The 71,428-nt window shown below is 45.5% G+C and overlaps 1 protein-coding gene and 1 long non-coding RNA gene across 2 annotated transcripts; both read left to right on the forward strand.

Moving 5' to 3' along the window:
* The first annotated feature begins 104 nt into the window (after nt 1-104).
* On the forward strand, nt 105-6,939 carry LOC308668261. Its single transcript, XR_014026481.1, has 4 exons — nt 105-296; nt 2,763-2,857; nt 2,952-3,008; nt 6,312-6,939. It is a non-coding gene; the product is annotated as an uncharacterized lncRNA (long non-coding RNA).
* Nucleotides 6,940-15,356: 8,417 nt separating this feature from the next.
* LOC308667994 (retinal guanylyl cyclase 2-like) lies at nt 15,357-60,267 on the forward strand. Its single transcript, XM_081327657.1, has 18 exons — nt 15,357-15,741; nt 18,671-19,423; nt 21,251-21,552; nt 25,956-26,322; nt 27,027-27,111; nt 30,160-30,256; nt 31,434-31,565; nt 33,573-33,653; nt 36,468-36,644; nt 40,126-40,282; nt 43,401-43,564; nt 47,896-48,042; nt 49,569-49,732; nt 50,514-50,706; nt 51,497-51,671; nt 55,101-55,199; nt 56,558-56,652; nt 59,919-60,267. The coding sequence occupies exons 2-18, from the start codon at nt 18,688-18,690 to the stop codon at nt 60,006-60,008; spliced, it is 3,261 nt and encodes a 1,086-aa protein (XP_081183783.1). The 5' UTR covers nt 15,357-15,741; nt 18,671-18,687; the 3' UTR covers nt 60,009-60,267.
* The last annotated feature ends 11,161 nt before the right edge of the window (nt 60,268-71,428 follow it).

Below are 71,428 nucleotides of genomic sequence, written 5' to 3' on the forward strand. Positions count from 1 at the left end.
GCACCGGCCCCTAGAGTCGGAAACGAGTAGCACACATGTGCGGGGGAACCTTTACCTTTACCTTTAAATGTTCCTGACACGTGCCAAATTTCCTTCGGCTTTAAGCTCTTGCATGCTGAGTCATGCTGAGCAAACTCCCATAGCGGAAGAGAAATCAATTCTTCCTGTTTTATTACAGTTTATCACTTCTAGAGGGCAGGGGTCCTCAACCCCCAGTCCGGCAAGCGGGCAGCACAAACGAGCAAAGCTGCATCCTCGGGATGCAGGCAGTATTCAAGTACTCAATCAATACTCAGGTCAGTAAAAAGAGGTTGTTGGGGAGCAATGGGCTGACTCTGTAAACCGCTTAGAGAGGGCTGAAAACCACTATTAAGAGGTAATATAAGTCTAAGTGCTGCTGCTTTTGCTATTTTGTAAACGTTTCGTTTCTCATCCAAGAAGCTTTTTCGCTGCACCTCGGGGACAGACATGAGTTGGATGATTGAGCATCGCTGAAGGATTTGGAGAGAAAGCAGAAGAAAGCTGACAACATCTGTTTTAGGGAGCGGCAAGACGTTCTGTTCACATCTTTTAATGACGCTGAACAGTCCAGTTCTTCCAAAACTGATATGTTCTTTCTCTCTCCAGAACATGTGCAGTGAGCACCAATTATGTGCACTAATTAACAACTAAAAGCTATGCACCACCGGGCAACCATATGAATACAACGCGTAGAAAGGCCCAGTGCACATATTCTGGAGAGAGAAAGAACATAGAATAATAGAGTTGGAAGGGACCCTGGGGGTCTTTTAGTCCAAGAGGAGACCTTTTAACATTTCAGACAAATGGCTGTCCAGTCTCTTTTTGAAAGCCTCCAGTGATGGATGACAAACAGCTTCTGAAGGAAAACAGGTTGACCCCCCTCATCTTTGCAGGAGGCCCTCAAATATTGGAACAGTGCTATCACGTTACACCTAGTCCTTCTTTCCATTAGACTTGACATAAGGTAAAGGTAAAGGTTCCCCCGCACATGCGTGCTAGTCGTTTCCAACTCTAGGGGCCGGTGCTCGTCTCCGTTTCAAAGCCAAAGAGCCAGCGCTTGTCCGAGGACGTCTCTGTGGTCACGTGGCCGGCATGACTAGACGCCAAAGGCGCACGGGACGCTGTTACCTTCCCACCGTAGTGGTCCCTATTTTTCTACTTGCATTTTTACGTGCTTTCGAACTGCTAGGTTGGCAGAAGCTGGGACGAGTAACAGGCGCTCCCTCTGCTACGCGGCACTCGGGATTCGACCCGCCAAACTGCCGACCTTCTGATCGACAAGCTCAGCGTCCTAACCCACTGAGCCACCGCGTCCCTCACAGACTTGACATACCCAAACCAAAATCAAAACAACTTCCTGTGTGGTCCACCTGACGTGGCCTGGAGGGCTTTTCAAGAAGAGACTGGACAGCCACTTGTCCAAAATGGTATAGGGTTTCCTGCCTGAGCAGGGGGTTGGACTAGAAGACCTCCAAGGTCCCTTCCAACTTTGTTCTTCTGATCTTCTCTCCTGTAACCATTCTTCACATGTTTTAGCCTCCTAATCATCTTTGTTGCTCTCCTCTGCACTCTTTCTAGCCCAGGGGTGTCAAACTCAATTTCATTGAGGGCCACATCAGCATTGCAGTTACCCTTGAGGGGCCGGGTGGGTATGGCCAGGGTGGGCGTGGCCTACTGGGTGGGCGTGGCTAGAGTGCATGTGGCCTACTGGGTGGGCGTGGCCAGCTCTACATCGTTTGCATCAAGGGTGCCTATGGGGGCCTGGGCAGGAGTGGGAGAGATCTGAGGGTCTCTGGCAGAAGGAGGGTCTCTGGGCCAGGGCCAAGGCAGTGGGGGCCGTTCCCTCACTGTTTCCAGGATGGCTTCGCGGGCCAGATCTGGCCCCCGGGCCTTGTGTTTGACATGTCTGTTCTAGAGTCTTACTAAGGCTTTGTAAAGTGGTACTAAAACTTCATGCGGTCTTGATTCTACGCCTCCGTTGATGCAAGTTACGTTCCCCGAGGATGGGTTCTATCACAGTCTGAAAACTCAGAAGAATAAACCTTTGGTCCCAGTGACCGACTCAGACTGGATCCTGCAACATTATCCTGGGACGCATATAATTTGCCTTTATTCGTGAAAATAAGTCTTTGATTAGCAGCTCAAGTAACAGGAGACCTTTCAAAGTAGGTGGAAGTTACAGCTAATAAAAATGGCAAACTTGAAGGTTGACCTCCTAAGCTGGTAAGCATAACAACAACAACAACAACAACAACAACAACAACAACAATAACTTCCAGTGTTGGAACATTCACCGCTTCTGGAAGCAGGTGGTTCCACTGGTTACAGTAATTGTTCTAACTGTCAGGAAGTTTCTCCTTAGTTCCAGGTTGCTTCTCTCCTTGACTAGTTTCCATCTGTGGCTTCTTGTCCTGCCTTCAGGGGCTTTGGAGAATAGCTTGACTCCCTTTTCTTTGGGGCAGCCCCTGAGATACTGGAAGACTGCTATCATGTCCCCCCTCGTCCGTCTCTTCATTAAATGAGACATATCCAATTCCATCAACCGTTCCTTATATGTTTTAGCCTCCAGTCCCTTGATCATCTTGGTTGCTCTTCTCTGCACTCTTTCCAGAGTCTCGACATCTTTTTTACATCGTGGTGACCAAAACTGGATGCCGTGTTCCAAGTGTGGCCTTACCAAGGCCTTGTAAAGCGGTATTAACTCTTCACGTGATCTTGATTCTCTCCCTCTGTTAATGCAGCCTAGCACTGGGTTGTTGGCTTTGAGACAATTGTTCCCTTCTGGCACGTTAAGTCTTTCCAGCTGCAACTGGATAACCGCCAGCACCACAAAGACGTGAGTTACATAACAGGGGCAGGGATGGATGGAATAATGTTAGCCTTAAAACTAACATTTTCCTTCCCTGCTCTCCATCCCGTGGGGCCTGCAGTAAGAAGCTATCAGCTGGAGTTCTAGGAATTGGACCACTGACTCAGGAGGAGATTTGGTAAAGCAGAAGCTGCCTTAAACCAAAAGTGTGTGTGTGTGTGTGTGTGTGTGTAGACTGGCCTCGGCCACCCACCCTGGGCCTTTCTGGAAAAGTTTCCTGATGGCCTGGGGTGCAGATAGGCTAGCCGGCTGCAAGTCTAGACCTCCACATGGAGAGAACCAGTTGCATGCCTTCACTCCTGTATTTTGAATTAAACTCTGTGCGTTGATTTTCTTTCTTTCTTTCTTTCTTTCTTTCTTTCTTTCTTTCTTTCTTTCTTTCTTTCTTTCTTTCTTTCTTTCTTTCTTTCTTTCTTTCTTTCTTTCTTTCTTTCCTATCTCTTTATTTCTCTCTTTACCTTGCTTTCTCTCTCTTTCTTTTTCTTTCTTCTATACTTCCTTCTCTCTTCTCTATCTGTCTCTCTCTTCCCCTTGCTCTTTTTCTCTCTCTCTTTCTACCTTTCTTTCTCCCTCTCTCCTTCCTTCCTTCTTTCCTTCCATACTTCCTTCTTCTCTTCTTCTCTGTCTCTCTTTCCCTTGCTCTTACTCTCTTTCTTTCTCCCTCTCTCCTTCCTTCCTTCCTCCCTCCCTCTTTCTTTCTTTCTTTCTTTCTTTCTTTCTTTCTTTCTTTCTTTCTTTCTTTCTTTCTTTCTTTCTCTTCTCTTCTCTTCTCTTCTCTTCTCTTCTCTTCTCTTCTCTTCTCTTCTCTTCTCTTCTCTTCTCTCCTCTCCTCTCCTCTCCTCTCCTCTCCTCTCCTCTCCTCTCCTCTTTCTCTCCATGTTGTGGGAGGTGTCACAACAGTTACATACCCACATGGCTTCATAGGGTACAGTGTGCCCAAATCCTGTTCATCTTCAAGGAGATTTTATTTACCGCTTTCCTGCACTCTATTTTTCAGGTTATCAGAGACAACCTGCTGGCTTATCCCTGACCTGATGGACTAACTCACCCACACTGCCGCTTTCTCCCTGTCACATGTTTGTGAAAAGAAAGAAAAACTAGCTTTATGGAAACCTGACGGCAGCTGAGAGGCTAAACTGCCCCCTTAGATTTCCTCAGAATTCCGCTTAGTGGGGGATTCAGCCTGTAATCCTTGGGGGGTCCTTTAAGAGGATTCATTTAGTTTAGCACAGGGGTAGGCAGCCTCAGCTCTTTTATGACTCATGGACTTCAACTCCCAGAATTCCTGAGTCAGCATAGCTGACTCAGGAATTCTGGGTGTTGAAGTCCATGAGTCATAAAAGAGCGAGGTTGCCTACCCCTGGTTTAGCAGCACAGGACACTCGTGAGATGCTGGCTTGGATAAGCTACAGATTCTTGTGTTTGTTTGTTTGTTTTGCAACCCAAGAAAAAGGGAAGGCCTGGTTAGAGACAAAGGCGGGACTTGCCCTCTGTCCTTCTTTGCAAAGAGTTGCAAAATTGTCAAAAAAATGTCTGGCAAAGGCATCGGTTAAAGCACCAGGTTAGAAACCGGGAGATGGAGAATTCTCAGTGGGTTAGGACGCTGAGCTTGTCGATCAGAAGGTCGGCAGTTTGGCGGGTCGAATCCCGAGTGCCGCGTAGCAGAGTGAGCGCCTGTTACGCGTCCCAGCTTCTGCCAACCTAGCAGTTCGAAAGCACGTAAAAATGCAAGTAGAAAAATAGGGACCACTATGGTGGGAAGGTAACAGCGTTCCGTGCGCCTTTGGCGTCTAGTCATGCCGGCCACATGACCACGGAGACGTCCTCGGACAAGCGCTGGCTCTTCGGCTTTGAAACGGAGATGAGCACCGGCCCCTAGAGTCGGAAACGACTAGCACGCATGTGCGGGGGAACCTTTACCTTTACCTAAGCATGAAAGCGGGTTGAGTGAGTTTGGGCCAAATACCAGGGGATAGTGAGTTCTAGTCCCACCTTAGGCATGAGAACTGGCTGGGACCAGCCAGTCTCTCTCAGCCCAACCCACCTCACAGGGTTGTTGAGAGGAAAATAGGAGGCGGAAAGAGTATTATGTATGTTTGCTGACTTGATTATGTACAAAGTAATACAGGCAGGAAGAAAATCAATCAATCAATCAATCAAACAAACAAGTATATAAATAAATAATAAAATGTTGAATTTGGACCAGGAGATCAAATTCCAGTTTAGCCTCAGCCAGGTTCACACAGGAGGGAGGGTTACCTACATTGAATTGAGCTTTTACTTCACTGCAATAAATCACATGGATTGCTTTGTCTAAGACAGGGGTCTTCAAACTTGGCCCTTTCATGACTTGTGGACTTCAACTCCCAGAATTCCTCAGCCAGTATGGGGCAACTATGGCCCCCTTCATGACTTGTGGACTTCAACTCCCAGAATTCCTCAGCCAGGCACACTGGCTGAGGAATTCTGGGAGTCAAAGTCCACAAGTCACAAAAGGGCCAAGTTTGAAGACCCCTGATCTAAGGCAATCAAATCTGGCTTGCCATTACAGCTAATCCTTGTTAAGTGGCTTAACAACTGTTTTTCACCTTTACGACCATTGCAGTATCCCTGTGGTCATGTGATCAAAATTCAGGAAATATACTGTAGTGTATACAGGTAGTCCTCGAGTTACGACCATAAATAACTGAGTCCAAAATTTCTGTTGCTAAGTGAGACAGTTGTTCAGTGAGTTTTGCTCCCATTTTACGACCTTTCTTGCCACAGTTGTTAAGGGAATCACTGCAGTGGTTAAGTTAGTAACACAGGTTGTTAAGTGAATCTGACTTCCCCCATCGAGTTTGCTTGTCAGAAGGTCACAAAAGGGGAATCACGTGACTGCAACTGTCATAAGTATGAAGCGATTGCGAAGCATCCTAATTTGGATCACATGACCAAGGGAGGCTGCAACGATGCGTGAAAAATGTCCAAAACTCAAATTTGTTCAGTGCCATTGTAACTCTGAGCAGCCATTAAAGAAATGGTTGTAACTTGAGAACTACCTTTGTTTACAGGTCCGATTATTAATATTTTTATATTTAATATATTTAACAATGTAAAATGTAGGCAATAGTTTTATATATTTAATAATTTAAAAATTATTAATCAAATGCCTTCCAAAAGATACTGTGGCTGTGAAAAATATGCTGTTTTCTAGGCTGCGTGTCTTTTTACCCATATTTCCCACGTTCCACAGGAAGGTCAAACTCCCTGCTTTGATGCTGTAGAATAATTTTATTTATGGTGGGGAGAAGAATGACTCTTGATAAAACCCATGCCTTGTCTTTGAACAAGATAACTGGACGTGGCAGAAGGGAAATAAATAACCAAAATTTGGAGTGCTGGACTGTAATTTAGTGTGGGGCTTGAAGTCTTCTTTCAGCTGACTTGACTCTTGACCAGCGTTATCAGCTGCTGATTGGGAACAAAGCTTCGGAAGATTTCAGAGGTCGGCAAAGGGCACCATCCATCAACCTGAGGCTTGTAAAGGGCACCCAGGATGTCAACAGAAGAACTAGTGGCCATTTATGGCTGGAATTCCTTTTGAAGCCAGGGGAAGAAGTACGGAATGGACTTCCTGGAGGAAAAAAACAAATATTTGTGAATTTGCCTCCCTTTGAAAGAAGTTATGGCTTCTGCCTTCAAGTCTGCAACCTCTCCTTAACAGAATAACGGAGCTGGAAGGGACCTTGGAGGTCATCTAGTCAAACCTCCTCCTCGAGCAGGAGACCCAAGAGACTATTTTCAGACAAATGGTTGTCCGGTCTCTTTCTTCTTTAAAACTCCCAGTAATGAAGCACCCACAACTTCAAGCCATGCCACTGGTTAATTGTCCTCACTGTCAGAAAATTTCTCCTTAGTTCCAGGTTGCTTCTCGTGGACTTGATGAGTTTTCACCCATTGCTTCTTGTCCTGCCTTCAGAAGGTGCTTTGGAGAATAGCTTGACTGTCTCTTCTTTGGGGCAGCCCCTCAAATATTAGAAGGCTGCTATCATGTCACCCCTGGTCCTTCTTTTCATTAAACTAGACATAGCCAATTCCAGCCCCCGTTCTTTGTATGTTTTAGCCTCCGGTCCCCTGATCGTCTTTGATTATACTTCTCTGGCAATGGCAGAAGAATTAAGGGAAGTAGACATTTTCATGAAAAGATCTCCAATAGGCTCATGTTTTCCTTTCACCGCCTTTTTGCAGACCCTAGCAGGCAGTCTTTAAGGAAGTCTGGCTTCCACTATTGACTTTGTTGGAAAAGTCACAGATGGCAATCACTTGATCCTGGGATGCTGCAAGCAGCTGGAGGAGAAAAAGAGAAGAGAACCAGGCCTAGACCAAGGGTAGGCAACCGTGGCTCTTTTATGACTCGTGGACTTCAACCCCCAGAATTCCTGAGCCAGCCATGCTGGCTCAGGAATTCTGGGAGTTGAAGTCCAGAAGTCATGAAGGGGCCATAGTTCCCCCATGCTGGCTCAGGAATTCTGGGAGTTGAAGTCCACAAGTCATGAAGGGGCCATAGCTCCCCCCTGCTGGCTCAGGAATTCTGGGAGTTGAAGTCCACGAGTCACGAAGGGGCCATAGTTCCCCCATGCTGGCTCAGGAATTCTGGGAGTTGAAGTCCACAACTCACGAAGGGTCCATAATTCCCCCATGCTGGCTCAGGAATTCTGGGAGTTGAAGTCCACAAGTCATGAAGGGGCCATAGATTCCCCCACGCTGGCTCAGGAATTCTGGGAGTTGAAGTCCTCGAGTCATGAAGGGGCCATAGTTCCCACATGCTGACTCAGGAATTGTGGGAGTTGAAGTCCACCTGTCATGAAGGAGCCATAGTTCCTCCATGCTGGCTGAGGAATTGTGGGAGTTGAAGTCCACCAGTCATGAAGGAGCCATAGTTCCCCCATGCTGGCTGAGGAATTCTGGGAGTTGAAGTCCACAAGTCATAAAAGAGCCAAGGTAGCCTACCCCTGGCCTAGACCATTAGGTAAACCTGAGAGACAGCTTGCTTCCCCCCACCTCTGCTCTGGTTCACAACTCTAAAGTGCAAACAGTCCATGAAATAATTCCCACTAAAACCAGTAGTTTCCTGCTGTGGCTCTCTGTGGATAGGAATTCCATGATCCAATTTGTAAATTAGGCCAAAACATTATTCTAGGGATCCGGCACCCTCTGGTGGCCTCAATCAGAAATAAAATTCGGGGTGGGGGAGAGAACGTATTCAGAAAACCCAAGAAAATACCAAGGCAGAAGCTCGCCCACCCCAGGGATAAAACACCCATACTTAAACTGAGCGATGTGGTAAATGCAGTACAATGCAGTGAGCCTCCGTACACTGGGGGAACAAAACAACCACTTCACAAGCGCGTGGCACAACATGCGAGAGCAAACCCATCGTCCATCTGCATTTAAAGGACAAAGTCCACTCTTTTGAAGACTGCAAAGTCCACATTTTGGACAGAGTAGACGGCTGGCATGAAAGAGGAGTCAGTATGTCCAAATTGAACAGCCCTCTCTCAACAGGTATAGCACAGGTATAGTATAGGTGGTACCTTGCTCAATAGTAGTAACTGTGAGAGGGATCTCGGAGTCTTAGTAGACAATCACTTAAATATGAGCCAGCTGTGTGCTGCAGCTGCCAAAAAAGCCAACACAGTGCTAGGCTGCATTAACAGAGGGATAGAATCAAGATCACGTGAAGTACTAATACCACTTTACAATGCCTTGGTAAGGCCACACTTGGAACACGGCATCCAGTTTTGGTCACCACGATGTAAAAAAGATGTCGAGACTCTAGAAAGAGTGCAGAGAAGAGCAACAAAGATAATCGGGGGGCTGGAGGCTAAAACATATAGGGAACGGTTGCTGGAATTGGGTATGTGTTGTTTAACGAAGAGAAGGACTAGGGGGGACATGATAGTAGTGTTCCAATATCTCAGGGGCTGCCCCAAAGAAGAGGGAGTCAAGCTATTCTCCAAAGCACCTGAAAGCAGGACAAGAAGCAACGGATGGAAACTAGTCAAGGAGAGAAGCAACCTGGAACTAAGAAGAAATTTCCTGACAGTGGGAACAATTAACCAGTGGAACCACCTGCCTCAAGAGGTGGTGAATGCTCCAACACTGGAAGTTTTTAAGAAGAGAATGGACAGCCATTTGTCTGAAATGGTATAGGGTTTCCTGCTTTAGCAGGAGGTTGGACTAGATGACCTCCAAGGTCCCTTCCAATTTTTTATATTATTATTATTATTATTATTATTATTATTATTATTATTATTATTATTATTATTATTATTATTATAACAACAGAGGGGGAGGGATACGACACCACCTATCTCCAGTCCACAACAGTTCCAAGAAGGCTCCACACCCATTTGCACCACTCAGGTGACCCTGAAGACACAGATAAACCTCCAAGTGGCCTCAACGACCCTCTAAAAGGAGGCAAATGACTAGTTTTTCTGCAAGGAATATAAATCCTTCTATTCCCCTCCATCCAGTCAGAACGGAAGAAGCTTCTTGGAGGAGAAGTGAAATGTCTTCAAAGGAAAAACAAGAAAGTCCAGTTGCCTCCTGAAAAAAGCACCTTTGGGACAACCAGGACCTGGAGGAGTGAGGATCTCCAGAGACAGATTCACAATGCGAGGTAATCCTTGACATACAACTGATGAAATTGTTGACGGGAAAGTCTCCATCACAACCGTTCATTTAGTGACTGAAAAAAAATGACTTATGACTGTTTTTCACATTTACGACCCTGTCTGCATCCCACGGTCACGTGATTCCCCACCTGCAATTTTCCCAGCCAGCTGCGGACAAGCAAGTCAGTGGGGGAGGCCGGATTTGCTTAATGACTGCATGATTCACTTAACAACTGTGGCAAAAGGTGGTACAACGGAGCAAGACTCTCTTCGTAGCTGCCTTGTTTAGCAGTGGAATTTTAGCCTACAAATTTTAACCTACAAAGATTTTTTTTTAAAAAAAATAACCCTATGTCTATAAAGATAAAATACTTAATGAAGAATATGATTTTAAAAAAAAGAATTCTAAATTTATGAGTTGCGCCACGACAGCGTTTCTCAGGGCCAAAAACTAGCGCTGAAGAGTTGGTTGTAACTGCAAGGCCCAGTTGTAAGTCGCTTCTTTCACTGCTGTTGTAACCTGGAACGGTCACTAAACAGATGGCTGTAAGTCGAGGACTACGCGTAGTGTGACGAAGAAAACGACCTTGTGTTGGAGATAAACCGGTCTTGGCTTGCATTTTTCTTACTCAAGAAATTCTCGATGGAACTTATTAAGCTTTAATACAGGTAATCCTCAACTTACGACCGCAACGGAGCCCCAAATTTCTGCTGCTAAGCAAGAGAGTTCTTAAGTGAGTTTCGCTCCATTTTATGACTTTTCTTGCCACCGTTGTTAAGTGAATCACTGCAGCTGTTAAGTGAATCACTGCAGCTGTTAAGTTAGCCACACGGTGGTTAGGTGAACCTGGCTTACCCCGTTGACTTTGCTTGTCAGAAGGTCACAAAAAGGGATCGCGTGATTTTGATCTCGTGACTGTGAGGATGCTGCAATGGTTGTGACTGTGAAAAACGGGCATAAGGCCCTTTTTTCAGTGCCCTTGTTAACTTTGGTCACTAAATTTATTTATTTTATTTTTATTTTAATTCCATTTATATCCCGCCCTTCTCCGAAGACTCAGGGCGGCTTACAAGCTTAGCAGTAAATGAACTGTTATAATTCAAGGACCAGCTGTGCGAGGATCATCATCATCATCATCATAACAACAACAACAATAACAATACTACTACTAATAATAAAGTTGGAAGGGACCTTGGAGGTCATCTAGTCCAACCCCCCTGCTCAGGCAGGAAACCCTACACCATTTCAGAAAAAATGGCTGTCCAGTCTCTTCTGAAAACTTCCAGTGTTGGAGCATTCACAGCTTCTGGTGGCAGGTGGTTCCACTGGTTAATTGTTCTAACTGTCGGGAAGTTTCTCCTTAGTTCCAGGTTGCTTCTCTCCTTGATGAGTTTCCATCTGTTGCTTCCCCTCCTGCCTTCAGGAGCTTTGGAGAATAGGTCAGTCCTGCAGAAGAGGATGGCCAGCAGCAAGGGTAGGCAACCTTGGCCCCTTCATGACTAGTGGACTTCAACTCCCAGAATTCTTGAGCCAGCCATGCTGAGGGGAAAGGGAGAGGTTTCAAAGCTGAGCCATGCTGGCTGAGGAATTCTGGGAGTTGAAGTCCCCGAGTCATGAAGGGGCCATAGTTCCCCCATGCTGGCTCAGGAATTGTGGGAGTTGAAGTCCATGAGTCATAAAAGGGCCAAAGTTCCCCCATGCTGGCTCAGGAATTCTGGAAGTTGAAGTCCCCTGATTTAACTGTTCCCACTGTCAGGAAATTCCTCCAGAGTTCCAGGTTGCTTCTCTCCTTGATGAGTTTCCATCCGTTGCTTCTCGTCCTGCCTTCAGGCGCTTTGGAGAATAGCTTGACTCCCTCTTCTTTGGGGCAGTCCCTTATTTTGCAAAAATCTATTGGAAGGGAGCGATTTATCGTCCTCTTTTCCTGGCGGATTAATTTGTCCGCTTAATTGACCCGCTGGTTAGCCATTCTGCTAATGAGTCCCTGTATAGCGGCTGCCAAACACTTAAGAAAAAAGAAAACTTTTATGCATATTCCCCTTGGTTCTGATTTGCCCGTTTCTGCGCTCAGCAGTTTTTCCCGGAGTTTGATCGGGGTGGATGATCAAAGCAAGAACAAGCCCTGACTTGTCTTCTCGCCCACTGATAATGTCAGGTTAGTCTCTTTTTTCATCTGCAAAGGCACACTGTCCAACAGAGGGCAAACATTTTTTTAAAAAAAAAAACCCACAAAAAATTAAAAGTTCATCTCAACGGCACTTTGACACCTGGTTTCTCACCTTTCTTTCTAAACCCTGCCTAGAAATTATGGAGTTATTTTAATGTTTTTCCAGGCACAGAAAGTATACGGATCCAGGGCAGAGGTTTTAATGCAGAGATGATCAGATTTTAAATAAATCATTTGGAATGTCAGTGATCAGGGATGGTTACAAAGTACGGTTAAAAAAAAGTCAATGGTGCAGTCAGAATTTTGGCCTTTTTTTAAAATCTCAGCCCTGAGATTAAAGAGTGGTCAGGGGAAGAGTGAGAAGACCATGGCTTTTCCTATTATTATTATTGTTATTGTTATTGTTGTTATTGTTATTATTATTATTGTTATTATTATCAGCAGCAGCAGCAGCATTATCATCATCTCATGTTTTGATATATAAACCATCTAACGAATTGCCGATGGAGCTTCGGACTTTCCCCTGACCTTCGCTCTTTTCGCCGGGACTTAAAAACCTGGTTGTTCGAATTGTCTGGCCTGGACTGAGGGATTTTAAATTTTAAAGTATTTAATTAAATTATATTAAATTATATTAAATTAATTTTAAAATTTTAATTTTATTGTTATTAGGAATTGTGGGCCTGTACTAATTTAATTCCATTTTATTCTTTTTTGTACTGTTTTAATTGCCCTGTGAACCGCCCTGAGTTCTTCGGGAATAGGGCAGGATATAAATTCAACTAATAAATAAATAAATAAATAAATAAATAAATAAATAAATAAATAAATAAATAAATAAATATGGCAAACGTACCTAATACTCTTTCCTTCTCCTATTTTCTCTACATTCTCCTATTTTCCGTTGCTAAGCGAGATAACTGTTAAGTGAATTTTGCCCCATTGTACGACCTTTCTGGCCACAGTTGTTAAGTGAATCAGCGCAGTTTGTAAATTAGTAACACGGTTGTTAAGTGAATCTGCTTTCCCCATGGACTTTGCTTGCAGAAGGTCCCAAAAAGGGATCATGTGATCCCACTGCGGCTGTCATAAATACGAGCCTGTTGCAAAGAGTCCAAATTTTGATCACGTGACCCTGGGGGATGCTGCAATTGTTGTTAAGCATGAAAAATAGTTGTAAGTCACTTTTTCTTTGAATGGTCACTAAACAAACCGTTGTAAGTCAAGGACTACTTGTATATCCCTAGATTGAGTTTCAGCTCTTCCAGGGGTGCCTCTATCACCACTGTAACCTAGTCCAGGGGTAGGCAACCTTGGCTCTTTTATGACTTGTGGACTTCAACTCCCAGAATTCCTGAGCCGGCATGGGGAAAACTTTGGCCCTTTCATGACTTGTGGACTTCAACTCCCAGAATTCCTCATCCAGCATGGGGGAACTGTGGCCCCTTCGTGACTCGTGGACTTCAACTCCCAGAATTCCTCAGCCAGCATGGGGCAACTATGGCCCCTTCATGACTTCTGGACTTCAACTCCCAGAATTCCTGAGCCAGCATCGGGGAACTATGGCCCCCTTCGTGACTCGTGGACTTCAACTCCCAGAATTCTTCAGCCAGCATGGGGCAACTATGGCCCCTTCATGACTTGGGGACTTCAACTCCCAGAATTCCAGAGCCAGCCTGGCTCAGCTTGAAAACCTCTCCCTTTCCCCTCAGCATGGCTGGCTCAAGAATTCTGGGAGTTGAAGTCCACGAGTCATAAAAGAGCCAAGGTTGCCTACCCTGGGCTAGTCCTTCCACCTTGCTGCTGGCCATCCTCTTCTGTAGGACTGACCTATTCTCCAAAGCCCCTGAAGGCAGGACAAGAAGCAACGGATGGAAACTCATCAAGGAGAGAAGCAACCTGGAACTAAGGAGGAATTTCCTGACAGTGAGAACAATTAACCAGGGGAACCACCCGCCTCCAGGAGTTGTGAATGCTCCAACACTGGAAGTTTTTAAGAAGAGACTGGACAGCCATTTGTCTGAAATGGCCTAGGGTTTCCTCCCTGAGCAGGGGGTTGGACTAGATGACCTCCAAGGTCCCTTCCAACTCTGTTAGTCTGTTATTCGATGAGCTACTCATGTTTTTTTTCTAAATCAGACAAAGCCACCTGGGCACGACAGGGACTCAGCTGTGCCCCAGAGCTCTCTTTGAATCGATGGGAACTTTTGCTTGGAACTTTTGCTTTTGCTTGGAACATCTAGCATTCCTTTGATATTTACTAGACCCTGTAGTTCCTCCGATCCCAAGATCCCAGGGAGCTTCTGTGCAAGGAGAAGGAGCTGCCACAAAACACACACAACACCCCCACCCCCAAACCACCCGTTTGATGCTACGGGCAATTCCTCTGCAGGAGTGGCTGTCAGAGCATCATCCTCACTTTTCTCTTTTTTTTTATTAAAGAGTTTTACAAAAAAAGATTTTACAATACATATCTTCCCAAAACCCACCCACCCCAAACCACCCCCTTCCCCCCCACTTCCCAGAGCTAAATACAGGGTTATAGATATAATAATCATATTCTAACTAAAAAATATCCATAATATAAAATTAACCAAATTCATAATGTGCTTTAACTCCCCTTTAACATAAATACATACAAAGTACTAACACTGAAATTAAGAAACAGTATCCCTCTAAAATCTACTCATAAGCTAAATGGAACTTTTTAGTCCCATATTTATTCTGAATATAATCTATCCATCTCCTCCAAACTGAAATATATCTTTCCTGTGAATGATCCTTCAAATAAGGATCCCACTGTCGCCTGTTGTTGATTTTTTTAAGAGTTCAAAAGGATTGGTTTGTTTGCTGGATAATTGCTTACAATGAAGAACATCTGAAACTAGAGTCATTTTTTCTAGTAGTTAAGGAATCAGGCTGCAAAGGGGGAGTCCCTGAGTTCTAATCCCACCTTAGGCCTGAAAGCCAGTTGGGTGACTTTGGGCCAATCACCAGGAGACGGTGAGTTCTGGTCCCGCCTTAGGCATGAAAGCCGTCTTCGTGACTTTGGGCCAATCACTAGGAGACGGTGAGTTCTAGTCCCGCCTTAGGCATGAAAGCCGTCTTCGTGACTTTGGGCCAATCACCAGGAGACGGTGAGTTCTAGTCCCGCCTTATGCATGAAAGCCATCTGGGTGACTTTGGGCCAATCACCAGGAGACGGTGAGTTCTAGTCCCGCCTTAGGCATGAAAGCCGTCTGGGTGACTTTGGGCCTATCACCAGGAGACGGTGAGTTCTAGTCCCGCCTTAGGCATGAAAGCCAGCTAGGTGACTTTGATCCAATCAGCGGGAGACAGTAAATTCTAGTCCCGCCTTAGACATGAAAATCAGCTGGGTGACTTTGGGCCAATCACCAGGAGACAGTGAGTTCTAGCCCCGCCTTAGGCATGAAAGCCGTCTGGGTGACTTTGGGCCGGTTTCTCTCTCTCTCTGCCCAAACACCTCACAGGGTTGTTGTTATGGGAGCTTCATCACTGGAAGCTTTCAATAAGAGACTGGACTGCCATCTGTCAGAAATGGTGTTGGGTCTCCTGTTTTGGGGGGGTTGGACTAGATGACCTACAAGGTCCCTTCCGACTCTGTTATTCTATTCTAAATAAAGAAACTGCATTGGGGTGTCTAGCCTCCTTTTTTTAAGAAGTGGGATAAAAACTGAAAGACAAGGAGGAGGGTGCAAATCTCCTTGCATCCCATAATACCACTGTCAAGAAAATACATGCTCTTCCAACGAAGCATTAATCGGAAATCTCAAGGGGAAATCTCCTTGGTGCCGAATCCTCAATCTACTTCATATCTCCAATCGCAGTTGGGGAAAGTGCCAGCTTTTCAGAGACGGAGGAGACTTATAAAGTCGTTTTTCCAGAATTATTTTCTTTTGGTTATTTTCTTAAAACAAAAACAAAAACGAGGAGTCCCTGAACGTTGTGTTTTTCTGCATCGTGGCATCCTTAACCTTGGACAATTCCACTCAAGAATTTGGTAAGTGGATGATTTCTGCCCTGTCAGTTGTGACCGTCCGAATAGCTTTTCCAGGTTTGGCTTTGTAAAGAGAGATCCAGCTATTCCCTTTTAAAATAAAATAATAATTTTAAAAAGTCCCGATCTTTGTAAACGCCTCACTTGACTAGAGAAAAATGCTTGATTTCAAACGATATTTGAAAGTCGAGGCAATCCTTATTTGGACCGCTTGCTAGAAAGACAATTTGAAAATTTTAAGGCTTTGCTATATTTGAGGAAAAATTACTTTCCTTTATTATTCTGTTGTGCAAGTCTCTCTTTCCATCCGCACATTTCTGTGAAAAACAGAAGCTGGTAGAACAGCAATGGGTCACTCACAGTGTTTTATGGTGAGAGAAAGAGAGAGATAGACAGATAGAGATAGATAGATAGATAGATAGAGAGAGAGAGAGAGAGAGAGAGAGAGAGAGAGAGAGAGAGAGAGAATGTGTGTAAGAAAGAGAATGAGAGAGAGAATAGGAGAGAAAGAATGAGAGACAGAGAGGGGATGAGAGAGAATGAGAAAGAGAATGAGAAAGAGGAGGAGGAGGAGGAGGAGGAGGAGGAGGAGGAGGAGGAGGAGGACTGTGGGCTCCTGGGTGCTCTCTGAGCTTGTTTGTTTTCTTGCAGACATTTCATTATGCAACTAAGTAATATCATCAGTGCTCGTGTTATCACATCATGCCTGGCACTGATGATGTTAGCTAGTTGGGTAATGAAACGTCTGCAAGAAACCAACCAAGCTCAGAGACCACCAAGGACCCCTCAAATAGTCCTCTCTTTCCAAACGGGATTAAGCACCCGTAGTAATCAGCTACAATGGCTTTTGTACATGCTGGGGATTGTGGTGACAGTGAAGCTATGTTGTCCAGCGTTGGAATCTCAGAAAACATTGCCATGTAGAATCTAGAATCAGAATAGATCTGGAAGGGACCTTGGAGGTCTTCTAGTCCAACCCCCTGCTCAGGCAGGAGACCCTATGCCAACCCAGACAAGTGGCTGTCCAGTCTCTTCTTAAAAAACCTCCAGTGTTGGAGCACCCAGAACTTCTGGTGGCAAGTGGTTCCACTGGTGAATTGTCCTCACTGTTAGGGAGTTTCTCCTTAATTCCAGGTTGCTTCTCTCCTGGATTAGTTTCCATCCGTTGCTTCTTGTCCTTTTCTGTGCTGTAGACTCTCACAGTAAAGATAGTCCTCAACTTACAAGCATTTGTTTAGTGACTGTTTGAAGTTACGAGGGCCCTGAAACCAACACCTGTTTTTGACCCTCCTCTTGTAAGGTCAAGAGTTAGAGTCAAAGCCAAGGTTGTTCTTTTGGCAGGAGGAAAAAATGTGCCATAACTTGAAAAAGGCGCAGGATCTCTATTTACAACAGACTCGCCCAGCGCTAATCTGTCCATCCCATCTTTAGATATTAGATAACTTTTATTGACATTTTTTTACTGTGGGCACAATGGCACACATTAGAAATGAAATTTGGTTGCTTGCTCTCAAAGTGTACATACATAACACTCATTTAAAACATACTATATACAACACAGGTATAGACCTACACCCTTACCTATAACTAACATATAAACATTAATCACTGTCCATCTTGAATACATAACGGAAGGAGGAAGCTTTAGAGTTCACAAAACTGTGACTGTATCTGGATGTTCTGCTGCGGATACCACGGAGCCCCTTCCTCCCAGAAGGTAACCAGGAAAACAGGTTGTGAAGAGGGTGTGTAGTGTCCCAGACAATCTTGTGGACCCTACTCAAGCAACGCTTCTGTGCCAAGTCCTGGATGGGAGGGAGGGAAGGAACTGCCAATGATCTGTTCTTACTGTCCTCACCACTCTCTGCACCGCCCTCCTGTCCGAAGCTGGGATGCTTCCAAACCAGACCATAATGCCATATGACAGGATGCTCTGTAGAAAGTGGTGAGGACAGGGGAAGGAAGATGTGCTTTTTTCACGCGGCGCAGGAAATGCAGGCGCTGCCGTGCCCGCTTCACCTGTGTCTCGCTGTTGAGCGACCAAGCTAGTTGATTATTAGGAGATGGAGATGGAAATGGAGAATGAGATAACATGGTGGAGGTGGAGGTGGTGGAGAGGGAGATAAGATGGAGGTGGAAGTGGAGATGGAAAAGGGGGTGGAAAGAGAGAGAGAAAAGGAAAAGGAGGGAGAGAGAGAAAAATTACCTTCCTCCCAGAAGGGAACAAGGAAAACAGGCCGTGAAGAGGATGTGTCGTGTCCCAGACAATCTTACGGACCCTGCTCAAGCAACGCTTCTGTGCCACGTCCTGGATGGAGGGGAGGGAACTGCCAAGGATCTGTTCTTACTGTCCTCACCACTCTCTGCACCGCCTTCCTGTCCAAAGCGGTGATGCTTTCAAACTGGACTGTGGTGCCGTATGACAGGATGTTCTCGATCGTCCCTCTGTGGAAAGTGGTCAGGACAGGGGAAGGAAGATGTGCTTTTCTCATGCGATGCAGAAAATGCAGGCGCTTCTGTACCATGTCCTGTATGGAGGGGAGGGAACTGCCAAGGATCTGTTCTTACTGTCCTCACCACTCTCTGCACCGCCTTCCTGTCCGAAGCGGTGATACTTCCAAACCGGACTGTGGTGCCGTATGACAGGATGTTCTCGATCGTCCCTCTGTGGAAAGTGGTCAGGACAGGGGAAGGAAGATGTGCTTTTCTCACACGACGCAGGAAATGCAGGCGCTGCCGGGCCGGCTTCATCTGTGTCTCACTGTGGAGCAACCAAGCCAGCCTACTTGTTAACTGCACACCCAGGAATTTGATGCTGGTATCCGTCTCCACAGGGGAATCATTAATGCACAGAGAAGTGTGGCCGTGCCTGCCTTTCCTGAAATCAACATCGATCTCTAATGATCTTCTAACGTCTTCTCCCCTTCAACAGGTCGGTCACCTTCACAGATGGTGGTCTCGGTCTCCTGCGCCGGGATGCCATGGCGGCTCAGCCCCTGCCCCCTTGCCTTCAGCTCGTATGCCAGCTGCCCCTCTTTGCCCTCCTTGAACCTCCACAGGGCTGTCACCTTAGGGATGATCCTGACGCTTTCTCTGGTCTGTTGCCCAGCCCTTAAGCTCGGTCTGCTGGGACCTTGGTCCCGCGACTCCTTCTTCTCCGAGGCCCTGCCTGACGTCGCTGCTCAGCTAGCCGTGGAGAGGATAAAGAAGGATCCTTCCCTCTCTGCGATCCACCGACTGGATTACGTCTTGTTGGAGGAAGATGGCCAGGCTTGGAAAGCACTTGCTCAATTTGCTGACTCTTCCAAGAATCTGTCGGCCTTCGTAGGGCCGCTGAATCCTAGTCATTGCGAGGCTGCCTCTTGGCTCGCTCAAGGCTGGAACAAACCCATGTTATCTTGGGCCTGCCTAGAAGGCCACCAGGATAATCCGATCAACGAACCCACATTTATAAGAATGTTGCCTCCTGCGGCTGCTGTACTCCTCACCGTGTTGAAGTATTTCAGCTGGGCTCACGTCGGCATCGTCTCTTCCGAGGGGGACCTTTGGGTGGGCACGGCCCACAAGCTGGCTAGTGTCCTCAGAAGCCACGGGCTACCTGTGGCTCTGGTTACGTCTACCGGGACGGAAACGGAAAAAGTAGAAGAGACTTGGAGCAAGATTCAAGCTGCTGGAACTATCAAAGGTAAACGGGGAAATGTTCCGGATGGGAAACTAACGAAATGTAGATTGATCAGGTCCCACCTAGATTGCAAAGTCTTGGAAAACCTTTCAAGATTCAGTGGAAGCAAATATTCGGAGCTGAGGGCCCCAGCTGTTCTCTGAGCTTTGCATTTCTCAGGTAGATGTTTAATGCCGCTTGGGGGTGTGTGTGAAAGCCCTAATAAGCAGGCATATACATAGAATGAAGGCTACTGCTAAGCTTGTAAGCCGCCCTGAGTCTTCGGAGAAGGGCGGGATATAAATGGAATTAAAATAAATAAAATAAATAAAATAATGACCCAACTAGGTCACACCATCAGTGTTGGAAGGGGGGGTGGCGTTCGCTCTCCACTTCTAGACTAAGGGCTTGGCCTGCCGGCGTTGGTGGAAATGCCTCTCGGGGATCCCTTGATTAGGCTGTGGTTTTATTTTTTTTGTTTTTTTTCATCCCATTTATATCCTGCCCTTCTCCGAAGACTCAAGGCGGCTTACAATTTAAGCACAAATCAATGTGCTTAGCAATAGCCTTCATTCTATGTATATGCCTGCTTATTAGGGCTTTCACACACACCCCAAGCGGCATTATTACAAAGTCAGCTTAATTGCCCCCAACAATCTGGGTCCTCATTTTACCTTCCTCGGAAGGATGGAAGGCTGAGTCAACCTTGAGCCTGGTGGGACTCGAACCTGCACTAATTGCAGGCAGCTGGTGTTACTTAAGGAGGCATTAGCCCACTGCTCCACCAAGGCTAAGGTTTACTCTTAGTTTGTCTGAGCTGGTAGTTCCTTGATTGAGGAATTGTTTATTCTTTGATCGTTGGTCTAACATTGGCCTGCCTTCCTTCCTTCCTTCCTTCCTTCCTTCCTTCCTTCCTTCCTTCCTTCCTTCCTTCCTTCCTTCCTTCCTTCCTTCCTTCCTTCCTTCCTTTTTCTTCTCCTTCCTTCTTTTTCCCCTCTTCTTTCTTTCCCCTTTCCTTTCTCTTTTGTTCTTTCCTCCCTCTCCCCCTTCCCCTTCCCCTTCCCCTTCCTTTCCCTTTTCCTTCCCCTTCCTTCCTTCCTTCCTTCCTTCCTTCCTTCCTTCCTTCCTTCCTTCCTTCCTTCCTTCCTTCCTTCCTCCCTTCCCCTTCCCCCTTTTCTCCCTCCCTCCCTCCCTCCCTTCTTTCTCTTCCTCTTCTTTCTCTTGCCTTCCCTTTCTCTTTTGTTCCTTCCTCCCTTCCCCTTCCCCTTCCCCTTTGCCTTCTTCCCTCCCTCCTCCCTTCTTCCCTTCCTTCTTTCTCTTCCTCCTTTCTTTCCCCTTCTCTTTCTCTTTTGTTCCTTCCTTCCTTCCTCCCTCCCTTCCTGCCTTCTTCCTCTCCCTCTTCTTTCTTTCTCCTTCCCTTTCTCTTTTGTTCCTTCCTTCCTCCCTCCTTTCCCCTTCCCCTTTTCCTTCCTCCTTCCCTCCCTCCCTTCCCTCAACAACTGTCTCCCTTGGCAATAGAAATTTGGGGCTCAACGGCAGTCATAAGTCGAGGACTCCCTGTAACAAATTCAAGTCTCCAACTAGCCTTTCCACTTTAACGGTCGGGCGCGTGCTCATCCTATTGCAGGGGGCTGGACTAGAAGACCTCCAAGGTCCCTTCCAATTCTGTTATTCTGGTTAATTCGGTCTTTCTCCTCCTCCCCGCCCCCACTCCCTCTCCTGTGGAAGCAGAAAGCTTTAACCTCTTCTTTCCTTCCTTCCTTCCTTCCTTCCTTCCTTCCTTCCTTCCTTCCTTCCTTCCTTCCTTCCTTCCTTCCTTCCTTCCTTCCTTCCTTCCTTCCCTCCCCCCAGTGCTTCTGCTCTGCATGGCGTCTGCTCTCACTGGGGGGGAAGACCAGGCCACCTTCCTCACGAAAGCCCAGGAACTGGGGCTGGCCGACGGCAGGTACCTCTTCCTGCCCTACGACACCCTTTTCTACAGCCTGCCCTATGGGAACCATTCCTATTTCCTTCTGGAAAACGACGACAACTTCCGCAAGGCCTACGACGCTGTGCTAACCATCACTCTGCAGTCTGGAGAGTCGACTTTCTACGAAGCTTTTCGGGCAGCCCGAGAAAAGGGAGAAATCAAAGTGGATCTTGAACCTGAACAGGTCAGTCGGTCAGTCTTAGTACCGCTTGACCAAGCCCTAGTCAGGCCACACCTGGAACACCGCAGCCAGTTCTGGTCACCGTATCCCCAAAAAGAGGTTGAAGAGTTTGGAAAAAAAAATTCAGAGAAGAGCAACTAAGATAGGCCTGGAGACCAAAATGTACGAAGAACGGCTGCGGGACTTGGGTTTGGCTAGTCTAGAGAAAAGAGGAAATAGGGGAGACACGATAGCAACATGCCAGTATCTCAGGGGTTGCCACAAAGAAGAGGAGGGGGCCAGCTTGTTCACCAGAGAACCAGATGGGAAGGACGAGAAACAATGGTTGGAAACTGATTAAAGAGAGAAGGAACCTGGAATTAAGAAGAAAGTTCCTAACATTGAGGACAATTAACCAGTGGAACTGCTTGCCACCAGAAATCGTGGGTGTTCCATCACTGGAGGTTTTTAAGTAGAGGCTAGACCAGGGATAGGCAACCTTGGCCCCTTCGTGACTTCAACTCCCAGAATTCCTGAGTCAGCATGGGGGAACTATGGCTCCTTCATGACTTGTGGACTTCAACTCCCAGAACTCCTGAGCCAGCATGGGAGAGCTATGGCTCCTTCATGACTTGTGGACTTCAACTCCCAGAACTCCTGAGCCAGCATGGGAGAGCTATGGCTCCTTCATGACTTGTGGACTTCAACTCCCAGAATTCCTGAGCCAGCATGGGGGAGCTATGGCTCCTTCATGACTTGTGGACTTCAACTCCCAGAATTCCTGAGCCAGCATGGGGGAGCTATGGCTCCTTCATGACTTGTGGACTTCAACTCCCAGAAATCCTGAGCCAGCATGGGGGAACTATGGCCCCTTCATGACTGGTGGACTTCAACTCCCAGAATTCCTCAGCCAGCATGGGGGGAACTATGGCCCGTTCATGACTCGTGGACTTCCAGAATTCCTCAGGCAGCATGGGGGGAACTATGGCCCCTTCATGACTTGTGGACTTCAACTCCCAGAATTCCTGAGCCAGCATGGCTCAGCTTTGAAACCTCTCCCTTTCCCCTCAGCATGGCTGGCTCAGGAATTCTGGGAGTTGAAGTCCATGAGTCATAAAAGAGCCAAGGTTGCCTACCCGTGGGCTAGACAGTCACCTGTCTGCGATGGTGTAGGTCAGGGGTAGGCAACCTCGGCTCTTTTATGACTCATGGACTTCAACTCCCAGAATTCCTGAGTCAACTAGCTGACTCAGGAATTCTGGGAGTTGAAGTCCATGAGTCATAAAAGAACTGAGGTTGCCTACCCCTGGTATAGGTTCTCCTGCTCAAGCGGGGGGCTGGACTAGAAGACCTCTAAGGTCCCTTCCAGCTCTATTCTATTCTATCCACACATAACTCTTGACCCAGGGAGCCCAACATTTCTGCTGCTAAGCGGGACAGTTGTTAAGTGAGTTTTGCCCCCATTTTAGGACTTTTCTTGCCACGGTTGTTAAGTGAATCTGGATTCCCCATGGACTTTACTTGTCAGAAGGTCGCCAAAGGGGATCCCAGGACACTGCGACCGTCATAAATGTGAGTCAGTTGCCAAGCGTCTGAATTTTGATGCCGTGAACATGGGGATGCTACAACGGTTGTAAGTGTGAAAAAGTAACTTTTTGCAGGGTTGCCGTTCTAACCTGAAACGGTCACTAAATGAACTGCTGGAAGTCGAGAACCAACTGTAGCTCGACATTCCTGCGCTTCTGTGCAGCCATAATATATTCAGGAGGATGTCAAGAGTGCTATCCGATTTTCAGGCTGGCTGCATTCAGACAACACACTTAACCCGGTTATGGAACTCATTATTTTTCTAGATTCACACAAGATCTGCAGGCAAAAATCTAAGCAACCTGTGGATTGGTACCATGGTCCAAACAATGCACACCCATTGAAGTTGCGCAAAACTAATCCATGCTCTTTCTTCTTTTTGATGAAGCTGATTATTAGGCACATAGTAACTATCACGGTGAGACCCAGTTTGGTGTCGTGGTTAATGCTTCAAGCTAGAAACCAGGAGTTTTAGTCCCGCCTTAGGCATGAAAGCCGATTGGGTGGCTTTGGGCCAATCACCAGGACACAGGGAGTTCAGTCCCACCTTAGGCATGAAAGCTAGTTGGGTGACTCTGGGCCAATCATCAGGAAACGGTGCGTTCTAGTCCCACCTTAGGCATGAAAGCTAGCTGGGTGACTTTGGGCCAATCACCAGGAGACGGTGAGTTCTAGTCCCTCCTTAGGCATGAAAGCTAGTTGGGTTACTTTGGGCCAATCATCAGGAGACGGTGAGTTCTAGTCCCGCCTTAGGCATGAAAGCTAGCTGGGTGACTTTGGGCCAATCACAAGGAGATGGTGAGTTCTAGTCCCGCCTTAGGCATGAAAGCTAGTTGGGTTACTTTGGGCCAATCATCAGGAGACGGAGAGTTCTAGTCCCGCCTTAGGCATGAAAGCTAGCTGGGTGACTTTGGGCCAATCACAAGGAGATGGTGAGTTCTAGTCCCGCCTTAGGCGTGAAAGCTAGTTGGGTTACTTTGGGCCAATCATCAGGAGACGGTGAGTTCTATTTTTATTTTTTTATTTTTATTTTTATTATATTTCTATACCGCCCTTCTCCCGCAGGACTCAGGGCGGTAAACAGGGCAAGAATAAAAATACAAATTACAAAAGTTAAAACTAAATTAAATAAATGCCCACATACTAAAATAGATATTTAAAACCTAATAAATAGCCCCCGATCCCCCCATCAGGCCAGGCCAGCTTGTTCAAAAAAGTATGTTTTTAGCTCGCGGCGAAAGGAGCGAAGGTCGGGCGCCGTCCGGAGCTCAACCGGCAGCCGATTCCATAGCTCCGGGGCACCCACAGAGAAGGATCTCCCCCTGGGGGCCACCAGCCGACATTCTCTGACCGGTGGCACCCTGAGGAGGCCCTCTCTGTGGGAACGCACAGGGCGGAGGGAAGTCGATGCCGGCAGCAGGTGTTCCCTCAGGTACTCCGGCCCCCTGCCATGGAGGGCTTTGAATACCATTACTAATACCTTGAATCTCACCCGGAAGGCAACCGGTAACCAATGCAGCTCACGGAGCAGAGGTGTAACGTGGGAGTATCGGGAGACTCCCAACACAACTCTCGCGGCTGCATTCTGTACCAGTTGGAGCTTCCGGGTGGTCCTCAAGGGCAGCCCCATGTAGAGAGCGTTGCAGTAGTCAAGTCGAGAGGTCACGAGCGCATGAGTGACCGTGCAGTTCTAGTCCCGCCTTAGGCATGAAAGCTAGCTGGGTGACTTTGGGCCAATCACCAGGAGACAGTGAGTTCTAGTCCCGCCTCAGGCATGAAAAATCAGCTGGGTGACTTTGGGCCACTCTCTCTCTCTCTCTCTCTCTCTCACACACACACACACACACACACACACACACACAAACACACACACACACACACACACACACACACACGCTCTCTCCTCTCTCATCCCCTCTGTCTCATTCTCTCTCTTAGACACATTCTCTCTCTCATCCTTTGTCTCTTTCTCCCTCCCTCTCTCTCTTTTTCTCTCTCTTACACACATTCTCTCATCTTTTCTCTCTCATTTTGTCTCTCTCTCTTTCTCTCATTCTCTCTCACACACATTCTCTCTCTCATCCTTTCTCTCCTTCTCTTTCCCATTCTCATCCTTTCTCTCTCTCTCTCTTTCTCTTTCTCTTTTTCATTCTCTCTCTCTCTTTCTCTCATTTCTCTCACACACATTCTCTCTCTCATCCTTTCTCTCTCATTCTCTTTCCCATTCTCTCTCATCCTTTCTCTCTCTCATTCTCTCTTTCTCTTTTTCATTCTCTCTCTCTCTTTCTCTCTCTCATTTCTCTCACACACATTTTCTCTCTCATCCTTTCTCTCTCATTCTCTTTCCCATTCTCTCTCATCCTTTCTCTCTCTCATTCTCTTTCTCTTTTTCATTCTCTCTCTCTCTTTCTCTCTCTCATTTCTCTCACACACATTCTCTCTCTCATCCTTTCTCTCTCATTCTCTTTCCCATTCTCTCTCATCCTTTCTCTCTCTCATTCTCTTTCTCTTTTTCATTCTCTCTCTCTCTTTCTCTCTCTCATTTCTCTAACACACATTCTCTCTCTCATCCTTTCTCTCTCATTCTCTTTCCTATTCTCTCTCATCCTCTCTCGTTCTCTCTTTCTCTTTCTCTATCTCTCATTCTCTCTCCCTCTCTCCCTCTCCCCCCCTCTCTCCAACCCACCTCACAGGGTTGTTGCTATGGGGAAGACTGGTGGAGGAAGGTGAGTTGGCTATGTTTGCCACCTTGAGTTATTTGTACAAACAATAAAGGTGGGATATAGGCAAATAAAATAAATACCTGAAAGCCTGGTGCCTTCGCTTCTGTTCTTCTGCAGGTCACTCCCCTCTTTGGGACAATCTACGACGCCATTTACCTGGTCGCGAAAGCCCTCGCCAAGGTCGCTCAGCCCCAAACGTCTGAACCCTCTGGAACAACCTTGATTCGACATGTCAGAAACTTGGACTTTGCTGGCTTCAGCCGCAGAATCCAAGTCGACAGCCAAGGACGGCCGCTGGCCAAATACGTCGTTCTGGACACGGATGGCAAAGGAAGTCAGCTGTACCCAACTTACCTGCTGGCAGCATCTTCGGGCAGGATGTGGCCCCTGGGGAGGGAAGTCCATTTCCCTGGAGGGAGACCCCCCCAGGCTGATTCGGCCTGCTGGTTCGAGCCCCAGGTCCTCTGCGAGAGAAACGACACGTGTGAGTATCACACTTTGGGGAAAGCAAAAAGGTTCCTTTGCACAATTATCACCCGGCAATTATGCCGAGAACTTTCTCCGAGACTCCAATTTCCTGCGGATCCGGGAATTGTCCCTTCCCTATGTTTGCCAGTCTATTATTATTATTATTATTATTATTATTATTATTATTATTATTATTATTATTATTATTATTATTATTATTATTATTATTATTTAAAGGTAAAGGTTTCCCCGCACATGCATGCTAGTCGTTTCCGACTCTAGGGGCCGGTGCTCATCTCCGTTTCAAAGCCAAAGAGCCAGCGCTTGTCCGAGGACGTCTCCGTGGACATGTGGCCAGCATGACTAGACGCCAAAGGCGTACGGAACGCTGTTACCTTCCCACCGTAGTGGTCCCTATTTTTCTACTTGCATTTTTACGTGCTTTCGAACTGCTAGGTTGGCAGAAGCTGGGATGAGTAACAGGCGCTCACTCTGCTATGCGTCACTCGGGCTTCGACCCGCCAAACTGCCGACCTTCTGATCGACAAGCTCAGCGTCCTAACCCACTGAGCCACCGCGTCCCTACTACTACTACTACTACTACTACTACTACTACTACTATTATTATTATTATTATTATTATTATTATTATTATTATTATTATTATTATTATTATTATTATTATTATTATTATTATTATTATCTCTGTTTGTTGGCCAGATCCGGGACTGGAAATTGTAATTCTGCTACTGTCACCTCCTGTCTTCCTGGTTCTCTTTGGCCTGTACCTGGCCTGCCTCAACCGGTCAGTATTTATTTATTTCATTTTATTATTTCTGGTTTGCCACATTTATTAAGGGGATCGCAGCAGGTGTTAGCTTAGTAACACGGTGGTTAAGTGAATATGGCTTCCCCCATTGACTTTGCTTGTCCGAAGGTCGCAAAAGGGGATCCCAGGACGCTGCAGCCGTCATAAACATGAGCCCGTTGCCAAGCCTCTGAATTTTGATCACCTGACCATAGGGGATGCTGCAAGGATCGTAAGCATGAAAAACGGTCATAAGTCACTTTTTTTCAATGCCATTGTAGCTTTGAATGGTCGCTAATTGAATGACTGTAAGTCATGTGCTATTTATGTTTTATCATAATGCAATAAAGCAATACAAAAGTTAAGATGGGAGGCAGAGTGGCCTGGTTGAAACTTCGCCTGTTTTTATTGTGCATAAAAAGCAGGTGGAGCTTCAACTGAATTGCTAGGCCCGCCATTTTGACTCTTTTGACCTCACCCTGCAAATAATAATAATAATAATAATAATAATAATAATAATAATAATAATAATAATAATAATAATAATAATAATAATAATAATAATGGTACCTGGTTGATACCTAGGACACTGGCAGCAACCCGTGTCAACCATCAGCACCAGTCAATTTGAATGTTCAGTTGACTGAGGTTCATGTTTAATGAATAAAAGATAATAATAATAATGCATACAAGGTCAAAATTCAGAAGACAGCAACAGAGAGTAAGTGCCGCCTATGCAAAGAAGCTGAAGAAACAGTGGACCACCTGGTAAGCTGCTGCAAGAAGATCGCACAGACTGACTACAAGCAGCGGCACGACAAAGTAGGAACAACGGTGCATTGGAAGATCTGCAGGAAATATCATTTGCCTGTAAGCAAGAACTGGTGAGATCATAAAATAGAGAAAGTCATAGAAAATGATAAAGTTAAGCTGCTCTGGGACTTCAGAGTTCAAACAGACAAGCACTTGCAACGTAACACCCCGGACTTAACAATTGTCGATAAGAAAGACGAAAAAGTCTGGATAGTGGACGTGGCAGCGCCTGGAGACAGCAGAATAGACGAGAAAGAACTGGAGAAGATAACAAAATTCAAAGACCTACAAATAGAAATAGAAAGACTGTGACAAAGGCAAGCAAGGGTAGTGCCAATAGTAATAGGCGCCTTGGGTGCAATCCCAAAACAACTGGAGCATCACCTGAACACCATCATTGGCATTGACAAATTCGCCATTAGTCAATTGCAAAAGGCGGCCTTGCTAGGAACTGCTTCCATCCTGCGACGAGATCTGTAATACCATCAAACATCCACATCTGCCCATCCCAGGTCCTTGGTAAGGACTCGATAGGTAGACAAAAATGCCAAATCCAGTCTGAACATCTAGCTTACTGTGCGATGAATAATAACAACAACAACAACAACAACAACAACAACAACAACAACAACAATAATAATAATAATAATAATAATAATAATAATAATAATAATAATAATAATAATAATAATAATAATAATAATTTCAGCTGTTTAGCACAGGGATCTTCAAACTTGGCCCTTTCATGACTTGTGGACTTCAACTCTGGCTGTGCGGTGATCAATAATAATGATAATAATAAAGTTGGAAGGGACCCTGGAGGTCATCTAGTCCAACCCCCTGCTCAGGGAGGAAACCCTGTACCATTTCAGACAAATGGCTGTCCAGTCTCTTTTTAAGTAACCAGCTTTATACTGCACGGTCAGTCTCGGCCCCATCCTCCACCAGTAATCCACTGCAGATTTTGCCCACCACCCGACCTCAGCATCCTTTATTTCTCAGGAGCTTTTGTGGGTGGCCCAATTAGCTAATGATTTCAGGAAATAAATTGTGCTAAGTAAAGAAATCTTAAAGAGCAATTATTGCAAGCCAGATGCTTGGATTCCTCTGACAATTCAAGCAGGGAGAGAGAATTACTGGCTTCCTGCCTCACCTCTGACAAAAATAACAACAATGCAAAATGATTAAGGGAGGCCAAAGAAGAAAACCCCCTCCAGCTGGATTCTTCCTATAGACCTGATGCGAGAGATTGTGCAAACTTAGCAACTGAATCAAACATGTGTTGCTTTAGAGCAGGGGTCTTCAAACTTTGGCCTTTTTATGACTTGTGGACTCCCAGAATTCCTCAGCCAGGCACGCTGGCTCAGGAATTCTGGGAGTTGAAGTCCGTAAGTCATGAAGGGGCCACAGTTCCGCCATGCTGGCTGAGGAATTCTGGGAGTTGAAGTTCACAAGTCATGAAGGGCCCTTAGTTCCCCCATGCTGGCTCAGGAATTCTGGGAGTTGAAGTCCACAAGTCGTGAAGGGTCCATAGTTCCCCCATGCTGGCTTAGGAATTCTGGGAGTTGAAGTCCACATGTTGTGAAGGGGCCATAGTTTTCCCCATGCTGGCTTAGGAATTCTGGGAGTTGAAGTCCACAAGTTGTGAAGGGGCCATAGTTCCCCCATGCTGGCTGAGGAATTCTGGGAGTTGAAGTCCACAAGTCATAAAGGGGCCAATTTTGAAGACCCCTGCCTTAAACTTAGAAGGGGTATCAATAGGCCAATCTAGGCAGGCCCTGCATTACCGGTAGTCCTCAACTTACAATCACAATTTCGGTCCTTAAGTGAGACTTTTGTTAAGCGATTTTGGCCTCATTTTACGACCTTTCTTTGCCTCACTTCTTAAGTGAATCCCTACAGCTGTTAAGTGAGTAACATGGTTGTTAAGTGAGCCTGGCTTCCCCCGTTGACTTTGCTAGTCAGAAGGTCGCAAAAGGGGATCACATGACCCCCCCGCGGGAACAGTGCGACCCTCATAAGTGCCAGGGGCCCAAATTTTGGATCACGTGTCCACGGGAATGCTGCAATGTTCCTAAGTGTGAAAAATGGTCAGAAGTCACTTTTTTAAAGTGCCGTTGTAACTTCAGTCACCTTGGTGGACTGTTGTTAAGTCGAGGACTGCCTATAAGTGAAAAAAATGGGATGGTGGCCAAAGACTTATGCGTGCTTCTGATCTGTTTTTTTCCCCAGAAATAGCCACCCCAACCGTCGAGTTGTGAAAGGATCTCAGAGGCTTTTTCTGACTTTAGACGATGTAACTTTTGTGAACACCAAAATCAGTAGAATGGTAGGTGATGGGAGACCGTCTCTCATTGACCCGGTTAAGGGGTGGGAGGTGTCTGCCCAGGTGGGCAAAAAAAATCAAGATGGTGGCCAGTTGCATCAGTCGTATGTCACTTTTCCCAGTGCCCTTATAAACTTCAAGAGGATCCTTAAATGAATGGTTGTAAATCAAGGACTATACCTGTCATGGTTCCAACAGATGGAACTCTTCAAAGAACTTCGAGGCGTTGTTTACCTTAAAGAATCTTTATTGGAGTAGCATAGCATCGGCACTAACACAATCGAAGCCAAAAACTGGGTTCCCTTCCCCTGGGCACATAGTATCAAAGCACAATTCCCTCCTCCAATTAACAGTCATAAATCACTTTCCCCGATTAGTTTGAAATGCGGGCTTCCCCTCCAGTTCTCCAGCCTGCCAATTCTTATCATCTCTTATGTCAATAACCTTGGTTCTCACGCTAGGTTCAGCCTTGTTATGTCTAGCTAAACTCTCATGCACCTTCCTCCCCCCAGCATCATTTAACTCTAACTCTAAGAGTAAAACATAAGAAGAAAATGGTTGCATGTCCCATCTGTTGTCAAAGCAAAAACATTCGATGTTAGCAGCGTTGACAATACCTCTATATGGTCTTTCCCCCCCCCCGCCCCCTCCTTGGTTTCCATCTTTGCTTAATTCCTGGCTGTGCAGGTAGTCCTCAGCTTACGACCACAGCAGAGCCCAAAATGTCTGTTGTTAAGTGAGTCTTGCCCCATTGTACGACCTTTCTTGCCCCCGTTGTTAAGTGAATCACTGCAGTTGTTCAGTTAGTAACACGGTTGTTAAGTGAATCCGTCTTTCCCCCCATTGACTTGGCTTGTCAGAAGTTTGCAAAAGGGGATCACGTGACACACACACACTCACACACTTGTGACACTGCGATGGTCATAAGTGTGAACCACTGGGACATTACCCCGGGACACTGCAACCGTCATAAATAGGAGTCAGTTGCCAAGCGTCCAAATTCTGATCACCTGATTGTGAGGATGCTTCAAAGGTCAGAAGGCCCTTTTTTCCCAGTGCCGTGGTAACTTGGAATGGTCACTAAATGAGCTGCTGTAAGTCGGGGATTACCTGTATGTGCTCTTTCCCCCTTGGTTTCCATCCTTGCTTAATTCCTGGCTGTTCTTGCTTGCTTTCCCAGAGGTTAACTCTTGACAACCTCAGCGAGTCAAAGAGCTGCTCCGAAGAACTCAGCCTCAGATCCGTAACCCACTCATTGTCCGTGAAAAGCACAACTCTGACCTACGAAACCTCTAACGTGGCTGTGCACGAGGTAATGGGGACCTTAACGGCGTAGGAGCAACGAGGATTTCTTGAGATCCCTCTCCATCGATATCGATGAGGCCCAAATTAGTGGCAGAGACAAAAATGGGGGAATGTTAGCTCCACAAGGTAGACCAGACCAAGGAAGTATGTACAGTTTGTCAGGACCCCTTTATTTCTTCGTTTTACTTTATTTTATTCGTATCCCACCTTCGTTATTTTCATAAGCAACTCAGGATGGCAAACATGCCTAATACTCTTCCCATTTTCCCCACAACAACCCTGTGAGGTTGGTTGGGCTGAGAGAGAGGGACTGGCCCAAAGTCTAGAACTCACTGCCCCCTGGTGATTGGCCCAAAGTCACCCAGCTGACTTTCATACCCAAAGTGGGACTAGAACTCCCAGTCTCCTGGTGATTGGCCCAGTCACCTAGCTGGCCTTCATGGGTAAGACGTGACCAGAACTCCCAGTTTTCTGGTGACTGGCCCAAAGTCACCCAGCTGGCTTTCATGGCTAAGGTGGGACTAGAACTCCCTGTCTCTTGGTGTATGGCCCAGAGTCACCCAGCTATCTTTTGTCTCTAAGGCAGAACTAGAACTCCCTGTCTCCTTGTGATTGGCCTAAAGTCACCCAGCAATCTTTTGTCTCTAAGGTAGAACTAAAACTCACTGTCTCCTGGTGATTGGCCCAAAGTCACTCAGCTATCTTTCGTATCTAAAGCAAAACTAGAACTCCCTGCCTACTGGTAATTTGCCTAGTCACCTAGCTGGCCTTCATGGGTGAGGCATGACCAGAACTCCCAGTTTCTTGGTGATTGGCCCAAAGTCACCAAGCTGGCTTTCATGGCTAAGGTGGGACTAGAACTCCCTGTCTCCTGGTGATTGGCCCAAAGTCACTCAGCTATCTTTTGTCTCTAAGGCAGAACTAGAGCTCACTGTCTCCTGGTGATTGGCCCAAAGTCACCCAGGTACCTTTCACCTCTAAGGCAGAACTAGAACTCACTGTCCCTGGTGATTGGCCCAAAGTCTCCCAGCTACCTTTCCTGTTTAAAGCAGGAACTAGAACTCACTGTCTCCTGGAGTCTAGTCTGGAGCCTTAACCACTATTAGATCTTTTATTGTAAAGCTTTTGTCATGGTTCTGACAGATGAAACTCTTCAAAGAACTTCGAGGCATTGTTACCTTAAAGAATCTTTATTTGAGTAAGCATAGCATCAGCACTAACCCAATCGAAGCCAAAAACTGGGTTCCCCTCCCCTGAGCACATAGTATCAAAGCACAATTCCCTCCTCCAATTAACAGTCATAAATCACTTTCCCCAATTAGTTTGAAGCGAGGGCTTCCTCTCCAGCTCTCCAGCCCGCCAATTCTTTTATCCTCTCTTATTTCAATAACCTTGGTTCTCACACTAGGTTCAGCCTTGTTATGTCTAGCTAGACTCTCATGCACCTTCCTTCCCCTCCCCATCTCCATCTGTTGTCAATGCAAAAGCATCTGATGCGTTGACAGCGATAGTAACAAAATCTTGCAAGTCTGAATATACTCCTCCCACTTTTATTTTCATATGAACTAGGGAGGGATCAGTCTGGGGTGTTTTCTCAAGTTATTTTCTTTGTCTGGGCTTAATCCCCGTTTATCTTGGTAGCATCCAAATGGCTGAAGTTATCCATGGTCCTTGCACTTACAACCGTCATAGTGTCCCCAAACTCAAGAGATCGCAATTCAAGTTATTGGCAACCTCATGTATTTACAATGGTTGCAATGCCCCGGGATCACTTGATCACCACTGGTGACTTCTCAGGGATCCTCTGATGAGCAAAATCAATTGGCAGAGCCAGATTTGTTTAACAAGCGCGGGATTCCCGTAAGGATCCCAGTAAAAAAGTTTGCAAAATCAGTTATGGCTCACTTAATGATTGCTTGGTGAAGGAGGTCCTGGTGCCATTTGTGGTCGTAAGTCGAGAACTGCCCATAGTTATATGAACGTTGGTTTTAAAAGATTTGCTCTGCTTGGACAGGGGAACTGGGTATGGCTGAAAAAAATGGAGACTGCGTTGACCACTGATTGGAAGCCACGCTCAACCCACGTACTCACCAAGGTACGTAGAAAGGGAGAGAGCAAATTGGGCCCTACACACACACACCTTAACCCAGTGTTTCCCAATCTTGGCAACTTTAAGACAGGTGGACATCAATTCCCTGCAGGGATTATAAGTGTGAAAAACAGTCATAAGTCACATTTTGGCACCCTCAAAATGGAAGCAAAAGTCCTAGGTCCACAGGGGTAGGCAACCTTGGCTCTTTTAAGACTCATGGACTTCAACTCCCAGAATTCCAGAGCCAGCATGGGGGAACAATGTCCCCTTCATGACTTGTGGACTTCAACTCCCAGAATTCCTAAGCCAGCATGGGGGAACTATGGCCCCTTCATGACTCGTAGACTTCAACTCCCAGAATTCCTCAGCTAGCATGGGGGAACTATGGCCCCTTCATGACTTATGGACTTCAACTCCCAGAATTCCTGAGCCAGCATGGGGGAACTATGTCTCCTTCATGACTGGTGGACTTCAACTCCCAGAATTCCTGAGCCAGCATGGGGGAACTATGGCTCCTTCATGACTGGTGGACTTCAACTCCCAGAATTCCTGAGCTAGCATGGGGGAACTATGGCCCCTTCATGACTTATGGACTTCAACTCCCAGAATTCCTGAGCCAGCATGGGGGAACTATGGCTCCTTCATGACTGGTGGACTTCAACTCCCAGAATTCCTGATTTGGCATGGGGGAACTATGGCCCCTTCATGACTTGTGGACTTCAACTCCCAGAATTCCTGAGCCAGCATGGGGGAACTATGGCCCCTTCATGACTGGTGGACTTCAACTCCCAGAATTCCTGAGCTAGCATGGCTCAGCTTGGAAACTCTCCCTTTCCCTTCAGCATGGCTGGCTCAGGAATTCTGGGAAGTCCACGAGTCATAAAAGAGCCAAGGCTGCCTACCCCAGTCCTAGGAGATTCAATCAGTTAAAAGAGATCAACCCTGACTGTTCTATGGAAGGACGGATCCTGAAGCTGAAGCTCAAAAATTTTGGCCACCAAATGAGAAGAGAGGACTCCTGGGAAAAGACCCCAATGTTGGGAAAGATGGAAGGCAAGAGGAGAAGGGGACAGCCGAGGAGGACATGGTTAGATAGGGTCATCAAGGCAAGGAACATGATTTGGGATGAACTCCAGGAGACAGTGGAGGATGGGGGGGGGGGCTGACGTGCTATGGTCCACAAGGCCACAAAGAATCAGACACAATTTAGTGACTGAACAACAACAAGAAAATGGGACCTCTCAGATAGATTGACTTCTACTTCCACAATTTCCCAATCAGCCATGCTGGCTGGAGAATTCTGGGAGTTGAAGTCCACCCCTCTTAGAAGTCCCATCTTCTTCTTTTTGTTCAGTCACTAAGTTGTGTCTGACTCTTCACAATCCTGTGGGCCACAGCACACCAGACACACACACCCATTCCCCCCCACACTTCTCCTGGAGTTTGTCCCAAATCATGTTTGCTGTGTTGATGACCCCATCTAACCATCTCCTCCTCTGCTGTCCCTTTCTCCTCTTGGCTTCCATCTTCGCCAATGTTGGGTTCTTCTCCAAGGAATCCTCATGTGGTGGCCAAAGGATTTGAGCTTTGGCTTCAGGATCCGTCCTTCCAAAGGAGAGTCAGGGTTGATTTCCTTTAGGATCGACTGATTGGATCTCCTTTGCGGTCCAAGGGGCTCTCAAGAATCTTCTCCAGCACCACAATTCGAAAGCACCCGTTCTTCGGCCCTCGGCCTTCCTTAGGGTCCAGCTCTCACTGTCACACGTTCCTACTGAAATTCAATCTTCACGTCTTATTTTACTGCAACAGAGGGAGTTGGAAGTCAACGCCTTTCGTTTCTTTCCCTCCCCTTCTCCACACTTTCTCTTTTCCCCTTTCCCTCTTGTTGTCCCTTACTATTTGCTTTTGCATTTTCATATTTTGTTATAAACGAAGAAAACCGTAAGAATTCCAAGAAACTCCCAGAATTCTCCAGCCAGTGAGGAATTGTGGAAGCAGAAGTCCATGTATCTGAGAAGTCTCATCTTCTTCTTGTTGTTGTTCAGTTGCTAAGTTGTTTTCTGATTCTTTGTGACCCCATGAACCACGGCACACCCGTGTCCTCCACTGTCTCCTGGAGTTTGTCCCAAATCATGTCCGTTGCGTTGATGACACTTTTTAACCATCTCCTCCTCTGCTCTCCTCTTCTCTTATTTCCTTCCATCTTTCCCAGGTGTCCTCTCTTCTCATTTGGTGGCCAAAATATTTGAGTTTCGGCTTCAGGATCCGTCCTTCCAAAGAACAGTCAGGGTTGATCTACTTTAGGGTCAACGGATCAAATCTCCCTAGGACTTTTGCTTCCATGTTGAGGGTGCCAAGGTGGCCTTTTTCACTGAAGGATGTGACTTAGGACTGTCTTTCACGCTGAACGATCCTTGCTGCATCCCCCGTGGTCACATGACCAAAATTCAGGCTCTCTTGGCAGCTGGCTCATATGACAGAATAACAGAATAGCAGAGTTGGGAGGGACCTGGGAGGTCATCTAGTCCAACCCCCTGCTCAGGCAGGATGACGGGTGCATTGTCCTTGGGGGTCACGCCATCTCCTTTTGGGACCTTCTGGCCAGCAAAGTCAACGGGCAAGCCAGATTCACTTAGCGACCAGGTTACTGATGTAACAACCACAATGTTTCACTTGAACAACCGCGGCAAGAAAGGTCATTAAAGTGGCACATAACTCACTTAGCCCATGTCTCGCTCTGCAGCAGAAATTTAAGTCGAGGGCTACCTGTATTTTCTTAGACTGACCTCCTTGTTCTTTTTTTTTATTTGTCTGTAGATGAGGGAGCTACGCCATGAGAATGTCAACCCCTTTCTAGGCCTTTTATCCGACACGGGTCTTTCTGCGGTTGTGATGGGTTTCTGCTCCAGGGGAAGCCTCCAGGACTTGCTACAAAACATGGACATAAAGTTAGACTGGATGTTTAAATCATCCCTTTTGATGGATTTAATTAAAGTAAGTCTCCCTCTCATTTCTCAATTTGCTGTGGCAGTAAGACCCTATCGCCGGAAAAACCAAATGCACAGATACCTTATAGGTGGTACCTTGCTCAATAGTAGTAACTGTGAGAGGGATCTCGGAGTCCTAGTGGACAATCCCTTAAATAGGAGCCAGCCGTGTGCTGCAGCTGCCAGAAAAGCCAATGCAATCCTGGGCTGCATTAACAGAGAATCGGGATCACAAAAAGAGGTAATACTGCTTTATAAGGCACTGGTAAACCATTCTTGAATATTTTGTCCAGTTTTGGTCACCACGATGTAAACAAAGATGTTGGGACTCTAGAAAGAGTGCAGAGAAGAGCAACAAAGATGATCAGGGGACTGGAGGCTAAAACATATAAAGAACGGTTGCAGGGATTGGGTAGGTCTAGTTTAATGAAGAGAAGGACTAGAGGTGACATGATAGCAATCTTCCAATATCTCAGGGGCTGCCCCAAAGAAGAGGCAGTCAAGCTATTCTCCAAAGCACCTTAAGGCAGGACAAGAAGCAACGGATGGAAACTGATCAAGGAGAGAAGCAACCTAGAACTAAGGAGGAATTTCCTGACAGAACAATTATTTAGTGGAACAAAAGTTGTGGGTGCTCCAACACTGGAATTTTTTAAGAAGAGATTGGACAACCATTTGACTGAAATGGCACAGGGTTTCCTGCCTGAGCAGGGGGTTGGACTAGATGACCTCCAATGTCCCTTCCGACCTTGATATTCTGCTAAGAAAAGATTGAAAGTCTGTTTCATCCAGATTGAAAAGTCAGTGCTACGTGTCCTGCAGATGTAATAGGCGATCCTGAAGGGAACTAGATGTCAAGTAGTCCTCAGGTTATGACCGTAATGGGGCCTGCCCTTCATGGTTGTAAGTTGTAACGGTTGTGGCTGACCTGATTTTACATGATAGCAGTCTTCCAATATCTCAGGGGCTGCCCCAAAGGAGAGGGAGTCAAGCTATTCTCCAAAGCGCCCGAAGGCAGGACAAGAAGCAACGGATGGAAACTCATCAAGGAGAGAAGCAACCCGGAATTAAAGAGGAATTGACAGTTATTTCAGGGCTTTTCAACCAGTGGTACGGGTACCACCTGTGGTACGTTGGCACCTGGCAGGTGGTATGTGACCATCCTAGAGAAGTGGCAGCGGGGGAGGGGAATGAGCTGAACCGGGGGCAGCACCGCACAAGCCAGAGCGAGAGACGGCTGGAGCTGCAGGGCTGTCGGGGCTCAGCAGAAGCGCCAGGATCAGCGCCAGGATCCAGCCGGAGCTCTGCACTAATCCTGGCGCTTCTACTGAGCCCAGAAGAAGCACCGATCAGCTGGAATGTTGCAGCATCTCCAGGCTCTTGTGATTTACATTCAGATGCTTCGCAACCGATTCATATTTATGACAATCACAGTGTCCCAGGGTCACGGGAAGCGACCAAAACCTGCTGCAACCACCCAGCAGAAGGGGGGGGATAAAAACCAAACACCCCCCCCACCCCACCCCCGCTGCCAATCCTCAACAGAAATGCTCACAACCATTAAAACCTCGGACAGGAGGAAGAGCACCGCCAGGCGGGCAGGCAGGTGTCTTGCTCGGCTGTGGCTTGGGGGGCACTTTTTTCAGGGCCATTGTAACTTCGAACAGTCAGTAAGCGAACTGTTGTAAGTTGAGAACTACCTATGCTTCATTAGTTTTTGACACCTTGCTAGGCGACAGGTGGTACTCGAATGTTGCCATATCCTAAAAGTGGTACAAGGTGTGAAAAAGTTGAACAGCCCTGAGTTAGAACGATTTACAGTTGACAGTTAGAACAATTAACCAGTGGAACCACCTGCCTCCAGAAGCTGTGAATGCTCCAACACTGGAAGTTTTTAAGAAGAGAATGGACAGCCATTTGTCCAAAATGGTATAGGGTTTCCTGCCTGAGCAGGGGGTTGGACTAGATGACCTCCAAGATCCCTTCCAACTTTTTTTGTTATTGTTGTTGTTGTTTTAGTTGTTGTTAAGTGAACACAGCTCTGAAATGCTACCGTACCTTTAATCCCAAGGCGGTAGATAGACACGGTCAAGCAGTCGATGGATGCCCAACCATCCTGCTTAAAGCACTTTTTCCAGCTTGCAAAAGGCCCCTAAAATTCTCGGATGTGACTCCGGATTCTTTCAGCCGAGGAAACTTACCTAAAGCATTCATCGTCTTCACGGAACTGAATGCATCCAATGTCAACCTGACTCCATCTGAATTTAGAACGAAAGGTGCATCCCGCCAAGACTGAGTGGCTGTGCATACCGGCATCTCGGATTAACCAGTCTATTCCATCGTTAATTATGGGGGGTGAGGTGTTACCCCCCGTAGATAGGGCCCGCAACTTGGGCGTCCTCCTGGACTCACGGCTCAGTTTGGAAGATCATAAAGAGCCGTGGCCAGGGGGGGCTTTTGCCCAGGTTCGCCTGGTGCGCCAGTTGCGGCCCTATCTGGACCGAGACGCCCTACGCACAGTCACTCATGCGCTTGTGACCTCCCGGATAGACTACTGCAATGCTCTCTACATGGGGCTGCCCTTGAGGACCACTCAGAGGCTTCAGCTGGTGCAGAATGCGGCCGCGCAAGTTGTGATGGGGGTTTCCCGATACTCCCATGTAACACCTCTTCTCCGCGAGCTGCATTGGCTTCCGGTTGCCCTCCGGGTGAGATTCAAGGTGCTGGTGATGACCTATGAAGCCCTAAATGGCTTGGGTCCGGACTATCTTTGGGAGCACCTGCTGCCAGCATCAACTTCCCATCGTCCTGTGCGTTCCCACAGGGAGGGCCTCCTCAGGGTGCCGCTGGTCACGGAGTGCCGGCAGGCGATCCCCAGGGGGAGAGCGTTCTCGGTGGGTGCGCCTGCCCTTTGGAATCAGCTGTTGGTGGAACTCCGGATGGCCCCCAACCTTCACTCGTTTCGCCGGGACCTGAAAACTTGGCTATTCGAGCTTGCCGTCCTGGACTGAGGGTTTTGGGGTTAAGGTGTTAATTTTTAATTATTTTGGGGCTATTTAATTTAATTTTATTTTAACCTGTATATATTGTACTGTTTTAATTTGCCCCGTAAACTGCCCTGAGTCCCTCGGGAAAAGGGCGGTATATAAATCGAAATGAATAAATAAATAGAAGGGTCGAGGCAATCCTGGCTGCCATCTTGTCTTACACTGGATGGTTCTGGAGCCGAAGAGATGTAAATCTTACCTTCCCTCTGCCAATGTCTCCTCATTTTGGAGCGTGGCCCACACTCCCCAGCCCTCCACTCTGCAAAACGACGACCCAGGTCCGTCATAAAAACCAGCTTGTCCTGAGCCCACCATCTTGAGGGCCCATTTCTGAAGGTGGATTTGTTTAATTTTTTTTTTTACGTGTTTCTTCTATGGGCCCAGAGGAAAATGCCAAGGCTTTATTTTTATATTTATTTATTTTTTTCCTTTTGTTTCCAGGGCATGAAATACTTACACAGCCAGGCTTTGAGTCACGGGCGCCTCAAATCCCGCAACTGTGTGGTGGATGGACGGTTTGTGTTGAAAATCACCGATTATGGCTACAGGGAGCTACTAGCGGCCCAGGGAGTCGCCCAGGGTCAGGCCTCTGCCGAAGGTAGCTTTGCCCCGTTTTACGACCTTTTCTTGCCACCGTTGTTAAGTGAGTCGCTGCGGTTGTTAAGTCAGTAATCCAGTTGTTAAGTGAATCCGGCTTCCCTTATTGACTTGGTGTCAGAATCCATTTATATCATATTCATAAATGTATGTTTTAAAATGTTCCTGGATTCTGCCATCTCCCGAGGAGGAGGGAACGAATGTGTATTGAGCCTGTATTAGGCATTTCAAAGGAAAAGAGGAGCCTTTTGAACTGGGGGAACAAAAGGGGGGGTTAGGGTAGGAGCATCTAGCTTGTGTCACGGAAGAGAGAAATAAACATGAAGGGTCCTAAGTTCCTTTTTCCCATGAGATGGATGATACGAGGTAAATGATGGGGGACTGACCAAATGGGGTTAAGGGGGGGGGGGTTGAACTGGGAACTCTTTATAAGGTTTTAGTTTGTAGAACAATATTAAGTCCTGTCTTGTATTCCTACAACCAAGCATGTCATAGTAAAGATTCCTTTTGGACTAAGATTTGGCTCCAAGAGTTTTGTCTTCCTAAGACGTGGTTTGGGGTGGGTCCTGACACTTGGCCTGTCAGAAGGTCGCAAAAGAGGATCGCGTGAGCCCGGGACGCTGCAACCGTTAAAATAAAATAAGTCCCAAATTTGATAATATTCCGTTTCTTCTTTTTCTTTCAGTCTCATAGCCAGTCTGTCCATCTCTGCGCATTCTAGTATTTTTTAAAAAAATTATTTCTTCATCTGATGGTATTCCTTCGTTTTTCCAGTATTGTGCAAATATAATTCTTGCCGCTGTTGTGAACATGCAAAATCAAATATATGCTTTGTTTGTTAGTCTTTTCTGGCATTATACCTAATTAAAAAAAGTTCAGGTTTAAAATCTACATGTTCTCCCAACATCTTTTCTAGCCCAGGCATGTATTATCTTTTTGCAATAACACTTTGTCACAAGTCCACCAAACATGATAATAAGGGCCTGACCTATGTTTACATTTCCAACATCTATCTGACATGTTTTTGAACATTTTTGCTAGTCTTCCTGGTGGCAAGTGCCATCTATAAGACATTTTATATAAATTTCCTTCGTAGGAAGTTGACATTCTCAGTTTGTAATTTCTTTCCCATAAATTTTGCCGTTTCGCTAATTCTATATTGTATTCAAAATTTTTCGCCCATCTTATCATAGTTTCTTTAACTTGTTCGCTTTCCATTTTGAAAGTTAATAGAAAATTATACATTTTCTTAATTAGTTTCTCATCAGGAGTTAACAACATCTTATCGAACACAGTTTGTTCCTTATAAAATCCATACAGTTTAACATCTTTACCATATCGAGCTTGCATTTGTAAATGTGCCCACCATGATAGATTGATAGCCTGATTTTCCATTTCTTGTACCAAGCATTTGAATTTTGATCACGTGATCGTGGGGATGCTGCAAAGGTCATAAGTGTGAAAAACGGTCATAACTCACCTTTTTCAGTGCCGTGGTAACTTTGAATGGTCAGTAAACAAGCTGTTGTAAGTGGAGGACTACCTGTATCTAATTTATTTGCCGTGCGTCTCACGGTAAACTGTGACTTACAAGCAGTTGGCCTGTTTTTTGTTTTCCGTAAGGAAGAAATTGAGCACTTGGGTGAATTTCTGTAAATGGAATTCAGCGGAAATATATTATGTTGATATCGTTTTTAGGATACTGTGGAGTAGAGAAAGAGGCAATGAAGAGATAGACTGTCGAGTTAGAAGAGACCATGGAGGTCTTCTAGCCTGACCCCCACCCTTGGTGCAGAAGCAGCTGGTACATTTTTAAGAGATGACCATTCAGACGACTTTTCTGCTTAAAAACATCAAAGGAGGGAGGGAAAAGAGGAAGGGGAAGGGGAAGGGAGAGGAAAGAAGAGAAGAGAAGAGAAGAGAAGAGAAGGAAGGAAGGAAGGAAGGAAGGAAGGAAGGAAGGAAGGAAGGAAGGAAGGAAGGAAGGGAAAGGAGGAGAGAAGGGAATGGAAGAGGGAGGGAGGGAAGGGAAGAGAAGGGAAAAGGGAGGGAAGAAGGAAAGAACAAAAGACAAGAAAGGAAAGAAGGGAGGGTGGGAAGGAAGGAAGGAAGGAAGGAAGGAAGGAAGGAAGGAAGGAAAAAAGGAAGGAAGGAAGGAAAAGGAGGAGAGAATGGAAGAGGGAGAAAGGGAGGGAAGGGAAGAGAAGAGAAGGGAAAAGGGAGGGAAGAAGAAAAGAACAAAAGACAAGAAAGGAAAGAAGGGAGGGTGGGAAGGAAGGAAGGAAGGAAGGAAGGAAGGAAGGAAAAGGAGGAGAGAATGGAAGAGGGAGAAAGGGAGGGAAGGGAAGAGAAGGGAAAAGGGAGGGAAGAAGAAAAGAACAAAAGACAAGAAAGAAAAGAAGGGAGGGTGGGAAGGGAGGAGAGAAGGGAATGGAAGATGGAGGGAGAGAGGAAAGAAGGAAAGGGAGGAGTGAAGGGGAAGGGGAAGGGGAAGCAAGGAAGGAAAGGATCTCAATTATCCTCCTGTTTTCAATAGCCTTAAATTCACCGACAAAAGAAACCAGAAAATAAAAACAAAAATAAAAACAAAAGCCATAAAAGTTCTAACGAGTGAATGCACGGATAACTTTCAATCCCAGAATGCTCTGCAGGGAAGCAATAGTACTTACACCACGTTGGAAGCGCTTCAAACTTGCAATGCCCTGAAAACTTAACCCGGAGTTAGAAAACAGCTCTCCAACTTCTTATAAATCTGTATTGTTAGATCTGGGCTAAAAAGGGCAATCCTGGCAGAATCTTTTGCTGACTAACAGGGTCCGTGTTTTGATTTCTTTCTTTCTTTCTTTCTTTCTTTCTTTCTTTCTTTCTTTCTTTCTTTCTTTCTTTCTTTCTTTCTTTCTTTCTTTCTTTCTTTCTTTCTTTCTTCATCCCCCCTTCTCCCTCCCTCCCTTTCCTGTCCTTCCCTCTCTTCTTTCTTTCTTTCTTTCTTTCTTTCTTTCTTTCTTTCTTTCTTTCTTTCTTTCTTTCTTTCTTTCTTTCTTTCTTTCTTTCTTTCTTTCTTTCTTTCTTTCTTTCTTTCTTTCTTTCTTTCTTTCTTTCTTTCTTTCTTTCTGTTAAAGAATTGCTCTGGACTGCTCCTGAATTACTCAGAGATCCTCAGCTGGGACCCAAAGGCAGCTTGCAAGGCGACGTGTTCAGTTTTGCCATTATTCTGCAAGAAGTCATACTCCGAGGACCTCCCTATTGCACGGAGGAACTGTCAGCTGAAGGTGAGCTCTTTGCTGTTCAGATCTTTCTCCGCAGCTCCTAAAGCCCCCTCTTAACTCCGTACTACAGGTAGAAGCAACGGATGGAAACTAACCAAAGAGAGAAGCAACCTGGAACTAAGGAGAAACTTCCTAACAGGGAGGACAATTAACCAGTGGAACAGCTTTGCCACCAGAAGCTGTGAATGCTCCAACACTGGATGTTTTTAAGAAGAGGCTGGACAGCCATTTGTCTGAAATGGTGTAGCGTTTCCTGCCTGAGCAGGGGGTTGGACTAGATGACCTCCTACATTATTATTATTATTATTATTATTATTATTATTATTATTATTATTATTATTATTATTATTATTATTATTATTATTATTATTATTATTATTATGTTTAGGTGTGTTAATATGTTTATGTGTGTGTCATGTATGTGTTTCACTTTGAGAACGGGCAGCTAAATTTCATTTTTGATGTGTGCCATTGTGCCCACAATAAAAAAAAATGACAATAAAGGTTATCTTATCTTATCTCATCTTATCTTATCTTATCTTATCTTACCTTATATTATTATTATTATTATTAATTATTATTATTATTATTATTATTATTATTATTATTATTATTATTATTATTATTATTATTATTATTATTATTATTATTATTATTATTATTATCCTCAACTTACGACCACAACTGAGCCCAAAATTTCCATGGCTAAGTCAGGCGAGCTTGTTGTGCCCCTTTTTGCAACCTTTCTTGCCACACTTGTGAAGCGAATCACTTGCAGTTGTTAAGTGAACCGTTCGGTCATTAAGCGAATCTGGCTTCTGCCACTGACTTTGCTGGCTGGGAAGGTTACAAATGGTGACCCCGTGACCCCAGGACGCTGCAACGGTGGTAAATACAAGGCAGTTGCCAAGCATCTGAATTTTGATCACATGACTGTGGGGATGCTGCAACATTTGTTAATACCACTTTACAAGGCCTTGGTAAGGCTACACTTGGAATATGGCATCCAGTTCTGTTCACCACGATGTAAAAAAGATGTTGAGACTCTAGAAAGAGTGCAGAGAAGAGCAACAAAGGAGATTAGGGGATTGGAGGTTGAATCATACAAGGAACGGTTGCTGGAATTGGGTTTGTCTAGTTTAATGAAGAGAAGGGTGAGGGGGGACATGATAGCAGTCTTCCAGTATCTCAGGGGTTGCCCCAAAGAAGAGGGAGTCAAGCTATTCTTCAGTCCAAAGCACCTGAAGTCAGGACACGAAGAAAGAGGTGGAAACTCATCAAGGACAGAAGCAATCTAGAACTAAGGAGAAACTTCCTGACTTTGAGTACGATTAGTTAGTGGAACGACTTGCCTCCAGATGTTCTGGATGCTCCAACACTGGAGGTTTTTGTTTTTTTTACAAGAGATTGGGCAACCATTTGTCTGAAATGGTACAGGGTCTCCTGCTTGAGCGGAGGGCTGGACTAGAAGACCTCCCAGGTCCCTTCCAACTCTGTTATTCTGTTATTCACTTTTTTTTCACTGCCATTGTCTCTTTGAACAGTCACTAAACAAAAGTGTCAATGCTGCAAACGTTGGATGTTTTTGCTTTGACAGTATAAGAGGCAGCCTTTTCCTTTAAATTGTTTTGCTCTTAGAATTAGATGAAGCTGGGGGGGGAGGAGAAGGTTACCCCGCTTATTTTTAATAAGATAAGAAATGGTGAGTTATAGAATGGAAGCAAAGCTTTGCCCTTCAGACTGATTGGAGAATGTGATTTTGACTGCAAGTTGGAGAAGGGAACTGTGCCAGATATTAGGTGCTGAAGGGAGGGCAATAATTCAGATTTTGGCATTTCAACATGCCGTGCTGACGCTTTCTTCTCATGATTACAGACTTTTTTTGAATAAACAATGCCTGAAGGTTCTTTGAAGTGTTTCATTAGACGGAACCATGACAAAATGGTTGCAAGTCAAAGACAACCGTTTCTGTGGAGCTGTCTGTAAATTAGAGTTTCAGGACCAAGGACAGCACCGTCTCTGTCTTGCGCTCTGAGTCTTCAAGGCAAGGGTCTCCAACCTTGGCGACTTTAAGTCTTGTGGACTTCAACTCCCAGAATTCCTCAGTCAGCCATGTCACTTGGCAGCTTTAAGTCTTGTGGACTTCAACTCCCAGAATTCCTCAGTCAGCCGTGTCACTTGGCAGCTTTAAGTCTTGTGGACTTCAACTCCCAGAATTCCTCAGTCAGCCGTGTCACCTGGCAGCTTTAAGTCTTGTGGACTTCAACTCCCAGAATTCCTCAGTCAGCCGTGTCACTTGGCAGTTTTAAGTCTTGTGGACTTCAACTCCCAGAATTCCTCAGTCAGCCGTGTCACTTGGCAGCTTTAAGTCTTGTGGACTTCAACTCCCAGAATTCCTCAGTCAGCCGTGTCACTTGGCAGCTTTAAGTCTTGTGGACTTCAACTCCCAGAATTCCTCAGTCAGCCGTGTCACTTGGCAGCTTTAAGACTTGTGGACTTCAACTCCCAGAATTCCTCAGTCAGCCGTGTCACTTGGCAGCTTTAAGTCTTGTGGACTTCAACTCCCAGAATTCCTCAGTCAGCCGTGTCACCTGGCAGCTTTAAGTCTTGTGGACTTCAACTCCCAGAATTCCTCAGCCAGCCATGCCACTTTGCAATTTTAAGACTTGTGGACTTCAACTCCCAGAATTCTGAGAGTGGAAATCCACTAAAGTTGCCAAGGCTGGAGAGCCTTGTTTTAAAGAAGCCTCAGGGCCAGGCCTAGCAGCAGACCAACTGAGGCAAACTATTTCCCCAGGGTGGACTTAGAGTGGCCCCTTCATTATGTCTGGCCTTTGGGGACAGCTTGAACCCTTGATCAGCTTCCCTTCTTCTAAGTTCAGATGGCTCCCTTCCCTTCCCTTGCTGTGTTTGATCTTACCTTGCATTGATTTTATGCTGAGGTCTTTTTTTGAGTGTTCTGAGCTGCCTAGAGCCGTGAAGAGTTTATTTATTTATTATTTATTTATTAATTCGGTTTATATACCGCCCTATTCCCGAAGGACTCAGGGCGGTTTACAGGGCAAAATTTAAAAACAATACAATATAAAATAAAAATTAAATTAAATTAAGTATAGCCCCCAAAAGTTAAAATCACAATTTAAAATCATTAAAACCCCTCAGTCCAGGCCAGATAGCTCAAAGAGCCAGGTTTTTAGGTCCTGGCGAAACGAACGAAGGTCGGGGGCAGTCCGGACTTGGCTGGCATGCCGGTTTTAATAAATACATAATAAAAAACATCCTCATTGTCTGAAATGGTAGGGTTTCCTGACTGAGCAGAGGGTTGGACTAGAAGACCTCCAAGGTCCCTTCCAACTCTTGTTATTCTAAATTCTCTAGGATTTTGTGTTGCTGCCTGAATCGTGTAATGAGAGGGCTACAATAGTTCCGTACACAGCCATCATGCACAACATGGATTATAAGTTGTCACTCTAAAGAAAGCCTAAGAGTGACATGTGGGGTCAGGGTCATGCAACACCCTTAACTTGGTTATGAATTAAACCATTTTATTTATCGATTTCTTTGTTTGTTTGCTACACACACACACACACACACACACACACGATTAAAAGTTTTAAGGAGAACAAAAATGAACTCAAACTAATACAGAACATAGAAAATAAAGAAAGGGAAGGAAGGAAGGAAGGAAGGAAGGAAGGAAGGAAGGAAGGAGGAGGAAGGAAGGAAGGAAGGAAGGAAGGAAGGAAGGAAGGAAGGAAGGAAGGAAGGAAGGAAGGAAGGAAGGAAGGAAAAACCTTTAGCTGTATAGGTAGTCCTCAAATTACAATTCATTTAGTGACTGCTCAAAGTTACAACATCACTGAAAAAAGGGACTTATGACCATTTTTCACACTTACGAACGTTGCAGCATCCCCAGGGTCACGTGATCCAAATTTGGACGCTTGCAACTGACTTGTATTTATGACGGTTTCAGTGTCCTTGGGGGGGGTTGTCACGTGATCCCCTTCTGCGACCTCCTGACTAGCAGTCAACAGAGAAACCAGCTTCACTTAACAACCGGGTTACTAACTTAAACAACTACTGTGATTCACTTAACAACCTCTGGCAAGAAAGGTCGTAAAATGGGGCAAGAGTCCCTTAACAAATGTCTCACTTAGCAACGGCAATTTGGGACTCCGTTGTGGTCGTAAGCCGAGGACTCCCTGCACAATGAATTAACCCCTTTTCTGCGTCTGAGAAATCACGTGAAGCCGTGTCGTCGGTTCTCTTGGGAAGAGAGGAATTATTAGTGACTCAACCTCTGATGAAAAGGACTTTTTTGTGATTTTTTTTCCCCTTTGGCTCAGAGATTATAAGCAAACTGAAGAACCCCCTGATTTTGTTCCGGCCAAGTGTTCCACTGGAAAACACCCCTCTGGAATATATCCATCTGATGAAGCAGTGCTGGAGTGAAGTGCCGAAACGAAGGCCGACGTTTGACAAGGTCTTTGAACAGGTTAGGACTCGTTAGGTTGATTAAAATTTATTATATGGAGCTACTTATTGTATGTAGGGACGTGGTGGCTCAGTGGGTTAGGACACTGAGCTTGTCGATCAGAAGGTCGGCAGTTTGGCGGGTCAAATCCCGAGTGCCGCGTAGCAGAGTGAGCGCCTGTTACTCGTCCCAGCTTCTGCCAACCTAGCAGTTCGAAAGCACGTCAAAATGCAAGTAGAAAAATAGGGACCACTCCGGTGGGAAGGTAACAGCGTTCCGTGTGCCTTTGGCGTCTAGTCATGCCGGCCACATGACAATGGAGACGTCCTCGGACAAGCGCTGGCTCTTCGGCTTTGAAACAGAGATGAGCACCGGCCCCTAGAGTTGGAAACGACTAGCACGTGTGTGCGGGGGAACCTTTACCTTTTTACTTATTGTATTGAGACCCAGTTGGGTTAAAGCACCAGGATATAAAGCAGGAGATGGTGAGTTCTAGTCCTACTGGCTGGGTGATTTTGGGACAATCACCAGGAGATTGGGAGTTCTAGTCCCACCTTAGGCAGGAAAGCCAGCTGGGTGACTTTGGGCCAATCACCAGGAGACGGTGAATTCTAGTCCCGCCTTAGCCATAAAAGCTGGCTGGGTGATTTTGGGGTCAATCACCAGGAGACGGTGAGTTCTAGTCCCGCCTCAACCATGAAAGCCAGCTGGGTGATTTTGGGGTCAATCACCAGGAGACGGTGAGTTCTAGTCCCGCCTCAGCCATGAAAGCCAGCTGGGTGATTTTGGGGTCAATCACCAGGAGACGGTGAGTTCTAGTCCCGCCTCAACCATGAAAGCCAGCTGGGTGATTTTGGGGTCAATCACCAGAAGACGGTGAGTTCTAGTCCCGCCTCAACCATGAAAGCCAGCTGGGTGATTTTGGGGTCAATCACCAGGAGACGGTGAGTTCTAGTCCCGCCTCAACCATGAAAGCCAGCTGGGTGATTTTGGGGTCAATCACCAGGAGACGGTGAGTTCTAGTCCCGCCTCAACCATGAAAGCCAGCTGGGTGATTTTGGGGTCAATCACCAGAAGACGGTGAGTTCTAGTCCCGCCTCAACCATGAAAGCCAGCTGGGTGATTTTGGGGTCAATCACCAGAAGACGGTGAGTTCTAGTCCCGCCTCAACCATGAAAGCCAGCTGGGTGATTTTGGGGTCAATCACCAGGAGACGGTGAGTTCTAGTCCTGCCTCAACCATGAAAGCCAGCTGGGTGATTTTGGGGTCAATCACCAGGAGACGGTGAGTTCTAGTCCCGCCTCAACCATGAAAGCCAGCTGGGTGATTTTGGGGTCAATCACCAGGAGACGGTGAGTTCTAGTCCCGCCTTAGGCGTGAAAGCCAGCTGGGTGACTTTGGGCTGGTCTAGTAGGTTCTGCATTGATAGGGGATGGCTTATTTCTAGTGAATGCAGATTTAGCCTATCAAAGCTATATTTTCTCTGGTGGACTGACCAGCATTGCACTCCGAAATCCATCCTTGATTCCTGTCTTTGCCTCCTCAAGTTCAAAACCATCAACAAAGGAAAACGGATGAACATCATGGACTCCATGCTGCAGATGTTAGAAAACTATTCCAGCAACTTGGAAGAATTAATCCGAAAGAGAACGGAGGAACTGGAGGCGGAAAAGCAGAAGACGGAGCAACTGCTGTCGCAGATGCTTCCCTTGTAAGTGCAAAGCCATCAAGCCTCTCTCTCCTCTAGGTACAGGGAGTCCTCGACTTACGACTACAAATGGATCCGGAATTTCCTTGGTTAAGCATCTTAAGGGCCTCTCACCTGATTTTATGACTTGTATTGCCGTGGTTGTTAAGTGATTAAGGCAGCTATTAAGCAAATCCAGCTTCCCCCATTGGTGAGGATTGGCAAGTACCCAAATTTTGATGAAGTGACCCTGGGGATACTACACGTTGTAAGTGTGAGGACTGGACTGGAGAGCTCCACAGTGTCTTCAATCCCTATGATTCTATTCTGTTTTCTATTTTCTATTATTCTCTCTTCTCTCTTATTCTATTCTATTCTATTCTATTCTATTCTATTCTATTCTATTCTATTCTATTCTATTCTATTCTATTCTATTCTATTCTATTCTATTCTATTCTATTCTATTCTATTCTATTCTATTCTGGAATTCTGGGAGTTGAAGTCCACCAGTCATGAAGGGGCCATAGTTACCCCATGCTGGCTCAGGAATTCTGGGAGATGAAGTCCACAAGTCATTGTGGGGCCAAAGTTTCTCCCATGCTGGCTCAGGAATTCTGGGAGTTGAAGTCCCCGAGTCATAAAGGGCCATAGTTCCTCCATGCTGGCTGAGGAATTCTGGGATTTGAAGTTCCCAAGTCATAAAGAGGGCATAGTTCCCCCATGCTGGCTGAGGAATTCTGGGAGTTGAAGTCCTCAAGTCATGAAGGGGCCATAGTTCTCCATCTCTGTCCTAATGCCATTTCAGGTCAGTGGCTGAAACGCTGCTAAGAGGAGCATCCGTGGAGCCCGAATACTTCGAGGAGGTCACTGTCTACTTCAGTGACATCATCGGCTTCACCACCATGTCTGCCCTCTGTGAGCCTATCGAAATTGTGGACCTCCTCAATGACCTGTACACTCTCTTTGACGCCATCATTGGTCATCATGATGTCTACAAGGTAGCTCCTTGTTTTCCACTTTTCCTCGAGACTAAAGGAGTTTGTGATGGTCTTCTTCTGGAATGTGTTTTGGTTTTTCCATCTAGCCGACGGCCTTGAGGTCTGCTAATATCTCCCCTCTGAGTCCAGGTTGAATCCTGCTACATACAACTACTAGGGAACATCATCAGTGCTAGTAAGGACTTGGCTTTACTCTTAGTTTATATTCCCTCACTTCCTTCTGGCACTGATGATGTTACTTAGTTGGGTAATGAAATGTCTTCAAGAAAACAAACAAGCTCAGAGAGCAACAAGGACCCCACAATCCTCCTCCTCCTCCTCCTCCTCCAGCCCCCTTCCCTTGTGACACTGATGTTGTTACCTAGTTAGGATAATGAAACGTCTTCAAGAAAACCACCAAGCTCAGAGAGCACCAAGGACCCCACAGTCATCCTCCTCTTCCTCTTCCTCTTCCTCTTCCTCTTCTTCCTCCTCCTCCTCCTCCTCCTCCTCCAGCCCCCTTCCCTTCTGACACTGATGTTGTTACCTAGTTTGGATAATGAAACGTCTTCAAGAAAACCACCAAGCTCAGAGAGCACCATGGTCCACCATCATCTCCTCCTCCTCCTCCTCCTCCTCCTCCTCCTCCTCCTCCTCCTCTTCCTCCTCCTCCTCCTCCTCCTCCTCCTCCAGCCCCCTTCCCTTCTGACACTGATGTTGTTACCTAGTTTGGATAATGAAACGTCTTCAAGAAAACCACCAAGCTCAGAGAGCACCAAGAAACCCCCCCCCTCAATATTTTGGCTTGCAGGTGGAGACCATCGGTGATGCTTACATGGTGGCCTCAGGGCTCCCAAAGCGCAACGGCCACAGACACGCTGCGGAGATCGCCAACATGTCTCTGGACATCCTCAGCTCAGTGGGAACTTTCCGAGTGAAGCATATCCCGGATTTGCCCGTGAAGATACGGATGGGGCTGCATTCAGGTATCAAGGTTTATTTCTTCCTGCTTGGTCCAATCACTCTGCCAAACAACTGATTCCCACAACCCTGTCAAGCTGCCTAGTAAGGCTGAATTACTGTTCTTCTTCCCTCTTTTCTATTTCCTGCCTCCTTATCTTCTTAGGACTATAATTTTGTTGCTTGTATCTTAGGATTTATGTTAATTGTTTTATTTCGTACCCTAGTATGAATTATGTTGATCCTATGACTATCATCTTATGTATCTTATGATTTACGATGAATGTATTTTATGATTATAATCATGATTTATCACTTGTTGCTTGTATGTACACTGAGAGCTTCTGCACCGGAGACAAATTCCTAGTGTGTCCAATCACACTTGGCCAATAAATAATTCTATTCTGTTCTGTTCTGTTCTTATTCTTCCATTCCATTCTCTATTCTATTCTATTCTATTCTATTCTATTCTATTCTATTTCCTTTTTTATTCTATTCTATTCTATTCTATTCTATTCTATTCTATTCTATTCTATTCTATTCTATTCTATTCTATTCTATTCTATTCTATTCTATTTCCTTTTTTATTCTATTCTATTCTATTCTATTCTATTCTATTCTATTCTATTTCCTTTTTTATTCTATTCTATTCTATTCTATTCTATTCTATTCTATTCTATTCTATTCTATTCTATTCTATTCTATTCTATTCTATTCTATTCTATTCTATTTCCTTTTTTATTCTATTCTATTCTATTCTATTCTATTCTATTCTATTCTATTCTATTCTATTCTATTCTATTCTATTCTATATTTTTTATTCTATTCTATTCTATTCTATTCTATTCTATTCTATTCTATTCTATTCTATTCTATTCTATTCTATTCTATTCTATTCTATTCTATTCTATTCTATTCTATTTCCTTTTTTATTCTATTCTATTCTATTCTATTCTATTCTATTCTATTCTATTCTATTCTATTCTATTCTATTCTATTCTATTCTATTCTATTCTATTCTATTCTATTCTATTCTATTCTATTCTATTTCCTTTTTTATTCTATTCTATTCTATTCTATTCTATTCTATTCTATTCTATTCTATTCTATTCTATTCTATATTTTTTATTCTATTCTATTCTATTCTATTCTATTCTATTCTATTCTATTCTATTCTATTCTATTCTATTCTATTCTATTCTATTCTATTCTATTCTATTTCCTTTTTTATTCTATTCTATTCTATTCTATTCTATTCTATTCTATTCTATTCTATTCTATTCTATTCTATTCTATTCTATTCTATTCTATTCTATTCTATTCTATTCTATTTCCTTTTTTATTCTATTCTATTCTATTCTATTCTATTCTATTCTATTCTATTCTATTCTATTCTATTCTATTTCCCTATTCTATTCTATTCTATTCTATTCTATTCTATTCTATTCTATTCTATTCTATTCTATTCTATTCTATTCTATTCTATTCTCTCCTATATTCTATTCTATTCTATTCTATTCTATTCTATTCTATTCTATTCTATTCTATTCTATTCTATTCTATTCTATTCTATTCTATTCTATTTCCTTTTTTATTCTATTCTATTCTATTCTATTCTATTCTATTCTATTCTATTCTATTCTATTCTATTCTATTCTATTCTATTCTATTCTATTCTATTTCCTTTTTTATTCTATTCTATTCTATTCTATTCTATTCTATTCTATTCTATTCTATTCTATTCTATTCTATTTCCTTTTTTATTCTATTCTATTCTATTCTATTCTATTCTATTCTATTCTATTCTATTCTATTCTATTCTATTCTATTTCCTTTTTTATTCTATTCTATTCTATTCTATTCTATTCTATTCTATTCTATTCTATTCTATTCTATTCTATTCTATTCTATTCTATTCTATTCTATTCTATTCTATTCTATTCTATTTCCTTTTTTATTCTATTCTATTCTATTCTATTCTATTCTATTCTATTCTATTCTATTCTATTCTATTCTATTCTATTCTATTTCCTTTTTTATTCTATTCTATTCTATTCTATTCTATTCTATTTCCTTTTTTATTCTATTCTATTCTATTCTATTCTATTCTATTCTATTCTATTCTATTCTATTTCCTTTTTTATTCTATTCTATTCTATTCTATTCTATTCTATTCTATTCTATTCTATTCTATTCTATTCTATTCTATTCTATTCTATTCTATTCTATTCTATTCTATTCTATTCTATTTCCTTTTTTATTCTATTCTATTCTATTATTTCCTTTTTTATTCTATTCTATTCTATTCTATTCTATTCTATTCTATTCTATTCTATTCTATTCTATTCTATTCTATTCTATTCTATTCTATTCTATTTCCTTTTTTATTCTATTCTATTCTATTCTATTCTATTCTATTCTATTCTATTCTATTCTATTCTATTCTATTCTATTCTATTCTATTCTATTCTATTCTATTTCCTTTTTTATTCTATTCTATTCTATTCTATACTATTCTATTCTATTCTATTCTATTCTATTCTATTCTATTCTATTCTATATTTTTTATTCTATTCTATTCTATTCTATTCTATTCTATTCTATTCTATTCTATTCTATTCTATTCTATTCTATTCTATTCTATTCTATTCTATTCTATTCTATTCTATTCTATTCTATTTCCTTTTTTATTCTATTCTATTCTATTCTATTCTATTCTATATTTTTTATTCTATTCTATTCTATTCTATTCTATTCTATTCTATTCTATTCTATTCTATTCTATTCTATTCTATTCTATTCTATTCTATTCTATTCTATTCTATTCTATTCTATTCTATTCTATTCTATTCTATTCTATTCTTTCCTCCCTAACTCCTTTCCTTCCTTTTTCCCTTTCCTTTTTTCCACCTTCCTCCATCCCTCCCTGTCATTCTTTTCCTCCCTCCCTCCCTCCCTCTCTCCCTCCCTTTTCTGTTCCTTCCTTTCCTCCCTCCCTCTCATCCCTCTTCTGAAGACCGAATCCTCACGGCATCGTCTTATATCTTAGTGAATTTCCCCCATGCTGTGTGGCTGCAGCGTCATTATTATCCTTCCCTTAAGAAATGTCTCGCTTAGCAAATAGAAATTTGGGGGCGGGGGGGGGGGGCGGCCTCAACTGTGGTCGTAAGTCGAGGACTACCTGTTGAAACCAAGATTGAATCAAACCAGATTGCCATCCCCCCGGTGGTCCTTAAAACTATACTCCAACTTCTTGGGGGAAACTTTGCTTTGGCTTAGCAAAACCTGAGGAGGAAGACGTTCAGTCTTTGCAATTCTTTGCGCCAAGGTTTCTCCGCGTCTTCCGGTTTTGCACTGTTCCTTTGAGTTTTTCTATGCTCTGGTAGCAAAACCTAGATTCATCTTGTTATTTTTTAAATCTTTTTTTCCCTTTTTTTTCTTTTTTCTATTCCTAGGTCCCTGTGCTGCAGGTGTGGTAGGTCTCACCATGCCCAGGTACTGTCTGTTTGGAGACACAGTGAATACGGCTTCCCGAATAGAGTCCACCGGATTGCGTAAGGATTGGGTGGTTTTTTCAAGGAAATGTTGGTATGGAGTTGCAAACAAGGCCTCTGATTTGAAGTTTGTCAGGTGTGTGTGTGTGTGTGTGTGTGTGTGTGTGTGTGTGTGTATTTTCCGAAGCATCAGAAAGCAAAGAAACAGTGGATGGAAACTAATCAAGGAGAGAAGCAACCTGGAATTAAGGAGAAACTTCCTGACAGTGAGGACAATTAACAGGTGGAAGAGCTTGCCACTAGAAATTGTGGGTGCTCCCATCAATGGAGGTTTGTTAAGAAGAGACTGGACAACCACTTGTCTGAAATGGTATAGGGCAGGGGTAGGCAACCTTGGCTATTTTATGACTTGTGGACTTCAATCCCCAGAATTCCTGAGCCAGCATGGGGAAACTATGGCCCCTTCTTGACTTGTGGACTTCAACTCCCAGAATTCCTCAGCCAGCATGGGGGAACTATGGCCCCTTCTTGACTTGTGGACTTCAACTCCCAGAATTCCTGAGCCAGAATGGGGGAACTATGGCCCCTTCGTGACTTGTGGACTTCAACTCCCAGAATTCCTCAGCCAGCATGGGGGAAACCTTGGCCCCTTCTTCACTTGTGGACTTCAACTCCCAGAATTCCTGAGCCAGCATGAGGGAAACTATGGCCCCTTCTTGACTTATGGACTTCAACTCCCAGAATTCCTGAGCCAGAATGGGGGAACTATGGCCCCTTCATGACTTGTGGACTTCAAGTCCCAGAATTCCTCAGCCAGCATGGGGGAACCTATGGCCCCTTCATGACTTGTGGACTTCAACTTCCAGAATTCCTCAGCCAGCATGGGGGAAACTATGGCCCCTTCATGACTTGCGGACTTCAACTCCCAGAATTCCTGAGCCAGGATGGGGGAACTATGGCCCCTTCATGACTTGTGGACTTCAATTCCCAGAATTCCTGAGCCAGCCAGTCATAAAAGAGCCAAGGTTGCCTACGCCTCGACTAGGGTCTCCTGGCTGAACAGGGAGCTGGACTAGAAGACCTCCGAGGTCCCTTCCAGCTCTATTCTGATTCTTTCCAAGTTTGTCAGTCTGTACTCTTGCAAGCATTATATTATAGAGCAAGCAAGATGACCTGGATGGAAAGAGACCAGTTTTGTTACCAAAGTAATGAGGAGGAAACCATGGCTTAGGACCAAAACAAGAAGGGGGCACGTGTCAGCCTGACTGGATCAACCAGACAGGAAACATCCTAGATGAGTTAATTGTATTTTCCTCCTTGGATTTCTCTCTTGCTTTTGAGCGTATATGTACCGGAGACACGGCCTGGGTTGAGGCCGGCCTTTTTCTTTCTTGCTAAAATCAAACCACCATTTCCAGCCTACAGGATTCACATCAGCCAACATACAATGAGGATCCTTCAGAGCCTTAAAGACGGTTACAAAATGAACTTCAGGGGGAAGACAGAACTGAAGGTAAGAAAGTTCAGTGGGATGCGGGGAAACGAAAGGAAAGGAAACAGCTCCCCTATCCAGTCCTGCCCTCGTCTTGCAACCCTTCATTGAGTGACCGTTATACGAAAGGGCACCAAAAAAAAAGTTACAACGGTACCGAAAAAGTTGACCGATGACCGTTTTCCACACTGACGGCCGTTGCAGGGTCCCGTGATCAAAATTCACACGCTGGGCAACCGACATGTACTTATGACGGTTGCTGCGTCCTGGAGGGGGGGGGAACATGATCCCCTTTCGCGACCTTCTGACAAGCAAGGTCAAGGGGGGAAGACAGATTCGCTTAACGACCGTGCTACTAACATAACAACTGCAGTGATTCGCTTAACAATTGTTGGCAAGGAAGGTTGTAAAACGGAGCCAAATTCACAATAACTGTCTCACTTAGCAACGGAAATTTAGGACTCAATTGGGGTCGTAATTTGAGGACTACCGGTGCTCACATTTGCATGCTTTCAGACTGCTAGGTGGGCAGGAGCTGGGGCAAGAAACGTGAGCCCACCCTGTTGCACAGGGCCCCGGTCTCAAACCTAAGCTGTCAGGTTTTCAACTGGAAATCTCAGCATCTTTGCTGAGCCATCGTGCTAGAACGGTGGGGTCTAACTGTTTCAAGGGACTAGTCCTCTTGACTTGCCTGTGATTTTGTTCATTGGAGGAAGCACAATCATTGAAACACATAATAGGCTATTCGCTCCCTTCTCACCTTGCAGGACTGACTGACTGACTGACTGAAAGACCGGATTGACTGACTGACTGACTGACTGACTGACGGGCGGGCTGGCTGGCTGACTGGCTGACTGAAAGACCAGACTGACTGACTGACTGACTGACTGAAAGAAACACTGGATTGACTGACCGACTGACTGACTGACTGACTGACTGACTGAAACACTGGACTGACCGACTAACTTATTGACTGAAACACTGGACTGGCTGGCTAGCTAACTGTCTGGCTGGCTGGCTGGCTGACTGACTGACTGAAACACTGACTGACTGACTGACTGACTGCCTGACTGACTGACTGACTGACTGAATGAATGAATGAATGAAACACTGGACTGACTGAATGAAACACTGGACTGACTGACTGACTGACTGACTGACTGGCTGGCTGGCTGGCTGGCTGGCTGAAAGACCAGACTGACTGACTGACTGACTGACTGAAACACTGTACTGACTGACTGATGAAACACTGGACTGGCTGGCTGGCTGGCTAGCTAACTGTCTGGCTGGCTGGCTGGCTGACTGAAACACTGACTGACTGACTGACTGGCTGGCTGGCTGGCTGGCTGGCTGGCTGGCTGAAAGACCAGACTGACTGACTGACTGACTGACTGACTGAAACACTGGACTGACTACTGACTGACTGACTGAAATACTGGACTGACTGACTGACTGATGAAACACTGGACTGGCTGGCTGGCTGGCTAGCTAACTGGCTGGCTGACTGACTGAAACACTGACTGAATGACTGGCTGGCTGGCTGGCTGGCTGGCTGGCTGACTGAAAGACCAGACTGACTGACTGACTGACTGACTGACTGACTGACTGACTGACTGAAACACTGGACTGACTGAATGAAACACTGGACTGACTGACTGACTGACTGACTGACTGACTGACTGACTGGCTGGCTGGCTGTCTGGCTGGCTGGCTGACTGAAAGACCAGACTGACTGACTGACTGACTGAAACACTGGACTGACTGACTTACTGAATGAAACACTGGACTGACTGAATGAAACACTGGACTGACTGACTGACTGGCTGGCTGGCTGGCTGGCTGACTGAAAGACCAGACTGACTGACTGACTGACTGAAACACTGGACTGACTGACTTACTGAATGAAACACTGGACTGACTGAATGAAACACTGGACTGACTGACTGACTGACTGACTGGCTGTCTGGCTGGCTGGCTGACTGAAAGACCAGACTGACTGACTGACTGACTGAAACACTGGACTGACTGACTTACTGAATGAAACACTGGACTGACTGAATGAAACACTGGACTGACTGACTGACTGGCTGGCTGGCTGGCTGGCTGATTCACTGACTGACTGACTGACTGACTGACTGAATTTGATTTATACAATTTATATGGCCACCTATCTCTCAGACACAACTCCTACAATAATTATACCTAAGATCTAGATAATGAACTGCCCAAATTTTCATAAATCCTTTCTCAACTCAACTTTCCTGGGCAAATGGCCAGAGATGCTGGCAGTTGGGCAGCATTTTATGTATGCATGCATGTATGTCTGTATACGTATGTATGTATTTGATTTCTATAACCGTCCATCGGAGCGAATGACTCTGAATGGCTCACAATGCAAAAAACATATATTACAATTAAAATCTTAAAAATATCTCAAAACAATAAAACCATTAAAACACGAACAAACATCAAAACGTCTAATTTGAATATATACAAAGCAAGACAATTTGGCTTGTCAACAATAAAACTGGGAGGCGCATGAAATAGCCAAGTCTTTAAAACTTTACAGAAAGCTAACAGGGTTGGGGGCCAATCTGATGTCTGGTTCATGGGATAGTCAGCCAGATGTTCAGACCGGTTTGGGAATTTTTGTCTTCCTATCCAGTTCTTCCAAAGGACCTGGGATAGCCAGATGTGGATATTTGATGGTGTTAGAGGTCTCATCGCAGTCTGTCGTCTGTTCTAAATAAAGCTGCCTTTTGGAATTGACAGATGGGGCTTTTGTCAATGCCAGCGGTGTTCAAGGGATGCTCCAGATGTTTTGGGATTGCACCCAAGGTGCCTATCCCTATCCCTTTTGCCACTGTTATTCCACCTCTATTAATAGTTACGATTATGATTATTGAAATTGGCTACATAATGAAATTAAGGGGGGAAAAAACCCCTTTATTGTTTCCCCAAAATGCAGGATCATTAATGCAGGAGTGGGCAGATCAGACATAACTTGGCCAAGTCCTTGTAAGTGACTCTGGATTCAGCTGGATAGCAGAGATCAATTTCCCAGTTCCATCAACCATCGAGTTCTTATTTATTGCATTTGGCTGTTGTTTGAATTGTGTTTTTTTTCCCTTTTCTTTTGAGTGGTTTTGTATTTTTTTTGGGGGGGGGGCGAAATGGACTTACAAAAACACAATGATTTTTTTAAAAAAAATATTAATAACATGCTCCTATTCTTTTTTTTTTTTAAACCTATTCTATTGGATTTACATGTCCCTTTTTAATAATAGGGCAAAGGATTGGAAGACACCTACTGGTTAGTTGGCAAAAAAGGATTCACGAAAACCCTTCCTCATCCTCCAGAAATAAAACCCGGGTAATTATTATTACAGTCGGTCACACAATCAGCCAGATCTTTAGTCTGGATGTGGCTTTTTTTATCCACCTATCAAATGCCTCCCAAGGACTTGGGACAGCCAGTTGTTGTCTGAAGTTGTTTAACGGTATCATTGCAAGTAAAAGAAGGAAGGAAGGAAAGAAGGAGAGAGGAAGAAAGAGGAGGACAGAAGGGAAGGGAAGAGGAAGGGAGGAGGGGAGGAAAGGGAGGAGAGACGGAGGGAGGGAGGAGGAAGAGTGGGAAATGAAGGAGAGGGGAGGAGAGGAGAGGGGAGAAGGGAAGGGAGGAAGGAACGGAGGAAGGAAGGAAGGAAGGAAGGAAGGAGTGGGAAAGGGAGGGGAAGAGAGGAGAGGAAAGGAGGGAAGGAAGGAAGGAGGGGGAAGAGAGAAGGGAGAAGGCAGGCAGGCAGGAAGGAAGGAAGGAAAGAAGAAGGAAGAGTGGGAAAGGGAGGAGAGGAGGGAAGGAAGGAAGGAGTGGGAAAGGGAGGTGAGGAGAGGAGAGGAGGCAAGGAAGGAAGGAGTGGGAAAGGGAGGGGGGAAGAGAGAAGGAAGGAAGGAGGAAGAGTGGGAAAGGGAAGGGAGGGGAGGGGAGGGGAGGAAGGAAGGAAGGAAAGAAGAAGGAAGAGTGGTAAAGGGAGGAGAGGAGGGAAGGAGTGGGAAAGGATTAGGGTTAGGGGAGGAGGGAAGGGAAGGGAAGGGAAGGGAAAGGAAGGAAGGAAGAAAAGAAGAAGGAAGAGTGGGAAAGGGAGGAGAGGAGAGGAGGGAAGGAAGGAAGGAAGGAGTGGGAAAGGGAGGGGGGAAGAGAAGGAAGGAGGAAGAGTGGGAAAGGAAAGGGGAGGGGAGGAAGGAAGGAAGGAAGGAAGCAGGCAAAGGGAGGAGAAAAGAGAAGGGAAGGTGGGGGGAGGGAGGGACAGAAGTTCTTGCAAGTCAAGGACCGCTGGTAAAGGCTCTTCCTCCCTCGTCTCCACCATGCTCCCACTCTGGGACATTCCCAGAGGCCTCCCACCCTGGCCTTTTCTCCTCCAGTTGCTCCTCCTTTCCCACAGCCAAGCCTGGCAAGAATTGATCACCCGAGAAATTAAGGCTGCCATGAAGATCCCCAGGAGGAAGTTCACGGACCGGCAGGGCAGAGAGCTGTAAAATGGGCGCAGAGAAAAAGACTGGCCCTGCTTCCCAATCTCGGCCCTTTTTCTGAGAAATCCGCCTTTAAGCCCTTGACCGCAATGAAACACGCGTTTGAAAGCATTTGATGGCGCCTCGTGGATTCTTGAATTACGTCCCGGTGGGTCAGTATGCCGGTTTTATGGATTGAGAGATGGCGAGGGACGCTGGGAAAAGAAGAAAGAGGGAGTGGACACGAACCAATGGTGAGCTTAACTGAATAACAGGGTTGGAAGGGGCCCTGGAGGTCCTCTAGTCCAACCCTCTTAATCAGGAAGAATACAAGGAATCAAGAAAGACTAGGAGTGACATGATAGCAGCCTTCCAGTATCTCAGGGGCTGCCCCAAAGAAGAGGCAGTCAAGCTATTCTCCAAAGTGCCCGAAGGCAGGACAAGAAGCAACAGATGGAAACTCGTCAAGGAGAGAAACAACCTGGAACTAAGGAGAAACTTCCTGACAGTTAGAACAATTAACCGGTGGAACTCCTTGCCTCCAGAAGTTGTGGGTATTCCAACACTGGAAGTTTTTAAGAAGAGACTGGACAGCCATTTGTCTGACACAGAATAGGGTTTCCTGCCTGAGCAGGGGGTTGGACTAGATGACCTCCAAGGTCCCTTCCAACTCTGTTATTCTATTCTAATTTTTGAAGCAGAATTTTAATACAAGACTGAAGATCGATAAGATAGGTCCCGGTAGTCCTCAACTTACGACCACAATTGGGACCAGGATTAATGTGGCTAAGTGGTTGTTCAAGGATTTGCACCCAATTTTTAACCATTTGAAACCTTCCCAGCTGGCTTCCAATGATCCAAGTCAATGGGAGAAGCTGCATCACTTAAAACAGGGGTCTTCAAACTTGTCCCTTTTATGACTTGTGGACTTCAACTCCCAGAATTCCTCAGCCAGCATGGGGGAACTATGGCTCTTTTATGACTTGTGGACTTCAACTCCCAGAATACTTGAGCCAACATGGTGGAAACTTTGGCCCCTTTGTGACTTGTGGACTTCAACTTCCAGAATTCCAGAGCCAGCATGGGGGAAACCGTGGCCCCTTCATGACTTGTGGACTTCAATTCCCAGAATTCCCACAGCCAGGCGCAAGTCATAAAAGGGCCAAGTTTGAAGACCCCTGACTTAAAATGACTGCAGGATTCCCTTAACCAATGCAGGGATTCGCTTAGCTGCCATGACAAAAAAGCTTGTAAAAATCAGACATGCCTCACTTAACAACTGCCTTGCTTAGCAACAGAAAGTTTGTGCTCGGTTTTAGCCGTAAGTGGAGGACTGCAGGTAGTGACTGTTCAAAGTTACAACAGAGCTGAAAATAAGTAACTTCTGACAGCGTCCCACCTTTACAACCATTGCAGCATCCCCATGGATCCAAATTCAGACGCTTGGCAACTGGTTCATATTTACGACGGTTGCAGCATCCCGGGGTCACGTGATCCCCTTTTACGACCTCCTGACAAGCAAAGTCAATGGGGGAAGCCAGTCTTCACTTAACCACCATGTGGCTAACTAAACATCTGCAGTGATTCACTTAACAACGGTCGTAAAATGGGGGCAAGACTCACTCAAATGCTGTCTCGCTTAGCCGCAGAAATTTTGGGCTCGGCTGTGGTCATAAGTGGAGGACTGCTGGGATCTGTCTTATCCGTCTTAAATCTTGTATTAAAATTCTGCTTCAGAAATGGATGCCTTGTATTCTGCCGGACCAAGAGGATTGGACTAGAAGACCTCCAGGGTCCCTTCCAACACTGTTATTCCCTGACTTAAGTTCACCATTTATTTATTTTTTATTTTTGGTCCCCAAATCACGGCATAACCAGTGGTGGGATTCAAATCGGTGAACCACCGGTTCTCTGTGTGGATGCCGCTTCCGGAAGTCCGTTCTGGGCCTGGGCAACAAAAAATGAGCTACCGTTTCTGCCGAAATGGTGCAAACTGGCTGCATCCCACCCACCACCAGGCATAACCATCTCTTATCGGTAGGGGGCAGTCGGGGTGCACGAGACAGGACCCCCTTTGGCCTGTCACTGAGTGAACCTGAACTATCTGGGATTTGCCAGCTGCCGTCAATTCTCCCCTTTGCCAAACATTTCCTGGCGTAAAAAAACTTCCTTAAACTTTCCCCCTCCTGGTCCTACACACACACACACACACACACACACACACACACACAGAGGATCCGGTTTCTCATCATCGCCATTAGCCACCCTTCCTCTCATTTTGCATGCTGAGTAACAGACGTTTAAAAATCCTTCTTCGGAATACTTGACATTTCTTTGGGATGAGAGCATTCTTTTTTTTCTCCAAGCTACAAAACATCTGGAACCGCTGGAACAGAAAACTCTAGGCCAAGTCTCGCAGCCTTGCTCACCGCCGGCCAACTCAAAGCTGCTTCAAGCCGGTTTCCAGCAGGCTCTAAGACGCACACCCAGACCACAGCTACGACGGGCTTCCATCTAAAGGGGAGTCCTCGGTATATGACCGTCCGTTTAGTCACAGCGGCCCTGAGGAAAGCGCCTTAGGATTGGTTTTTTCCGCACTGATAACCATTGGAGCAATCCCACACTCACACGATCAAAATCCAGATGCTTGCACAACTGGCGTGGATTCATGACGGTTGCAGTCATGTGTTCCCCTTTTGCAAAATCAATGGGGAAGCCAGATTCACTTAACCGTGTTACAATCACCAGGAGACAGTGAGTTCTAGTCCCGCCTTAGGAATGAAAGCCAGCTGGGTGACTTTGGGCTAATCACCAGGAGACGGAGAGTTCTAGTCCCGCCTTAGGCATGAAAGCCAGCTGGGTGACTTTGGGCAAATCACCAGGAGACGGTGAGTTCTAGTCCCGCCTTAGGAATGAAAGCCAGCTGGGTGACTTTGGGCTGATCACCAGGAGACGGAGAGTTCTAGTCCCGCCTTAGGCATGAAAGCCAGCTGGGTGACTTTGGGCCAATTACCAGGAGACAGTGAGTTCTAGTCCCACCTTAGGCATGAAAACCAGCTGGGTGACTTTGGGCTGATCACCAGGAGATGGTGAGTTCTACTCCCGCCTTAGGCATAAAAGCCAGCTGGGTGACTTTGGGCCAATTACCAGGAGATGGTGAGTTCTAGTCCCGCCTTAGGCATGAAAGCTAAGTGGGCAACTTTGGGCCAATCACCAGGGGACGGTGAGTTCTAGTCCCGCCTTAGGCATGAAAACCAGCTGGGTGACTTTGGGCCAGTCACCAGGAGACGGTGAGTTCTAGTCCCGCCTTAGGCATGAAAGCCAGCTGGGTGACTTTGGGCCAATCACCAGGAGACGGTGAGTTCTAGTCCCACCTTAGCCATGAAAGCCAGGTGGGGGACTTTGGGCCAATCACCAGGAGACGGTGAGTTCTAGTGCCACTTTAGACCGAGATTTTCCGAGGGGCACCATTACATCCCAGTTCCACCAGCTCTGCAAGAATTAGCCATTTGCTTTGCTCATTAATTGGTCTGGGGTCCTAACAGCTCGCAAGCCAATCCGCTGTGAGCAGGGCTGAGGGATGGAGGGAGACCAGAGAAGAAAAGCATTTAATTTTCATTTTCAGGCTTTCAGGCCCTGCCCAAGGGGCTCTCAGGCAGTTCACCAAAACAAAAGTTATTCATGTCCTCCGACATCTAATGCTAAACATACGCACGGAAGGTGACACAAAGATGAGGCGGGGGGGGGGGGAAGCAGGATATTAGTGCTTTCGCAATGTTTGAATGACTCAGCTGGGATGGAAGCCATTTGCTTCTGGTTGGGTTTGAAGACTTGGCCGGGTGAAAAATTTGGCGAGCGGATCTTGTTCGAAAATGCTCTAATATGGCTGGATGAGAGTTTTGGTGGGCGGGGGTTCGAGTAGATCGCCTCTTTCACTCGAACCATGGATCCCCAAAGCTACCTAAATCCCATCCAGATTAACCTGGAGGTTGGGGGGGGTACCTTCTGGTTCTCGACTTACGACCACAACTGGAATCAGATCTTCCATCGCTAAGCAGTGCGGTCACTAAGTGGGTCATTTCCCCCCCACAGCGATTAAGTGAATTACAGGCAGTCCTCAGCTTACAACCACAACTGAGCCCAAAATTTCTGTTGCTAAGTGAGACAGTTGTTGTTAAGTGAGTTTTGCCCCGTTTTACAACTTTTCTTGCCAGGGTTGTTAAGCGAATCACGGCAGCTGTTATGTTAGTAACCCGGTTGTTATGTGAATCCGGCTTCCCCTGGTCGCCAAAAGGGATCATGTGACTTGCTGGGATAACGCGACCGTCATAAATACGCGTCAGTAGCCAAGCGTCTGTTTCTATCCTGTGACCCTGGGGATGCTGCAGCGGTCATAAGTGTGAAAAATGTTCACAAATGGTCATAAATCGCTTTTTTAAACCGTGCCGCTGTAATTTTGAGTGGTCACTAAATGAACCATTGTAAGTCGAGGCTGTTAAGCAAATCTGGCTTCCCCCATTGTTGGAAGCTGACTGGAAAGGTCGTAAACAATTGGGACCCTGAAACTGTCATAAGTACTTGCCAGTCGCCAAGGGAATTTGCTTAATGACCACGCGATTCGCTTAACAACTGCTGTGATTCACTTACCGGTAACAACCAAGGCAAAAAAAAAAGGTTGTAAGATTGAGCACGTCTCCCTTAACAACTGCCTCGCTTTACAGGAAACTCTGCTCGTAATTGTGGTCGTAAACTGAGGATTCCTGCCTCGGGCAGGGGGTTGGACTAGAAGACTTCCCAGCTCCCTCCCAGCCTTCTCATTCTCTGATTATATCTTTTCACTTGGGATTCAAGTTCGCTTTTTTTACCCTCCTCTGAGGGGATGGGTCCCACACGCTGGTCTTTGCATCTTTCTTCCGTCCGTTCAAATTTATCCAGGCTTCCCAAAAAAGAAGCTATTTAGGTTACGTTTACTTTCCGCCAGGCGTCCATGGCTTCAGCATGCATCGGAAGCAGCCCAGCTGCAAAAGAGTCGCCGTTCCCGTGCATTCTTGAGTTTCCCAATCCCATTTTTTCAACGCTAACTTCTTCTCGTACATTCACACACACCGCCCGGCTGAATAATGCTTTCCCCGGAATCACATTCATTCAGAATGTGGCAACAATTTCTTCCCCCAGATCATCTGTTGAACCTTCGCCAGATTCTCCCATTTGCAGCCAGGACAACCTGGAAGGGCAACTGGTACATTTTAGGGCCTTTTTAAAAGACGCTTGCTCCTGGGGAGGAAAGCCATGGCAAATCTAGACAGCACATTAAAAAGCAGAGACATCACCCTGTCGACAAAAGTGCGTATAGTCAAGGCTACGGTCTTCCCAGTTGCAATGTACGGCAGTGAAAGTTGGACCATAAGAAAGGCTGAGCGCCAAAGAATTGAGGCCTTTGAACTCTGGTGCTGGAGAAGACTCCTGCGAGTCCCTTGGACTGCAAGGCGATCAAACCGGTCAGTCCTAGAGGAGATCCACCCTGACTGCTCTTTAGAAGGCCAGATCCTGAAGCTCAAACTCAAGTACTTTGGCCCCCTAATGAGAAGGAAGGACTCACTGGAGAAGAGCCTCATGCTGGGAAAGGTGGAGGGCAAGAGAAGAAGGGGACGACGGAGAACAAGGTGGCTGGATGGAGTCACTGAAGCAGGAGGCCTGAGCTTCAATGGACTCCTGAAGATGGTGGAGGACAGGAAGGCCTGGAGGAACGTGGTCCACGGGGTCGCGATGAGTCGGACACGACTTCGCAACTAACAACAACAACAAGGGCCTTTTTCCAGCGGCATCTATAAGGGACTGAAGCACTCCTGTCGGTAAAGCTTGAACTGGGGAAGGGGCACCCCCAAATTTCCCCTGCTGGAGAAAAGAGGGTGGTGTGTGGCACGTACAGGAAGCAGTGCGTGTCTGAACTGTGTATGTGAGAGTGAGAGAAGGAGACAGAGAGAGAGAGAGAAAGAGGGAAAGAGAAGAAGAGGGAAAGAGAGACAGGGAAAGAGAGTAAAAAAGGGGAGAGAAAAAGGGACGAAAAGAGGGAGAGAGAGAAAGAAGGAAAGAGAGAGAAAGGGAAGAGGGAGAGAGAGAAGGCAGGAGAAATGAGAAGGACAAAAAGAGAAAAGAGAAGGAGAGAGAAAAGAGGAGAGAAAAGAGGAGAGAAAAAAAGGAGAGAGAGAGAGAGAGAAGGAAGGAGAAAAGAGAAGGACAGAGAAAGAGAGAAAAGAGAAGGACAGAGAGGAAAAGCTAGAGAGAGAAAGACAGAAAAGAAAAGGAGACAGAGAAGGGGGGGCAAAGGTGTGAGAGCCAGAGCTAGTCCAGCCTAATCTGGCACCAGGCTAGAAAGCGGGAGATCAAGAGTTCTAGTCCCTCCTTAGGCATCAAAGCCAGTTGGGTGACTTTGGGCCAATCCCCAGGAGTCTGGGAGTTCTAGTCCTGCCTTGGGCGTGAAAGCCAGATGGGTGACTTTGGGCCAATCCCCAGGAGTCTAGGAGTTCTAGTCCCGCCTTAGGCATGAAAGCCAGCTGGGTGACTTTGGGCCAATCCCCAGGAGTCTGGGAGTTCTAGTCCCGCCTTAGGCATCAAAGCCAGTTGGGTGACTTTGGGCCAATCCCCAGGAGACTGGGAGTTCTAGTCCCGCCTTAGGCATGAAAGCCAGCTGGGTGACTTTGGGCCAATCCCCAGGAGACTGGGAGTTCTAGTCCCGCCTTAGGCATCAAAGCCAGTTGGGTGACTTTGGGCCAATCCCCAGGAGACTGGGAGTTCTAGTCTCTTCTTAGGCATCAAAGCCAGTTGGGTGACTTTGGGCCAATCCCCAGGAGACTGGGAGTTCTAGTCCCGCCTTAGGCATGAAAGCCAGCTGGGTGACTTTGGGCCAATCCCCAGGAGACTGGGAGTTCTAGTCCCACCTTAGGCATCAAAGTCAGCTGGTTGACTTTGGGCCAGTCCCTCCCTCCCTCTCCCTCTCTCTCTCTCTCTCTCTCTCTCAGCCCCACCCACTTCAAAGGGTTGTTGTGCGGGAAAACAGGAGTAGGAAGATGTGTCGGCAATGTTCCCTGCCTTGAGTTGTTTGTAAAAAGAATAAAGGTGGGGAAATAAACAAACGAAAATGAAAATAAAGAACTAAAACCTGCAGCAGGAAACATCTGAGATGAAAGCGGCAGAGTGTTGTTTGTTGTGCAGGATTTGCACAGGAAAGGATAACGACTCGGATGGAACACAGGCATCTAGAAAAAAGATGATAGACTGGTCCCACTTCTGAGGCGGAAGATGATCCAGAGAGAGAAAGTAAGTTCTCAAGATCCCAACTGGCCTATTCCTACTTTTATACCAGGAGATCAAGACCACTGCAAAATCAGATTAAAAGGATCCAGGTGCAATCAAAAAGTTCTCTTGGGGCTGGACTAGAAGACCTCCAAGGTCCCTTCCAGCCCTATTCTATTCTATTCTATTCTATTCTATTCTATTCTATTCTATTCTATTCTATTCTATTCTATTCTATTCTATTCTATTCTATTCTATTCTATTCTTTCCTATTCTATTCTATTCTATATCCTATTACCTATTCTATTCTATTCTATTGCATTCCACTCCATTCCATATTTTCTATTCTATTCTATTCTATTCTATTCTATTCTATTCTATTCTATTCTATTCTATTCTATTCTATTCTATTCCATTCCACTCCACTCCACTCCATATATTCTATTCTATTCTATTCTATTCTATTCTATTCTATTCTATTCTATATTCCATTCCACTCCACTCCACTCCATTCCATATATTCTATTCTATTCTATTCTATTCTATTCTATTCTATTCTATTCTATTCTATTCTATTCTATTCTATTCTATTCTATTCTATTCTATTCTATTCCATTCCACTCCACTCCATATATTCTATTCTATTCTATTCTATTCTATTCTATTCTATTCTATTCTATTCTATTCTATTCTATTCTATTCCATTCCACTCCACTCCACTCCATATATTCTATTCTATTCTATTCTATTCTATTCTATTCTATTCTATATTCTATTCCATTCCACTCCACTCCACTCCATATATTCTATTCTATTCTATTCTATTCTATTCTATTCTATTCTATTCTATTCTATTCTATTCTATTCTATTCTATTCTATTCTATTCTATTCTATTCTATTCTATTCTATTCTCCACCTCGGCAGCTTGAAGATGGGTGGACTTCAACTCCCAGAATCCCCCCTGCCAAGCTGGTTAAGAAACACTGCTGTACAGTATTTAAGCACTATTCTGGGCATTTTGTTACGAGAACGGTAAACTCTTGGGAGGGTTAAGTAGCTCAGCCATATCTGATAGGTGTGGGTTTTCCCTCCCAGGCTTAAGGATACATCAGCAAAAGCCACTAGGACGATAAAACAGGAGACGGTGAGTTCTAGTCCCGTCTTAGCCCATGAAAGCCAGCTGGGTGACTTTGGGACAATCACTAGGAGGCGGTGAGTTCTAGTCCTGCCTTCGCCATTAAAGCTGGCTGAGTGACATTGGGCCAATCACTAGTAGATGGTGAGTTCTAGTCCTGCCTTAGCCATTAAAGCCAGTTGGGTGACTTTGGGCCAATCACCAGGAAATGGTGAGTTCTAGTCCCTCCTTAAGTCATGGCTGAGTGACTTAGGGCCAATCACCAGGAGACGGTGAATTCTAGTCCCACTTTAGGCATGGAAGCCGGCTGGACAATCTTGGGCCATTTCTTCTCCCTCTTTGCCCAGTTCACCTCACAGGGTCGTTGTGGGGAAACTAAGAGGAGGAAAATGGTTTGGATATGTTCGTCACCTTGAGTTATTTGTAAGAATAATAAAAGCTGGATACCAATGGAATAAAGAAATACCGGTAATAAAAAAAATAATTGAAGTAGGGCCTTGGATAAGTTTGGGTGTGATTTGAGGATTCCCGCTCGCGTTGCCCTCTTAAATCTGCAATAGAGTTTATCCTTTTCAGGATCTTTTTAACTTGGTAACTGGTTTTTAATAAGATATTGGACAACCATTTGTCTGAAATGGCATAGGTTCTCCTACCTGAGCCTGGGGTTGGACTAGAAGACCTCCAAGGCCCCATTCCTGCTCCATTATTCTGGATCAACCTCTGTCGTTCACATTTTTCCAGCTTAAAACATTTCCAGCCTCTGCTCAACCTTTGGGCTGGATGAATAATAATCACGGATGCCTCCTTCATTCAAACTGGAGTTAATAAACAGGACAGTGACTAATATCAGAGGTTTTGACAAATCAGGGAAAGGAAGGCTGGTTGCTAAAAATGGAGAAACCCAAGCAACTCTGATGTCACACAGAGGTGATGGGGCCATAAAACCCTCCAGTGTCACCAGGTCTCAGCCAGGATTGCCAATGACTTTCTGGAAAGCCGTTAATCTGGCTTGCGGGGAAACTGCTGTCAGCCACACGACGTGGATCGGTTGAGCGAAGCGAGGCTGTAAGAATCAGATGAAAGAGAGTTTGTCTTGGTTTCACATCCCCGCTTTGCAGTACAGTAAACCCACAGTGGCTGCTCCTTTAAAAAAAGGCCTCTTGCGGACTTTTCCCCAGAAGGTGAAAAGGTTTCAGATTGTGTCTATGGAGATTCTCCCTCCTCCAGGTCAGGGTGGTCCCAAAGATGCTTTTTCCAGGAGGCAACTGGACTTCCTTGTTTTCCACTGAAGACGTTTCGCTTCTCATCCAAGAAGCTTCTTCAGCTCTGACCACTAGATGGTGGGGAATGGCAGGATTTATATTCCTTGTAGACCGCTGGTCATTTGCATTCTTTCAGGGAGTCGTGGAGGCCACTTGGAGGTTGATCTCTGTCCTCAGGGTCACCTGAGTGCTGCAAATCACTGAGTGCTGCAAATCACTGCAGATGGGGACTGTAGCCAAGAAATTAAAAGACGCTTGCTCCTTGGGAGGAAAGCCATGGCAAATTTAGACAGCACACTAAAAAGCAGAGACATCACCCTGTCAACAAAAGTGCGTATAGTCAAGGCTATGGTCTTCCCAGTTGCAATGTATGGCAGTGAAAGCTGGACCATAAGAAAGGCTGAGCGCCAAAGAATTGAGGCCTTTGAACTATGGTGCTGGAGAAGACTCCTGCGAGTCCCTTGGACTGCAAGGCGATCAAACCGGTCAGTCCTAGAGGGGATCAATCCTGACTGCTCTTTAGAAGGCCAGATCCTGAAGCTAAAACTCAAATACTTTGGCCACCTAATGAGAAGGAAGGACTCACTGGAGAAGAGCCTA

The sequence above is a fragment of the Vipera berus genome (genome assembly GCF_964194415.1).
Source record: "Vipera berus genome assembly, chromosome: 4".
Taxonomy (NCBI): Eukaryota; Metazoa; Chordata; class Lepidosauria; order Squamata; family Viperidae; genus Vipera; species Vipera berus.

Bases quoted from the DNA above. Each gene is read 5' to 3' on its own strand.
- LOC308667994 (XM_081327657.1), top strand. From the start codon at position 18,688: ATGGTGGTCTCGGTCTCCTGCGCCGGGATGCCATGGCGGCTCAGCCCC. The intron at 27,112-30,159 runs GTCAGTATTTAT...TTTTTTCCCCAG, and splicing joins TACCTGGCCTGCCTCAACCG to AAATAGCCACCCCAACCGTC. The intron at 40,283-43,400 runs GTAGCTTTGCCC...TTTCTGTTAAAG, and splicing joins GGGTCAGGCCTCTGCCGAAG to AATTGCTCTGGACTGCTCCT.